At 52.0% G+C, this 70,386-nt stretch overlaps 1 protein-coding gene across 2 annotated transcripts; it reads right to left on the reverse strand.

Annotated features, from left to right (window-relative positions):
* Positions 1-3,854: 3,854 nt before the first annotated feature.
* Positions 3,855-28,408, reverse strand: FOSL2 (FOS like 2, AP-1 transcription factor subunit). 2 transcript variants are annotated; one of them, XM_034952868.4, is made up of 4 exons: positions 26,807-28,408; positions 16,174-16,425; positions 11,666-11,773; positions 3,855-8,610 (listed from the first exon to the last, which is right to left on the reverse strand). In XM_034952868.4, exons 1-4 carry the CDS (start codon positions 26,906-26,908, stop codon positions 8,092-8,094), a joined length of 981 nt encoding a protein of 326 aa, XP_034808759.1. In that variant the 5' UTR covers positions 26,909-28,408; the 3' UTR covers positions 3,855-8,091. The 2 variants fall into 2 exon arrangements, with proteins under 2 accessions (XP_034808759.1, XP_034808758.1); XM_034952867.3 differs by having other exon boundaries at positions 3,855-8,661; positions 26,807-27,770.
* Between the last annotated feature and the right edge of the window lie 41,978 nt (positions 28,409-70,386).

Here is a 70,386-nt window from a genome sequence, read left to right on the forward strand (position 1 = left end):
ATGGCTCACGCCTGTAATCCCAGCACTTTGGGAGGCCGAGACGAGTGGATCACCTGAGGTCAGGAGTTCAAGACCAGCCTGGACAACATGATGAAACTCCGTCTCTACTAAAAATACAAAAAATTAGCTGAGCGTGGTGGTGGGCGCCTGTAATCCCAGCTACTTGGGAGGCTGAGGCAGGAGAATCGCTTGAACCCGGGAGGCAGAGGTTGCAATAAGCCAAGATCACACCACGGCACGCTAGCCTAGGCAACAAGAGCAAAACTCTGTCTCAAAAAAAAAAAACCCGAAAAAACAAAAAAATCAAAGAAGGCTGGATGGACTTGTCCTAACAGCTCACAGTGTCTCAGGAAACAGTCCTTTAGTTGTCTCATCAGGTGTAAGAACAGCATCCTAGACCAGGTACACAGTTGGCCCTGAAGGCCATCAGACCTGTGTGAGGGCCTGGCAGGGCCCTGTGGCCAGCAGGGGCTGAGCTACCCATGTACAAGTATCCCATTCACCCTTTAAACACACAGGCCAAAAGGAAAATCGCACTCTTCATTTCAAACATGGCACTGGAGCCCAGAGCCCAGTGGCTTCACCTTAATCAAGTTGCCTCCTCAACACTGTCACAAAGGTCTATGATTTCAACTACTTAAGTTTCCCTCTGACTTGAGCCCTTCACTTCTTTTCATATGCCCTCACACATACATGGTCTCGTTGCTCAACATGTTGGAAAATATCAGCTCCAGGAGAAATTCCTTTTCCCTTACATAGTGGCGGGCCTAATGAACGCAGAAAGCCTGGAGACTGGGTTGTGTTCACTTGGGGAACTCTAGGTCCAGCAAAAGGGGATGGTCCCAGGGATCCCTCACCAAGACAGCTTTCCTGGGGAAGCAGATTGTGCTTAATCCTCAAAACTGCAAATTTGTTGGAAATGTCATCAAGAGTTAACCATTACCCCAGGTCACTGAACTGGTTTGGGCCGAGGCAGCCTAGAATGACAGGTGACTGCAACATTCCCCCAACAGACCGTCTTAGGTTGAGAACCCAGTAGAGGTCGCCCCTTACTTTTTTTCCTCCATAAGAGACTGAAAAACTGTCTGGATGCTTTGAAAACATTTACAGCTGCTCAGAGAAGCTTCTGACTCCATCTAATAAGCCCCTGGCAGCCATCAACCTCTCTAATTGCCATATGGGTGAAGAGGTGGGAATTTAAATAAACAGTGGATTTTGAAGATGAACAATGTTATGGAAGGGCCTAGGCATGACAGCCAAGCATCAAAGCATGAGCACATGTGTCTCTCTTGACAACATCATCCCCAAAGCTCAGAGAAGCTGGATGTGGACCTCCCGAGCATCTGCCTCCTTGGCATTTATACCACAAGGAAACATACCAGTTACTCAAGAAAGTACAGGTAGCACTGAAACCCTCCAGATTCCTTCTGGTTCCTTGTCTACTCAGGCAGAAGAGGTCATTACAAGGCCCAATGCTACGACTCTGAGTGGCCCTGTTCCCTAATGCCCCTGGCTCACATAAAAGGAAAACGAGGCCATGTGCGGTGGCTCACGCCTGTAATCCCAGCACTTTGGGAGGCTGAGTCGGGTGGATCACTTCAGGTCAGGAGTTCGAGACCAGCCTGGCCAACATGGGGAAACCCTGTCTCTACTAAAATTACAAAAATTACCCAGGTGTGGTGGTGCACACCTGTAATCCCAGCTACTCGGGAGGCTGAGGCAGGAGAATCAGTTGAACCCAAGTGGCAGAGGTTGCAGTGAGCCAAGATCATGCCACAGCACTCCAGCCTGGGCAACAGAGTGAAACTCCATCTCAAAAAAAAAAAAAAAAAAAAGGAAAAGGAAGGCATATTGTTATTCCTCTTAAGTAGGTACTCTTCTATATTATATATTATATATAAAATAAAAAAGGAAAAGGAAGGCATATTGTTATTCCTCCTGTTTACTTATATATTTTACATATATAATATAATATTATCATGACCCTGCTCCTTTACTGATGAGGAAACTAAGGGTCAGAGAGGTTAAATGGCTCTCTCCAAACCTCAATAGCCAGTGAGTATTGGGGGCAGACCTAGGATTTAGGGTCCCTGTGACTCCGAGCTCAGTGCTCTTGGTGTCTCCAGAGAATGAGGCCTATACACTGAGCTTGTCTAACTAAAGCATGTGGGAGGCCAGGCATGGTGGCTGACGCCTGTGATCCCAGCACTTTGAGAGACTGAGGCAGGAGGACTGCCTGAGTCCAGGAGTTCAAGAAGCGCCTGGGCAACATGGTGAAACCCTATCTCGACAAAAAATACAAAAATTAGCCAGGCATGGTGGCAGATGCCTGTAGTCCCAGTTACTTGGAAGGCTGAGGTGGGAGGATCACCTGAGCCGAAGAGGTCAAGAGGTCAAGGCTGCAGTGAGCCATGGCTGTGCCACTGCATGCCACCCTGGGTGATAGAATGAAACCTTATCTCAAAATAAAATAATAAAGCATATTGGAGCAAGTGGTATAATTTCTAGGGCTAAGTCTCAGCCAGCTGCCAGCCACCATGGGCCTTAACTCATGACAGGGTTTCGTCCCTATCATTCGCACTACAAGGAAAGAGTACCCCAGAGCAGATGTTCCCCAATCACCCTGGGATTCCTGGTCTACAGGATAATGGGGGCCTGAGCTGACACTTTTAAGTGTTCAACACCTAACAGCCTGTGACTTTTCAAAAACAGAAGTCTAGAGATGTGATCACCCCACATATTTGCACGGTTTTCTGAGCCCTTTCCTGCTCGTGATCTCATCCAACCACCCTGACAACCTTAGCCATACATTTAATTGGTTCTTTGAAGATTTCTGGGTTTCCAGAGTCAACCTGTTCAAACAAAATACCCCAAGGAAGGGATAGCACCTTATACTTTTATTGGCTCACAGCTTGGCAAGAGTTGGCAGCTGGCTGAGAATTAGGCCCTGAGAAGGAAACAGGATCAGGAGGGATTGGGAAGGGGTCAAAAGGGAAAAGAAGAATGAGACGGGGAGGTAGACATGCCCCGATGCCCTCCCAGAAGCCCACCTCACAGCTTTGCAGAAAGAGGTTCTAAGCAAGCAGAAAGAAGTTCCCAGCTCCCCCAGCCCCCCTGCCACCCCACCAGCAGAAAAACCAACTTTACCCATGAGGGCCAAAGGTAGAGAGGAATAGAAGAAAAAGAGAAGAAAAAGGAGAGATGGGAAGACAGAATAAACCAACCATCAGAGGCTCTTCAATCTTAATTCATTTTATTCTACAAAATGCTACTCAACTGAAAGTGGAAATGCTAACCCCCCTCCCCCAAAAAAATCGCAAGGGAAAGAAGTTTTAATATGTTCTTTCTTCCATAGCAGCAAGCTTTTTCTAACAAGCTTTCTTTAGTGCAAATACTGTAGGCTTGTATTACATATAGTAAAACAACAAAACAACAACAACAACAACAAACACCACCAGAAAGGCTTCCAAACAAAGCTACTCCTCAATTTTCAAAACTATACAAAGATTTTGAGCTTGCGGTTCTGCCTGGAAGGTCTATTTAGGAGACTCTCCAATGGGACCATTTCACCATTACTTAAAAAAAAAAAAAAAAAAGTGCCCAGAAAGGTAATTAAATTCCCCATAGAGCCATATGAACCATATACAACTTGTTTGCCTCCAGAGTCTTACAGCTGACTTTACTCCACATCATTAACATATCTCAAATACAGATGCACAAAGCTTATTTTCTACTATACACCAAAATACTATATATATACACATCTCCCACGGCAGAAAAGACACCCTGATACCCTACTCTTTACACAAAGTCAAATATTTTCTTCCTCAAAATCAAGTAAACACAAACTAAAATAAATGGAATAAACTTTTAATCATACAGAGAAAATAATTTTTGAGAATCAGGACAGGATCTTCCACTGTGTTCTCTTACAATGTAGATGTCTTGGCGACCACTGTCCCCAGAGGAATGAAAATCCACCTTTAAAAACAGAACCTTTTATACAGTTTATACAGCACAAATCACAAATCACTTTAGAAACAAAAATGTGTTATCCTAAATTAAAAAAAAAAAAAGGAAGCGAGAAGAGAGAGAGGAACGGAGTATTTTAATGCTATCAGTTTCTATTCAGGCTTGATACAACATAAAGAAGATGTAAACATTTAAAATAAATAATAAAATAAATGTCAATTTCTTCTCCCCCTCCCTTTCCCATAACCCTCTCAAAATTTGATCCAGCCCCTCCTGAACATGTCGTCAAGCATTGGATAAATTAAACCCCTTGGTTGATGTATGGCCAAAACACTAGAAGCATAAGAAGATGCCAGATTCATAGTGGGATGACTAGGTTTCCTTTTAAAAAGCTATAGGACACAGGCACGCCTGGAAATGTATACACACATGCGCACACACACAGCCCAACCTGTCAATAAATAGTGAGATGCTGGCTTTTTTTTATGAATGCCAAAACAACTCAACAAGCAGAAGGTAGCAAAGACTCCTTAAGTTTTTTAAAGAATATTCACACATCACATATTCTATTGGTCCCCAAATTCTGTAAGGACTTGGGTTACCCCTCTGACCATCTGAGGAGTGCACGGGAGCACATGGTGGGGTAGAAGGAGAAGTATGGAGTGGAAGAATATTGTAGGGGATAAGTCCTTGAGAACAAACATCAGACTGAAGGCAATCTTACCTTGGATCTTGAAGACAGACCTTCTCACCTCTAAGCGTTTCTGTTTATCCATTACTTAGGGGCCTTTTATAAAGAGATGTCCTCATCCCTTAGTCTCATCCTAAGGAGGATCTATATAAAAGCGCCTAACACAGTGCCTGGCACATAGTAGGTGTATTCTTTTCCTTCCTAAAGGGGGCACAAAGATGTCTGATCAGGAAAGGAAATCGACCTGAAAGTTAAATGGCGAGATTGCATTTGCACTGTTGGTCCATCAAGGAAAAGAGAAAAAAAGTCCCAGTGCTCCAGACAATTCAACCACACTTGGAATCAAGGGAGAGGAGAGGGAGATTCCTTTCCCCAAAGCCTGAGAAAGAGAAGCAGCAGCCCCAGACGGCTTTTGACTTTGAGATGCTTGTGTGACACACCTGGCCCCCAACACAGGCAGAATGATGTTTGACTCTGAAAACCTCCCCAGTGAATTCTCTGCTTGGAGCCGGCTCCAGCAATTTCCTAAGCCTCAGCTGGGATCTCCTCTCCTTCCTGTGCCAGCAGCTTCCCCCATTCAACTGGCCAGGGAGAGGACTATTCGCAGAAAGACCGGCCAGGAGGCCAAGAAGACGGTGTGTTTTACACGAGCTGATCAGAGCGCCCGCCCTGTGCCGTCCCAGAGCTGCCTGCAGCCCAATCGGAGTCCACACCTCCGAGCTGCCTCGCGAGTGGAGCCACGAGAAGCACAGAAGTTCCTAAGCCAAACAGAAAGGCAGCCCCAATGCAGCTGTTCCCATAGCTGGAGCCATGGAGGTGTCTGGTGATTCTGGAGCAAGGGTGTGTGTGTGTATGAGAGAGAGAACTTGGAGGGCAAGCCATAAGGAAGTAAAACTCAGGATATGCTCACGACTTAGGTGTGAATATTCAGTCTTCCCCAAATCAAATCACCTCTGACTTTGGGGAAGCTGAACGACCTCCTATGACAAAGCCTGGGGGTCTTCACAGGGAACGTAGCTCAGAGTCCTCTTACAGTCCTGTGTGTTGGCTGGACGTTTGCCTTCTGCTGGTCCCAACACCAACACAGCTTGAAATCTGAACTGAAGCCAAGTTGTGCCTCAGGAATTTGTCCAGCCTGGCCACAAATCAGGCTGTGACCTGCACGGGGATCTTTGCTGCACAAAGTGGGGTATAAGGGGGCTTTTAGAAATAAAAGACAAGAAAGCAGCTTCATTTAAGAAATATCTATATGCACAAAAAAGAAAATAGCTCCTACTTGGCTACAAATACCACTTGAGATGATTACCCCTGTGAGAGCTGAGTGCACCCCAGTTTTCTTTGCCCATCTCCTGCTACTCCTGGCTCACTCTGCTGCTGGGATTCATCTCAAGCCAGAAACCCAACTGCCCAATCTTCTTAGAAGGGTCCCTCCCAGAGCCCCTGGGAAACCGGGAGAGGGGCATCACAGCCAAGGGATGCAGGAAATAACATTTTTAAAGTATTTTAAACAAAATCCTTTTTCTTTGAAACCCTCCTTTCTGCATCACTTGTACAGGTCACTTCCAGTCCCACTGGCCCATGTACTTTAAGCATACAGCTGTTCCACTCTGTGTGTCTAGTGCACGAAAACAGGTCATGTTCATGAAATAACATGCGAGGGAACAGCTGTGTGAATGTGTCACTGCTTTCTCCACGGGGGATCTTAATTGATCTTTCAAACGAGGATACTGTGACCTCTAGAGCTGAATCCCCAGCAGCAGAGTCTTTGCAGAGCACAAGCCCCGCAGAGGCTGGTTCTGGCCAGGAGCTACTCCCTGGATTCCTGTCAAGGCCCTGCCGGACAAGAAACTCAGCAGGAGCCATACCCTGGGGAGAAAAGGCTCAGAGGGGTGGGCATCAGGGACCCTGCTGAGCTGTGCTCCTGCTGGAGGTCAGGGGGACCCTTCCCCAACCCCGTGAAAGGGGGCAGCTCTCCTGCAGTGGGAAGCAAAACATCCTATCTCCAATTCCAGCAGCCAGAAAGATTCAACAGACAACCAGGAATGGCGCATGAGCCACAAGCCACAGCGACAGCTCAGGCCAGCTGCTCACAGCTTGCTTGCTGCCTGGGCCAGAAGAGCGCACTGGGGTGGGGACAGGGGAGTGTAAAAGAGAAAGCACTTGATCCAGCAGGTGGCAGATGACCACAGAGGGCAGGAAAGGCCCAGTGCCCTGCGGGGAGGTGAGCAGCCAGGACAGGCTGAGCGGGTACTGGGGCAGCAGCTGCTGCAGACGCCTCTCCAGTGACGGCCTCCCGCCTCCCTCCCCTGCCTCTCCATCCTCGGCAAATGCTTCTTTGAGGCTTGGGGAGGGGCTGCCTGGCAGCATCTGGGGAAGGTCCAGGCCCACGTTCATTAAATCTCTGTGGGTGGCGTCACCCTGAGAGCCAGGGTGGGGGAAAGGCGGAGCCCGGCAGGGACTTGGAGTATAATGTGTGGCTCCTAGGGAGGGATGCCTCCCTGGTCCGGAGAGAAGGGTCCAGGGGCAGAATGGCAAGGCAGTAATTACAGGAGATGCCCTACTCAAGACACCAGGTGAAGGGAAGCTGGCTAGGACACCCATGTGGCTTTGTTGGCATGATTCCTGGCCTGGTAATTAGGCGTTTGGCAAACCCAACCTGTGCCCCACTGTCTCACTCACACCCTGTCTTCTGGCCAAGCCGTTCCTCCAGAAGCCGTCTCCGAAGGTGGGCAGGAAGGGTCCTCTGAGCCTCCCAGTGATGGCAGCATCTCCTTGAGAGCTCAGGGAGCCCCGCTGGGAGTTCTGGAGATGATGACTGGGAGGCGTCAGGGTAGGGAAGGCTCTGTATTGCACTTTGTCCCCTTCTGGACAAGTCAGCCCCAGCAGAAGAGTCACCTGCTGCCCCATCTCCAGAAATGAAGAGCTTTAATATTCAGACCACCCAGATGAAATGTCATGGCAAATTTGATAAAAACCAAGAGGGAGTGAAACTGACACTGGGGGAGGGAAGGGTCAAGTCGAGGGAAGGTAAAACCAAAAGGCACTGAGCATGCGTGGTGGGGCAGGGAAGGACACCATCACTCCAGAGACAGTATGGTAACAAAGGGACAGGAATGGTCCAGGCCAGCTTCAGGCTCTTCAGAAGCCAGAGAGATGTCCAAGTCTACGAAACCGAGTTCTCCAAGGCTTTTCAAGAAATGGGATTTGCTTGCAAGATGAATGAGGGAGGAGGTCCCATGGCTTCTAAGAGATCAACCCAAGTCTTCCAATACTCACTGCTAAGTCCCACCTGGGTCCCCCAGAGCCAGGAAGCTCCCTGGCAGGTCCCCCTCTTGCCCTCACGGCCCTGGAGCGCTTGAAGGTGCTGGTCCCTGGGAAGGAGGAGCGAGGAGGACCCCCTCCGGAGCTGGGGAGGGAGGTGCACTGGGTTACAGAGCCAGCAGAGTGGGGGAGTTCAAGGAGTCTGATGATTGGTCCCCGCTGCTACTGCTTCTGCGGTGAGCCTTGGAGCAGGATTCGGAGGGAGATGCGGGCGACTCCTGCTCCAGGACGCTAGGATAGGTGAAGACGAGGTTCGAGGTGCCCGGAGTGACAGCAGGTGTGGAGGTCACCACGATGGGGGTGTGCAAGGGCTCCTCGCCGTAGAAGCCCCCAGCAATGCTGATGGGCTTGATGACAGAGCGCTGGGCCTTGTCCAGCCCCGCCGACGAGGACGAGGGGCTGTCCTCTTCCAGGGGCTCCTGTTTCACCACTACAGCGCCCACCGAGCCACCCCCACTGCGCATGGGCTGTAGCCCAGGGGCTGGGGGCGATCGGCGCTCCTCGGGGCTAATCTTGCACACTGGGCCGTGAGCCACCAACATGAACTCCAGCTTCTCCTTCTCCTTCTGCAGCTCAGCAATCTCCTTCTGCAGGCCTGACTTCTCCTCCTCCAGCTCCTCTGTCTCCTGCCACGGAAAGAGAGGGATGTGAGGGACAGCAACCTGCCAGGGACCAATCTAGGCAGGAAAGAGAAAACCAGTAATGTTCTCAGACACTGTGAGAGCAGAGGCTCACACACCTAACCACAGACCCCGCTGGTCTGAGTCTCTCAGTCACCTGGAGGCTCAAGATTCCTTTCATTTCCAAAGAAGGAAAGTCAGCTTGGAGAGGGGGTAAGACAACAACTGCAGCTGCCATAACCCAGCACCTACTTTGTGCAGGGCACGGTGTTAAGCATTTCAGAGATGATCTCATTCAATCTTCCAGGAGTTTTTTGGAAGCAGATGTTATCATCGCCCCATTTTGCAGATGAGGAAACTGAGGTTCAGAGGGGTTCTGTTAATTTTCCAAAGTCACCGAGCTAGCAGGTGGGGTAGCCCAGATTTGATTCCCAATGTATCTGACTCCAGGGTCTATGTTCTATGGCCTTGGTGCCAGGACTGCCCCCTCGGTACCCCTGAGGGGTGAGTACTGCAGAGATCTGCATGGAGAAGGGGGCACGGAACACAGCTCTACCCACCTCTCTCCTTCTCTTACTCCCCAACCCCATGCCAGCCCACCTGTGGATGGATAAACGCTAAGCCCTAGGCTGCTAGAGAGTGGAGACTTTGTCATGCACACTCCTGTATCCCTAGCACCTAGAACAGTGCCTGGCTTCTCAGAAGTGCTCAGCAAATCCCTGTGGGATTATCACAGCCTCTCCTCCTCCCTTTTTTCACTCCAATTTCTTTTTTTTTTTTTTTTTTTTTGAGACAGAGTCTCGCTCTGTCTTACCCAGGCTGGAGTGCAGTGGCATGATCTTGGCTCACTGCAGCCTCTGCCTCCCGGGTTCAAGCTATTCTCCAGTCTCAGCCTCCTGAGTAGCTGAGACTACAGGCACCTGCCACCACACCCGGCTAATTTTGTATTTTTCATAGAGATGGGGTTTCACCACATCGACCAGGCTGGTCTTGAACTTCTGACCTCAGGTGATCCACCCGCCTCAGCCTCCCAAAGTGCTGGGATTACAGGCATGAGCCACGGCGCCTGGCCTTTTGCTCCAATTTCTTAAGCACATATTTCAGGACTCCCAGAACCCTCAGAGAACATTTGGTTCAGCCACCACGCTTGACACAGAAGTAACGTGACAGCCCGAGAGGGCGTGTGAGGATGCCAGGGTCACCCCGCGAGGACCTCAGCCCCCTTCTTTCATCCCCAGCCAGAGAAGCAGAAGCGAGCAAGTGCACGTGGAGGAGCCGCTGTGGGAGGGGAAGAGGTGTGTGTCACCAGCCTCCTCCCCACGTTTTCCCTAACATGGATTCCTGTTCATCAGTGAGGACATACGGGCAAGGGCTTCGTTCAGCAGAGGACAGCATATTCCGGAGTGAAAAACAGTTTCCGTCTGTCTCAAGGGTCTGACGAACGTCATGAGCTTCTGAGAGGCTTCCTGTGGAGGATGTGGCTCAGGGGCCTGGGTGGCTGGGTCAGAGGGCGGGGGAGGTGGGGGAGGCAGGGGAGTAGGGTGTGAGGCCTCTGGGAGGAGGGAAGGAAAGTAGAGGAGCCTCAGGGGGCAGGGCTATTCTGAGGCGGGTGGTGAGGAGCGCCACATGGGGCACAGCTCCTTGAAGTGCCAATCAGAGAAAGGTTAGTGGTGGGAGGGCCCGCTGAGGAAGCGGATTGTGGATCTGCCTCACCTGGGAATGAAGAATTCCCACTCATCCTCCCCGGCTCTAACACCTCCGAGGGACATTACTACGGGCATCACAGAATTCACGCAATTCAATTCATTCAACACCCCAGAGTGAGGGCTGCAGGACAGAGAAAGACAAGCCTAAGCGGGTGGATAGTACCTGGAAACATTAACTCAAGTGAGGGGATGGGCCAGGCACGGTGGCTCACGCCTGTAATCCCAGCACTCTGGGAGGCCAAGGCAGGCCTCCCGAGGTCAGGAGTTCGAGACCAGCCTAGCCAACATGGTGAAACCCTGTCTCTACTAAAAATACAAAAATTAGCCGGGCATGGTGGCAGGCACCTGTAATCCCCGCTAGTTGGGAGGCTGAGGCAGGAGAATGGCTTGAACCCAAGAGGCAGAGGTTGCAGTGAGCTGAGATCGTTCCACTGCACTCCAGCCTGGGCGACAAGAGCAAAACTCCATCTCAAAAAAATTATAATAACAAAAAAGTGTGAGGGGATGTTTTCCAAAGCCCCATCCTGGGCAGTCACTGTGAGGACCACTGACAGAGTCTCTCTCATCTCCTCACTCTGAAAGCATTCCACTGGGGAGAGTCAACCCTGGCTCGGGGCTTCCTCCACACAGCACATGGCCCCTCCTGCAGGGCCAGGCTCTGAAGGGAGTTACGTGACGTTGGTCAGGTCAAGCTTAACAGAGGGAAGGGCAGGGCTGCGGGTCCCCAGGTCTGGGCAATTAGGCGGCACGGGAGAGTGACTCACAAGAGCAGCATGCGGTACCATGGCCACAGCTCTGAGTTCATGATAGAGGTGGGGAACCCGCCTGCCCATAAAGGAAATGAGAAAACCCCAAGGAAATACAACCCGGCTGCCACGTGACCTATCTCCATCAAGACTTCTCCCTGGCCCAACCCAGAAGGCCAGGCTGGGCCACTCCTGATGGCGGCAGGCATGGGAGTGGCTGGAACCTTGGGAAGCAGCCCTGGATGGGGCAGGTCTGGACCTGCCCTGGCTCCCACCCTCCATCATCCCTCACCCAGGAGCCCCCACAGTTCTGTGAGCAGAGAACACTCAGGTGCTGCGTAAAAACCGTGGCTAGCACCCCCACAGAAGGTTGTTCATTTCTTCCCTCTGGGCCCTGGCTGGTGCTAAACGCCACCTCCCTCTCTCTCTCTCTTTTCAATCAACACAATGCTGACCCATGTGTCCAAAGGAAGGAAAGCTCTATCTCCACTGACTCATCTGTAGGGCACTTGTGGGTAAGGAGACAGCTGTGGGAGAGAGGATCAGGACCCCCGGGGCTCTCACTCCAGCCCACCCAGAGGTGCTCCCACCCTACGCAGAGTTCCTCACCGCCTGCAGCTTCTCTGTCAGCTCCCGGCGTCGGTTCCGGCACTTGGCTGCAGCCAGCTTGTTCCTCTCCCGCCGGATGCGACGCTTCTCCTCCTCTTCAGGAGACAGCTAGAGGCCAAAGCCAAGGATCATGATTAGAACAGAGACAATGGTTCACAGTACTTTTTTAAAACTGTATTTTAAGTAAGGCAAGAAGCCCTTCTGGAAATGGAGAAAGGAGGAGGAAGGGCAAGAGGAGCATGGCTGGACTCAGAGGCCCCAGAACATGTGGATCCCTGATGTCTGGCTGCCTGGGAGGGCTCTTTTGAGCTGAATCTGCCCCAGAAGGTGATGTCCAAGTTTAAAGTCCATGTTTAAACAGGACAGCAATGGGTCAGAGATTCACTGGCCCAGGCATGATGGCAGCACCTATCACATCAGCCCTGATTCAGTGCTCAGGCCAGAGAGAAGGAGCTGGGAATGCTTCTCCAAGAGTCCCCTCCTGCCAGCCAGGTGTGGCCCCACCCACTTAAGCAGCTTCTTCCAAACCCTGGCTAATTACTCCTCCCATCACTCTGCCTGCTCTGCAAGCCTCATTATCCCCATTTTGTTAAGTAGCTGGGCCTGGAGTCCCCACACAGGTTAAGAACCACCCAGGGGGGAATGTTATGTTGCTGATGGGAGGGCCAAGAGTGCCACTCCACTCCCGATTTCCTCTGCCAATCCCAGGGTGCCAGCTGCTCACGGTTCAACCCCAGGTACTCCCCCACATGCCTGGTACAGTGCTAAGTTGGACAGGACATGCAAAAGGAAGAGGAGCCCCCAGCAGGTAAAATCCTGCTGCCCACCATATCTGTCCACTCAACAAGTGAGTACCTGGTTCCATGTGCAAGATGAAGTTCTAGGGGCTTGGGATTTATCTGCGAACCAAACAAAGGAAGATTCCCCTGCAAAGAGCTTAGGATCTAGCTTCTTCCAGTGACACAGTTAGGAATCTGTCACTCATACCAGAAAGCATGAACTCTGCTCTACTGAGCAGGGCAAATGCTCTGGTTCCACAGAGCCCTGCAGAGCTGTGACCCCAATGCCTCTCTCAGGCAGAGGTGACACAAGGAGACGGCTGTGGGCCAAAGCAGAAAGCAACACAAAGGGAAAGCCCACCCATTCAGTTATCAAACATTGACTGCACACCTACTAAGTGCCTGGTGCTACACTAGGAGCTTAGAAGATCTCAAGGGGAATAAGACCTGGGTCAGCTCTCACAGGACACCTGGGGGCAAAATCAAAGCTACTTTTGGAGGAGCAGGGAGAAGCTACCCCAAGGAGGGATACTGCCTGGATTTCAGGTCACCCCGTGAAGGAAAGAGCCACTGTCCTGGTTGGGTCCAAGTCAGAGTCCCACAATGCTCCCTTTAGCCCTGGAGGTCTGTTGCTGTGATGTTTTGAACAGCAAAGAGAGGACAATTATCACAGCACCAGAGAGGACAATCCCATGCCTGTCACACAGAGGGGAGTCCACAGCCCGGCTGAGGTCATGAGGCCATTTGGCCAAGGCCCTGGATACTTCCTGCTCCTAAACCTGTCTTGTCTTGAGCCCAGCAGAATTGCCAAGAAAGCCTTATGGCCCTGCTGCAGGCCTGGGTTTAGGGCTCACCACTGAAAGGGCCACCGGGGCTCCCCTTAAGGCCCAGGAAGCCCCCTAGATCCCTCGCTAATGAGGGGCAGAAAAGAAGGAGGCTGGCCTTGACCCAGTTCAAGCCCTCCTTCCCCCTTGGCTGCTTCTGGACAACTTTTGGCCTCCTGACTGACCTAAAAGTCTCTCCCGTGACTGGTGAGGTGTGGGGCAACTTGTGGGAGCTGTCGACATAGGAAGTGTTCAGGGGCGGTGAGATCAACATGGTTCCAGCTTGAGTGTGTCAGCAGCACCATGTACCCACCCACAAGCCACACACACCCTCCCCTCCCCACCTCCTCAGAGTCGCCGCCACAGGGCACAGAGGGAACCTCCCAAGAGGAGGCCTAAGAGGCACCAGGCCGGCTCCGGAGGCAGGCTCCTCCCTAGCAGGGAGGCTGGGGGAGGCTGGGGACGGCCGGAGTAAGCTTCAGAGCAAAGCCCTGAGGGCTGGGAACCTGAACAGCCAAAGTTCTAGGCTGCCACTGCCCAGGCTTCCTTAAAGCTGCTGGGAGATGTGTGAATTCCCAACTGATGTGGGATGAAATGCTCCTTGTTCTCTCCCTCCCTCTCAAAAAAGGAAGGAAACTCTCCAGACAGATTGTATGAGGCACGCCTAGGTGGTGTGGTGGGAAAACCACAGGGCCAAAGGTCAGGAGAAGTGGGTTCCAGTGCTGGCTCTGCTACTAATTCACTGTGAGACTCTAACAGGGCCCTTCACCTTTCTGGGTCTCCATTTCCTTGTCTATAAAATGGGTATAAAGGGAGAATGAGAAAAGATGGTCTCCAAAGTCCCTCTGGATACAAATTTCTAAATTTGGTGTGAGGTAGGCCCAGAAGAGAATGGAGAGCGTGGTCGGGCGTGGTGGCTCACGCCTGTAATCCCAACACTTTGAGAAGCTGAGGCGGGCGGATCACCTGAGGTCAGGAGTTCGAGACCAGCCTAGCCAACATGGCAAAATTCCATCTCTACTAAAAGTACAAAAAAAATTAGCCAGGCATGGTGGTGCATGCCTGTAATCCCAGCTACTCAGGAGGCTGAGGCAGGAGAATTGCTTGAACTGGGGAGGTGGAGGAGGTTGTAGTGAGCCGAGATCGTGCCACTGCACTCTAGCCTGAGCGATAGAGCAGGACTCCATCTCAAAAAGAAAAAAAAAAAAAAAAAAAAAAGAGAGAATGGAGAGCATTCAGCACATCCTCAGGCTTTGTGGTCCTGCTAGCCCCAGAGAGTACCTGGCAAGCCTGGCTCTCACTCAGGATCACTTATATCCCAGAAGAGTCCAGCTCATCAGTGAGTATAAGGCTTTGCACCTTGGATTCCATGAAGGAAGCCTATTTATAAAGGTCCTTACAAGCATGGCTACTGCAATATTTACAACTGCAATTATAGAAAGCAACTGTGAGGAGGATACTGGCCACTTGCTCCAGCAGCAGAGGCCCAACATGCAGCTGTGAATCCATTACAGTGTCTAGCAGACACACCTCCCCAAGTGGCTCTGCACCGTGGTTCTGCCATTAACAGAACAAACCAACAAGTAGTGGATACAAGACCCAGCTTTGTCCTCGCAGGAGCAGAGCTCCTGAGAAAGCTTCCAGTTTCTTGGTGTGGTGATCCCTGTAATTCCAAGTATCCTGGGGTCTGGATCTACCCTGATCCACCGGGAACCATGTTTGAAAGGTCCGTATATTGGAACATTGTGGCCCTGGGGATCACAGGGTGAAGATGGACAGTGGTTGAAATGAAGAAGGGTTCCAAGGCTGTCACTGGAATAGTTTCCCAGGATAACAATTCATTTGAAAAAGGGATTCCACTGCTAAAGTATTTTTCCCTTCCCTGGGCTCAGGGTGGCATAGCCTTGGAGAAAGAATACTGCATAGGGGGTCCAGGGAACTGGGATCTAGCCCAGACTTCCCCACTCACTGGCCGAGTGGCCACACACAGGTATGTCTGGCCCTTGCTTGTATCATCTGACATGGGGGAGAGATGGGGCTCTCTGAGGCTTTATCCCATTCTTTCTGGAATTATGCATGATTCTGATTTCCCTTTCCAAGACCAGGGAACTTGGCACTGCCCTGGCTTACTGCTGATCCAGGCAATGAGCCTCTTGAGTACTAGGTAGGTGCTGCCTAAATAGCAGAGCCCCCCTTCCCCATTTTCTGGCTTCCCTCCCCAGCCAGGTTAATTCTTTCTCAAAGCTGAGCCCCTTGAAGAGAAAAGGGCTGATGTCTGGCCTCCCCTGCCTCATCCTCCTGTCCATGCCACTGAACAGACTCCTAAGGCCCCAGAGTTACTGCACCTCTGGAACATGCATTCCAGGCCCTTGAAATGGGCTCCTGCTCCAAGTTGGAGGCCTAGAACACTGAGGAGGAATGGGAAGTCGTGGGCAGTACCGACCCAGAGCTTGACCCCGTAGGTCTGCTGGGTGCCTGGCCTGCACTAGACCCTGGGAGACAGCTAAGGGATAATCCTAAAAAGCTCACAGCCAGGGTTCATTGGCTGCTTGTCCCATGGCCCTTTTGCCAAGGATCAGAGAAGGATCCTGCTGTGGGCAGGTCGTAATGGTCCTTCCCATCTGTAGCCAAGTCCTGGCTTGCAGGGACCATGATCCCCATTTTGTGGCTGAGGAAAGTGAGACTCAGAGATTCTACGGGACATAAGCGAGATGACAGAGCCAGCCTGAGTCTTGGCTCTCCAGCTCGGCCTCCAGTAAGGGGGATGACGTGCTCTTCAACCCCTAGCTCCCTTGTCTCCCCTGCTCTCAGAACATTAACCCTCCCAGTCTGGAGAAACCCGTTCTGTGTTTCTGGGGCTCTGAAAGCCACTGACGTGGCTCCTTCCCACTGGTCTGAGCTGTACCTGCTCATCTCTCCTCCTGCGGCCCACGGTGGTGCCAATGGTCTTGATCACGCCAGGTCTTGGGAGGGCCATGTGTCCAGGGACAGAGGCCAGGCCCGGCAGGGGGCTGTAGGGGTGCGAGCGAGGGTACGGGTTGGACATGGAGGTGATCACTGTGGGCTGCACCATCCACTGCAGGTCCTGGCTGGTCGTGATGGCGTTGATGGTGGGGATGAATGCACTGCCTGAGCCAGGCATATCTACCCGGAATTTCTGAAATGAGGAAAAAAAATACAAATGAGCCAATAAATACTAAGCTGAACAGGATAGTTAATAATAATTGAACAGAGCTGAGGCAAAAACCAGCACAGAGCAGGGTCAGTGTTTGAAGGGCAAGGTCAGGACCCCAGGTGGGCCTAGACAAGTCCTGTGCATCCAGGAATCAAGGGGGGAATCTTAATTATGCCTGGGGCTTCACGTCGGATCTGCTCCCTGACTGGGGTCCTGAGAACTCCATCCCCAGGTGGCTCAGTGAGGATACTGTCCTATTCCAAATGACTTCCAAGATAGACGTGGTCCCCAGCACTCACACTCGGCAGGCCCTCTTGGCAGCTCTCCAGGATACACATCTGCAGGATGTGGCACCTGGGTTTTTAAGCCTCTGAGTCGCCTGCCAACTGTTTCTCAGGGTACCAGCTCAGGACACCTTGAAGGGATTTGCACACCAGTAGCCTTGGACCAACAAAGATCACCAAGGGAGCATACTGTGTCTGCCTTTGTCACTTTCCAAAGAGGTTCAGGACAGAGCTATGACTCCATCAGGGCACAGCCAGGTCCGTGAAAAGATGTCCTCTAACCCATGAGACTAACAAGTAGCGGCATTTGCAGCCAGACATCCCTTGCTGTCCTTGTCCCTCCTCCCTTCCCATCATCAGCATCTTGCTTGGGGCAGACTGGCTGAGTGTGTCTCTCTACCCAGCTACATAGGCATTGATCTATGTTCACAGATGTTTCTGTGGGAAACTCTGGTGCTGCTAGTGCAGTTTTCTCCCTGCTTCTTAATTTATGCCCAGACCACGTTGCAGAGCTCTCTGGAACATGCTGCAGGAAGCATTCTATTTAAAATATAAGATGATGACAGAGTATAGAAACTAAAATGGGCTGTGCTCCTTAGCAGCTGGTCTTGACCTTTCTCCAAGGCAGCTACTGGAAACTGCAAGAAGCGGGAAGGAGAGAAGAGCCCCCTACTTCCAGCTCTTCAGAGGCAAGTCCCCCTAATGGAACCCAGGTGAACCTTCATCTTCAGATGACTCCCGTGTCCACATAAAGCTTCTCCAAGTAGTTTCTTCCCCACTTAAAAACTGGGTGAGATGATGACAATAGCTAACAACACTTCCTGGGCACTTACTAAATGTCAGACACCATGTCTTACCTAGATTATCTCACTAATTCTCCCTCTGAGTGAAGAACGACCATTAGCTCCATTTTAGGGACAGAAATTTAGGCTTAGTGAGATTAAGTAACTTATCCAAGGCCACATTGCTAATAAGCAGCGGGGTCAGGATTCAAACCCAGTCCAGCCTGACAAAGAGGCCAGAGCCCCTGAACACAGTGGTATACAAGCTCCTTTTCCATTGCTTCTTTCTTCCTCAAAATCCAGCCCTAAGTGCTGGTTATCCACCCCCACTGCCCTCAGACAGAGTGTCAGGTCATCCCCTGTAGACCTCCCCTCTCACAAAGAAGGTACCACAGGTCTGTCTGGCCCCGAATGGAACCCCACTATCATTAGCATGGATGCTGTAGAACCCTCCCTATGCTGGTCCAATCAGACCAACTAGGATAGAAGCATTCGCAGCAATGGAAGCTGGCACCACCATTGTCTTTGCCTTGTCACAACATCAGGGTTCCTGCTGTGTAAATAACACATAGAGTACCTCACTACAGCTGACAGAGCTGGGGACCCCTTCTTGCTCAATTCCCTGCTATCTGCCTGACCCTAGTCTGCATGGTGGAACGGCTGCCTCATCTCCCAGGCCACCTCGGGGGCCCAGGCCAAGGGCTTCAGTGAAGAGAGCTGCCCAGCACAATGGATTCTGGGATTCTGGAGGAAAGTTACCCAGTGCAATGGATTCTGGGGTTTGGGAGGAGAGCTGCCTAAAGCAATTGGTTCTAGGATTCTGGAGGAAAGTTACCCATTGCAATGCATTCTGGGATTTGGGAGGGGAGCCACCTAGAGCAATGGGTTCTGGGATTCTGGAGGAAAGTTACCCAGCACAATGCATTCTGGGATTCGGGAGGAGAGCTGCACAGAGCAATGGGTTCTGGGATTCTGGAGGAAAGTTACCCAGTACAATGCATTCTGAGATTCAAGAGGAGAGTTGCACAGAACAATGGTTTCTGGGATTCTGGAGGAAAGTTACCCAGTGCAATGCATTCTGAGATTCAGGAGGAGAGCTGCCTAGAGCAATGGGTTCTGGGATACTGGAGGAAAGTTACCCAGCGCAATGCATTCTGGGATTCGAGAGGACAGCTGCCTAGAGCAATGGGTTCCAGGATTCTGGAGAAAAGTTACCCAGTACAATGGATTCTGGGATCCCGTGAAGACAGCTGCCCAGGGTGATAGATTCTGAGTTGCATTTCTGAAGGCAAAGAAAAGTGGGCTTTTTATCAGGCGCTGACTGAAAAGCAGCAGGTGTGTGCATATGAAGGAGGGAAGAGTGCAGTGAACAGGAAAGCATCCAAGTGGGAAATGATCTTCAAGGAGGAAAAATGGCCAATTGGGGCTGGGCTGTGAGTAGGCAGAGTCGTGAGAACAGCAGGCATGGCTGAGTGTGTGTAGAAGCACCAAGTCCCAGACAGCTATTTTTTTCCTGAGCTGCTGGATGGGAGGGGCGGGGAGTCAACACTGCACTCGGGGTCAGGAGGCATGGGGTTGAGGCCTGGCTTAGCCACTGAGTGCCTTGCCCTGGGCTCAAGGACTCAATTCCATGGATGTAAAGGGGAATACTCATCAAACTCACTGCACTGTCATGAGGATTAAATGAGTAGCTACTTGTAATCACAGGCTATAAAAGCACGCCAGTGGTTCTCAACCCTGGCTACACATTAGAATATTCCAAGGAGCTTGTAAAAAACACACTAATGTCAGAGCCTCGCCATTAGACCTCTAAAATAATTGGTTTGGGGCAGGGCTCTGATAAGCTTTTTTTTTTTTTAACCCCCAAGGAGAGTCTGTTGTGCAGCCAGGGTTGAGAAACATTACTCCAAACCAATGGAAGGTCACCATCACCACCACCATCATCATTAGATGTGCCTGTGTACTCTGCACAGGAGGCTCCGGGGAGAAGTGCCAGCTTCCCACTCCTGGGAAGCACCCAACTTTTAAATTCCATTTCTCTCCCCAAGCCAGGTTCTGGGTTTGAAATGCACCTGAGGCATTCAGCACAATGGTTTGATATGACCCCCTCCTCCATGGGGAAGCTGTCAGCTTTCCTTTTAGGAAAGCACCTAAGAAAGTCACTCCTCATTCCAACAAATAAAAGTGCTCCCATTTTAGGCTTGGGGAACCCAGCAGAAAATCTGAAGCAAAGCTGAGGGACAAAGACCCCTTCAGAATAAGTGGATGCCTATTAGCCCCTCTGAGGCCCTCTAGTCCACCCGCTCTGGAGGGCAGGTCCGTGGTGTGTGCTCCCCGGTATACATCGGCCAGATTCCTCGCAGCAATAGCTTGGTCTAGACAAAACAAGACAGCAATAAAAACCAGCCAGGAGGTAATGACTGCCTCTGAAACGCATGTACACCTTGTTTCAGACAGGAGGCAAAGCCATCTGGATAATACACTGGCTCTAAACTGCAAGGAAAACAATGTCCCATCCCCAGAGGGGCCCGGGGCTCTGATAAAGAAGGCTTTTGTCTCCAAGAGGAGCTTCTCTGGGAGACACACAAAAGTTTCAATTAGATCTGGCAGATGGGTCTTGTCTCAACTCCCAGCATGTTATTCAGAAACGTGTTATTCAGACACTGGGGTAGGAGAGAAGAGGTGAAGTTAGGAGTTTGTGGTCCCAGAAGTTAGCCTAGCATTCTTCTATGCCAATAGACCCGAGAATCAGCCACATGTCACACTGGAGATAAATCGTGGTTCTCTATGGACGAGTTAACACTAAACACAAACCAAGATAGAGCTGCTCAGCTGGGGGCTGCAGGGCAGTTTCAAACCTGCTGCATGCATGCCAGGAGTGTGCTGGGAGTGATGGGATCGGGAGAGGTAACCCAAAACCTCACTCGGCTGCCTGGGGCTCTGTAGCCAACATGTCCTCCTCAAGGACACTTTGAAGATGCTGGATGCCTATGTAGCATTCCAGCCTGGCAAAGCCTCCAAATATTTCACTGTGTCACCCTGTCAACTGCGGGGTGGGCAAAAATGCCTATAAAAGGATATAGTGGTCCCCATCCACCTCCTAGAGCAGAGTTTAGCAAACTTTTGCTGTGAAGGGTCAGACAGCAAATATTTTAGGCTTGGTGGGCTATACGGTCTTGGCTGCACCTCAATTCTGCCACTGCAGTGCGAAAGCAGCCCTAGATAACATGTAAACAAATAGGCATGACTGTGCCACTGTATTTTATTTAGAAAAATACTCAGGACATAGTTTGCCAACCCCTGTCCCAGAGGTTCATTCTCATCTCCCATGCTCAGGTTGGAGGGAAACGAATACAGAGGAAATAAGAAGGCAAAAAGTCAGAACTGAGATGTTCCTCCAACCCAGGTAGCCGAGGAGACGGGCTCTCACTTATCAGCTTGAACCTCCAGACCCTGAGCCGACGTTCAAACCCTTACAAGCCTTGTGGTCTTTGGGCATGGAAACTCCCATCACCCTGCTGTACCCTGTTGCTAGGGTGCCACCGGGCTGCTTAGGAAGGATGCGTGTGCTCCTTCCACTGCCAATGAGAAAGACGGCCGAAAACACGGACCCTCTAGGGCCACCAAACCTCAGCAGGTCAGAGAAGTTCCCTCCACAACAGTTGCTGATTTGGGAAAACTGCCTCCTGAGACTCTATACTGGAGCCTTGGCTTCAGCTATAAACCCATGGCTTTTTGCTGACAGGTATTGGAACTAGGGTTTGGGCCCCTACAGGCCCGGATGGGGCCGAGGGCTTATCCCAGAGACTCGTGAGTGGGCAGAACTGGTATGTGAGATGGAAGTCAGGGTTGGGGTTCTTGGCCCAGCCCCTTGGCCAGGCGATTCTCCATCAGATAGATTTTTGTCTGGGTTATCAAGCATTCAAGCCATGAAGCCCTGTGGACTCTGCAACCTGCCTTGCCAGGCAAGCAGGTATGATTGAGTGTATCTAGGAAGGGACTGGGTTCTTTCCCTTTACGAACCCTTTCTTTAGATTCCCAGGATGGAAAAGGGACAATTCCAACATCCTAGAAGATTGGCTCCCAAGAAGAGAAAAGGATAAGGGCACAATCTGTCTCATACCTCCCATCACATCCCCACTGAGGTCCAGTTTAACGCAAATACTCTGTATTTTTACTGAACCTGGGATGTTCCCCAAAGCCTTCCATAAGGTATTTAACCATTCTTCACAGGTTCTGCGTTGAACATCACTTTGACCTCTGACCTTTCATTCCTCTCTGAAGAAATACCACTATGTCACAATGGAAACTGTTGCTAATAAGTTGTGATTTCCCAAAGCGTTACAGTTTATAAACGCTGTCTTAGGTGACTCGCCTCCCTTCAGCCTCCACGCTTTCCTGGGTTCCCTTGAAAGACTTACTCTATCCTCCTCCACCTGGCTGCCTGCCAGGGGGAAGAGAAGCAGGGAAGGAAAGAAACAGAAAGAGAAGGCCTTAGCCCTCGTCCAGGCTCCCCAGCTGCTTCCCTGCCAGGGCCCTTTTGGCCAGAAGCGCCACTCCAAAGCACTGGGGAATTCACTCCACTAGTCTGTGGGCCCCTTTGGAGCCCCCACAGCTCCCCGGCAGCTCTGTACTCCATGGGAATGACACGTCCTCTCATCCTCCATTAAAGCCACCAGAAGGTGAGCCTAGGAAAGTCTCACTGCCACGGGACAGGGCCGAGAGACCAGGTGGGCCAGGAGAAATCTTATACCTTCCCTCTCTGGCCCAGGGAGTGGAGAAGGGATAGAATTACCAGATGGGGTTTGGAACAGATATATTTGCCTCAATCAGGGCAGCTGCTGTCATTTTGAAATACTGTGGCCACCAAACGACACCACATACAACATAGATGAGACATATCCACAAAGTAATGATGCTATTTTTTTCTTTGTTTCAACAAATAGACCAGAACGTTCGTCTCCTTAATTCTCACAACCAGTATCTTTATTCCTATCTAACAAATGAGAAAAAAAATCCAAGTTATTGACGGCAAAGGTGCCTGCTTTGGTGTCCTTTGTCGTGGGCATGCTCTCCCAGGTAGACTCTAGAGGCCTGCAGGACACAGGGTCACACCCTACACTTTGGCCTCAGCCTGATCATCCAGACTTGTATGTCAGACTCGGCTCCAAAGAGGCTTTTGGTAATTTCCAAATATCAAATTCACCCTTCAAAGGACAAAGATTTGTTAGTAGGGAGGATTTTCAAAAGAATATGCTGAAAGCAACTGCAAAAGAGGGGGTACTGCAAAACCTTTCTGAGTCTGAGCATAGCCGCAGCATTCAGATAAGCATTTAGTCTCCTCAAGGAAAAAACAAGGAAGGGGATGACAGTGATAAGGATGAATAAGTTCTGCTGTGTTTGTATTAAGATAGAGAAGAAAAAAACAAGTCTCCCAATTTTACCCTCACCTTGAATAATAAGACAGGCAGAAGCAGAAATAGGTAGTGGAAATGCACTCAGCGTTTTGGATAGGAAAATTCAAATGCCTTTCAGACAATACATGACTGCTATTTCACCCCATTCCCTTTGATGAAAAAGTGAAGCTGACTTCCACCATCAAGAATCAGCGGAACAGACAAATTCTTGGGATAACATTTTGTTTGATCCTAATCTACAACATCTGTAACATCAAGGGGAAAAAAAAAAGCACCCAGACCCTTAATCTATGCCTCCCACATTCCCACCAACTGAACAAGCCCCCTCCTAATATAAGCACATAGGAAAACATGCCTTGGGAATTTGAACAAACTGTGAAGGCAACCTAATGAATAGACAGACATCAAAATAGGAAAAGAAAAAAGCACTCCTTTTTTTATATTTTTTTATTATACTTTAAGTTCTAGGGTACTTGTGCACAACGAAAAAGCACTCCTTTTTTAACCAGGTTTTATTTAGAAGAAAACAAAAAAGAAACTCAAAGTCAAGCAGTTCCTAGTTAACCACGGTTAAATATGTGGCATTTATTTGTCCCTCATTAAAAAGAAAAAGCATCCTAAGAATTCCAAACTCACCAATTTAACACTCTCTGGGACTGGAAAAATACATTCCCAAGATAGTTTTCCTAAAAATTTCCCGTAGAGGGCAGTAGAGAGGTATGATTGAGGCTAGCTTGGGAATCACAGTCATTTCTGGTAAAAGTTCTTTGATGTGAGGAATGTCCCAGTCTGGTACAGTTGGCAAAAGTTCACTCTGGGGAATTTTGTGTGTGTGTGTGTGTGTGTGTGTGTGTGTGTGTGTGTGTTTGTGTGTGTGTGTGTGTGTGTGTGTGTGTGTCTTGGGAAGGGGTGGTTGAGGAAGAAGAGTGCTAGTCTGGTATTCCTTAACTCCAAAAAGGAAATACTGCCCTTGATTTATTTTCACAAGTTATCTGAGAAACAAATAGCAGCCTTGGAAAAGTTCTAGGTCTTGTTTTTGTTTTGTTTTTTCATTAAAAGGGGGCCCAGCTGATGAAAACAAGTTATGAAATGACCTATGTTTGTGTAACTGGCTGGATTGCGTAATGCTCAGGCCCTGAAACCGTAATAGTCAAGCAGCCAGGCAGGGCATATATCTGGGAGATGTTTTCCTAGGAAAGTTAGGAGAGAAAAAACAACAGCAAAAAGAAAAATCTAAGAAGGGGAGGTGTGTGCAACGGTTACTGACAAAACAAAATCACCAATGACCAACCTTTGAGATTAAAACTATAACTGGAACAGGAAATATTTTTCATGCCTCAAGTTCCTGCCATATATAAGAACAGAGGCTGTAACAAAGACTAGTCTGCTCCCCCCACCCCCAAAGTCACTGGAGCTCATGGCCATGTATTAAGATCCAGCTTCATGAAGCTAGAGAGGACGGGAAAGCTCTGGGTTGAAGAACTGGCAACAAACTAATCAGGAATATTGGACCCCCAAAAGAGAGAGCTGAAAAAAATAAAATTCACTTCCCCAAAGAAAAAACCAGAGAACTGTCTCATATGGATCGGTCCACTGAGATGCCATAAAAGAGAAAGGCCCATCCACTAACTGCCAGGAAAGTCTTCCAGTACAGGAAGCTGAGAGAAATAAAGGGATTACAGGTTTTATCTGGTATGTAGTAAAGTTACCTTGAGCCCAAGATCGGGCAAGGTCATAGCATAGACTTGTGGAGGAACAAAAGCCTCTGAGGTCAGTCCTTAGGACCACAGAACAATTTTGTTCACAGTTGGAGCAATGACAGAAAAATCCACCAGTTCCTCCTCGTCCCCCACCCAACCACCACCACACCAAGGAGCGGACAGGCCAAGAAACTTGTCTCAAGTGGCATTACCTTGCCAATCCCTCCGGTTTGAAAGGCGCCTCACACACTGCCGGGCCGAATGGGCAGGCGTCTATGCGAAACCCCGTGCACTGGTTATTGCTAATTGCAAAACACTCATGTGTTACAGCATGCTAGGAATTAGCCAACAGCTGCTTTTTGCTTCGGTAATGAGGCCCTATTACACTCTGCTGGACTGAGTTCTCTTCCTTCTTCCTAGCACTGGTTTCCTGTCTGATTTTCTTCCAAAACCGGGAATTGCCTCCGCTCACATCCTGGGCTCAAAGCCCTAGTGACACAGATTATTCAGTTGGGGCACTGATGTCCGGTCTGACTTCCCTCCAGGCCCCAGGGTCTATGCTAAACCAGGCAGTGAGATTGTAATACTCCAATGATCACATTGGGGAATCACATTGTGATCCAAAGACACATTAGGGAAAAGAACAGAGAAGAAATCAAAAGATCCCTTCCTGATTTCAGGGAGGAGGAGACAGACAGGCGTTTGGGGTTCGTTGAACGGGAGACGGAGGGAGTGGGTACAGACTTCAACCTATTCCCTCATGATGTTTACATTCAACACAAACCACTAGCGGGGCTGGGAAGCAAACATAATCAACAACTTTTCGGATATTAAACTCATCACCTTGGTGCTCATTACGAAGGGTGCATTGACTGCACCCTCAATGAACAGACTAGGCTGTCTCTACTGTGGGTGCTTATAGGAGCACCATGGGAGGCAGAGGGAAGGCAGAAAAGCCATTTTGGGGACTCACCAGGTATAGGGAATCACTTTGGGACAAGGGACCCCCCATCAGATCCAAAAGAGAGCCACGTTCCAAAATTCTTTCCAGCTGAGTCCACCCCTCCCTGGAAGCCCACCCCAGCCCCTTCTAGAGGCCAAGGCCACCGCCTTATGGAGCATCCCTTGCTGCAGCCAACTATGCTAGACTCCACAGATGCTGACCACGGTGGGCTTCATGTTGTATTGGGCCTGCGTTAACCCAGCTCTCTCTCGAGACAGAGCGGGTGGGGGAGCTGCAGCAGAGGGCAGGCACGCCATCAGCACCCCCCCCCCAACAGCACCTTCCTGGTATTTATAAACACAAAGATCACACGCACAATCCCTCCAGTGCAAACCAGTCCGGCTGCTTTAGAAACAAGTTGTTTTCTGCTTCCAGAACCACCCAGGAGCCTGCGTGATGTCTCTTCCCCCACCCGACCCCCTCTTCTCTCTGCCGGTCTCCTTGCTCCAGGTACCCCCAGACCCTCAAGGTGCTCCTTCGTTCCTGGGGGGCAGTGCAGCCTCCTGTCCGTGATCCTTACAGAAGACGGGTCGGCGGGGGGGGGGGGCAGGCAGGCAGGCAGGGGGCACACAGGCGGCATGAGCCAACCAAGGCTGGCTTCTTCCTTCCTGACCTTCGCACCTGATTCCCACAGCGGCAGCCCTCGCCCTCGCTCCAGATTACTTGAAGGAGTCCAACCATGTTTCTGGGTCCCCAACCCCTTTCAGAAAGGAGCTAAGACTGATGGAGAACGGGGAGGAGAGAAAGAGGGCTTTCCTGAAGGAATAGGGTCCCAGGATGTCGAGAGGTGCCAGTGGGTGCAAAGATTTTCTTGTCTGTCCACCACCCAGAGAGAAGACGCGGGGCAGGGGTGGGGGGGGGGCAGACACGGGGGAGGGGGAGTAGTTCTTGGAAGGAGGTAACAGGCTCCTGGTAGGGGGCCTACAATTCCAGGAGTTTATCTGGGTAAAATATAATGTGAGAGGAAAAGGGCATGTTGTCTCTTCAAGCCCACTCCCCAATCCCCTAGTTTAAAAGGGGGTGGGGGGGAAGGGGAGGACGAAAATCCAGAACTTACAACGGTGGCCCGTAGGTATTTTCTCGCCAAGAAAAAGAAAAGAAAGCAAAAGAGGCAGTGGCGGCGAGAAGAGGGCAGGGGTCCGCCCGCGCCGCCAGGTGCACCGGGGCCCGCACCTACCTGCTGGCCGCCGCCGCCGCTGGAGTAGGACTCGGCGTGCGCAGGAGAGCCGCTGCTGCCCCGGGACGAGGTGTCAAAGTTCCCGGGATAATCCTGGTACATGATCCGCGGTGGGGGCCGGAGAGGAAACAGGGTGTTTTTCTTCCCCCGCCCTCGCCGCGGCCGCGCACCGGCTGCTGCGCGCTCGTTCGTCCGCCGGCCGCGCCGCGGGCTCTGGGCTTCGCTCCTGGGTTTCTCCCCCACCGCGGCGGGCGAGGACAGGGAGGCGGCGACACCTCAGGAACAGCGTCCCCCGAGCGTCCCTTACAGCACTTCTTTCCGGCTCTGCGAGCGCCGCGGGACCAGTTGTCCACCCGATCCCTCCCTCTAAAAAGTCGGCGCGTCTCTCGGTCCCTCCCCTGCGCGCGCCCTCCCGCCCCCGCGCGCAGCCGGAGCTCAGCGGGGACCCACGGCCCAATCAAAAATTGGAAATTAAAAAAAAGATTAGGAGCCCAGCGAGCCTGGCCTGCCAGCCCCGGGGACCCCCGATTTCAGACAGGGCCAAAAAGGCGGAAAGAAAAGCTGTCCGCTGGGAGAACTTCTGTTTTTTCCTTTTAGAAAAGGAGCCGGAGAATAAACTTCCCGTGGCCGACTCGCCGCCGGAGTTTCGGGGCGGTTCGGATACTTGACTAGGAGAAGGCGGCGTGCGCCCGTCCCGCGGCCCCGAGCGCGCCAGGGGGGACAGCGGCTTGTGGGGCTCAAGTAGAGCTGGCGCTGAGAGGGACGCGGCCCCGCTCCCCGCTCCGGCGCCCAGACCTGCACCCCTTCCCCGGAGCCCGCTCCCGGACGGGCCCGCCTCGCCCGGCCGCGCCTCTCCCTCTCTCTCTCTCTCTCTCCCTCTTTCTGTCCCCGCCGAGCGCCGCTCGTTCGCTCGCTCGCTGGTTCGCTCGGAGCCCTAGCGCTCTGCCCGAGATGAGTCACTACAATGGCACGAGTTCAACTCACACTCTTTATTCTCCAGCCCTGTACCATGTGGATTCACTCACGTCAACCCCAGACTCCACCTTGCAGGGAGGAGCGCACGAGGAGGCGGGGGGAGGAGGCCGCGGAGGAGGAAGAGGCGCGGGAGGGGAGGAGGCGGGCGCAGCTCTCCCCTCCCAGCCCCGGCTCCCGGCCGCGCTGACGCCAACCGCGCACCCCGCGCGAGGAAGCCAGGCGGTGGCCCGGGCGGGAGCGGGCGGCACGCACGGTTCGGGGGCGCCGAGGCAGCCCCGGCCCTCCCCAGTCCCCCGCTCACCCCCCGGGCCCAGCGCCCTTGGTCTGTTCCATTGGCGCACGTTGCCAAAGATGGTCATTTGCGTTAGAGGACGCGAGTGCGGGTTTCCTCGCTTTCGGGTGACGTGGAGGGAGAGGGATTCCCTCGCCCGCTCCCGAGTGCGCTGCGGCCTCTCCCCCGCCCTGGGAAGGGGCTCGGGGCGGGGCCCCGAGAGCGGCCGCGCGGGTCTCAGCTCCGGATTTTAGAAAATAATCACAGCCCTGACGGCGAGACGGGCGGTTCGGTGCGGCGCCACCGGGAGGCCGGGAGCCGGGCGCGCAGAGCCGCTCGCAGGGAGGGCGCGGCTGCGCGCGGTCGTAGGCGCCCTCCGCGGCGCCGCCGAGTGCAGCGGGCGCGCAGGGTGCCCGCGCCGCCCTGCGGCCGGGTCTTGGCGGGGCACGGCGCCGGGCGGGGCTGGCCTGCCTATTTTTCCCTCCGTGGCGGTCTGCCTACCGCTTCCCTTTTTGTTTTTTGTTTTTCATGTTTTCGGTCCTACAGTTAATTCGTTAGGAGTAGCCTTGAAGATGAAATTAACCAGTCAAGACATTCCGGCCGCCCTGTACGCCGGGCAATTAGGACGCATCTAATAAGAGTAATCGGGCGTTTATAAGCAAACTCCAGACTGTTACGAATTTAAAAAAAAAATAGCCAGCGAGAGGGTGTGCCCCAACGTTGTCGTCTTCAGCTGTTTTGGAGCGAAGTTCAGGGCGCGGGTTGCCGGACATTTGGGTCCTCCTCCCTCGCTGGGCGGGGCTGGGAGGGGCGCGGCGCAGGGTACAGAGCACAGACCTTGGAGCAGGAACGCCCGGCTACGCTATTTACGAGCTGTGAGATCTTGGACGAATTCCTTAACCTCTCTGGGCCTCAGTTTCCTCCTATAAAGTGAAGGAGTTTGGAGACATGACCTTAGGCCCTTCTCTGCTCTGGAGCTCCAATCCTTCCGCTGAGATGATGGTGTGTGTGAATGGAGAAGTACTGTAGCGGAAGTCAGGGAACTTAGGTTTTGGTCCAGGGTCTGTGTTAGCCTCAGTTTACCCAATTCTTAAGTAGCGCCAGCCATCTGTACCCCACAGGGTCCTTATGAGGACCCAATGTTAAGAGGTGTTGAGAGTCCATTGCTGACAACTCGCTGTGCACCGTCACACAACTTCTGTCCTCAGTTTCCTTATCTGTAAAGTGGGGGTGTTGGTAGCAGAGAAAAATAGAGCCGGGAACGCGAAGCTTTCCTGGGGCTCTATATAAAGCGCTGGCATTTCCGGGACGGCTGGCGGCATCTGGCCGCCCCAAGGGCCCCAAGATACGGTAATCCCAAACAATACTCGGGGTCATTGTTTACAGCTATAAAACACATTCTGTCCTGAACGCTATCCCCAAGGACGCGCGCGCGTGCGCGACGAGGCGAGGCCAGCCAGACTCCTCGCACCTCCGCTGCTGCCCGCTGGACAGAGTCCCCAACTCCGCAGGCCCAGGAGAGGGGTGTGGGGCAGGCGGACGCGCGCGCCGGCCGTGGGTGCTTTGCTTTTTTCTTCCCCCTCCCCATCCCTGCGTCCTGGCCTGCCTGGGTGTTTACGCGCCTCTCCCAGCAGGACTGAGTAAATGCAGTCCTTTGACGCAAAACGAATCAGTCCTTCCCCAGCGGCAGCAGCAAAACTCAGAAAACTGGGGGTGGGGGTAGGGACGGGAGGGGCACAGAAGAAATCGTGACACTTTCCCACTCGTTTCTCAGCCCCTACCCGCGCCACGCGGGCCTCAGGCCGCCCTAGCCAAGTCTTGGGGGCTGCAAAGGGAGGCGCGGCCAAAGCGCCCTGCCTGAGCCCTCCCAGTAGCAACCGCGTGTCGGAGCGGCGCGAACAGACGCACTTTTGGTTTTCCTTTGAGCAGTAGAGGCTGCCCCGCCCTCCCCCACCTGGGCTCGAAAATCCGGGTGCTTCTGGGTCTCTCCCACACAGTCCTTCCAGTAACGCGGGGGGAAAGAGGCGGGGGAAGGGGAGCGGGAGCTTCCTCCGCGGCCTCCGCAGTCCCGGGCGCGCCCAGCCCCGGCCAGGCGCCGCCGGGAGCGCGCGGGCGAGCGCACCCTCGCGCCCTCGCCCGCCCTCGCCCTGCCAGCTCCCCGGTCCTTTCCTTTCTTGTGGGTTCCCGTAAAGCCCAGCAGCCTGGAGACGTCTGCAGAGCATCACGGAATCTGTGCTGATGCAATTCACTAGCCTCCCTTTGGTGCGCCCTGGCCTGCCTCAGAGCTCTTTGATCCCGGCCTTCTCCTACTCCAGAACTCGTGCTGGCTCCCTCTGCCCGCCGGGAGGCCTGCGTTCCGCAGCCCGCTCACCCCCTATCAGTCCTCCCAGCGCCGGACACACAGCGCTGTGCCCTGGTGCTGCTGCGGGACTGACCTCCCCCGGTTGAGCGAGTGCCTCAGCGAACTGTGCCTGCCATACAGAGAATTCAGCCTCCAAGTGCCCTCTCCTTGGGAAATCATTCCAGAATCATCCAGTTAGAAAGGGTCCTCTGGCTCCCTGGAATGCTAAAAATAGAGGTGACCCTTTATTGAGTGCTAAAATCAGAGCCAGGCACCATGCTGAATACAGGGCTTGTTCCGTGAAATTCTCACAGCAAACGCTGGAGGTGGGTATTATTCCCTGGTTGCAGAAGAAGACAGTGAGATTGAATAACTTGTCCAGGGGAACTGGTTAGTGAGTTAGTGATCTGTTAGGAGTGCAGCTGAGATTCTCCGACACCAGGCTCTTCTTTTTCCCCAGGACATGGCATGACCTGCCTCCTGTTGGAATGTCTTTGTCTCTCTCTTACTGGTCTTGGAAGGCATGGTCTTTATCTGGTACATGACTTTATCCTACACTTAGAGGTGCGCCTTAATTCTCCACTGAACAAATAGCCTCAGCGGCATCCCTCAGCTTAGAGAAGAGGCCATGTCAAGTGAGGGAAGGGAAGGGGAAGGGGGAAGCTGGGGTGGGAAGAAAAGGGTAGATGAGCTGGGAAGAAAAGGGTAGGTGAGCTGTCTTCTCATTGCCTCTCTGGGTCTCTGAGACCTCTCTTGCCCTACTTTTGCCGGTCTCCTTGTTTGTCCATCCTGGCCAGTGTTTGGCCCCTGAGAGATGAGGAATCCCAGAATAGCTGCCCCCTCAGAGCTGTGCTGGCCCACACATCTCAGCACGGGATACATGAAGCCCTTTCACACACATCGCCTCATTTGTCCTTACACATGACATCTCTGAAAGGGATATAGACAGCAGAGTGACTCTGGATTGCCAGAAAGGAGGCCGAGGTGCAGAGTGTCACAGCAGCCTACTCAAAATTTTCCAGCTGTAAGTGTCAGAGCCTGAGTTCAAAGCCATCTCACCTGACTTTAAACCCAGCGCTTTGCTGTTTGCCATGCTTCCAGCCTTGTAAGTTCAGGAGCAAACTCCATCTTTTTTTTTTTTTTTTTTTTTTTTTTTTTTTTTTTTTTTTTGGAGACAGTGTCTTCCTCTGTCTCCCAGGCTGGAGTGCAGTGTCGTGATCTCGGCCCACTGCAACCTCTGCCTCCCAAGTTCAAGTGATTCTCCTGCCTTAGCCTCCCAAGTAGCTGGGATTACAGGCGCACGTCACTGCACCCGGCTAATTTTTGTGTTTTTTGTAGAGATGGAGTTTCACCGTGTTGGCCAGGCTGGTCTCAAACTCCTGGCCTCAAGTGATCAGCCCGCCTTGGCCTCCCAAATTGCTGGGTTTACAGGCATGAGCCACTGCGCCCAGCTTACATCTCTTAATGATACACTGTCCTCTATATCCATCATGCCTGAATGAACCTGCCATCATTTCTTTATAGTAAGCCATACTTTTTGATGATGTTGTAACATTTCTGAAAGCCAGATGTATCTTATAATTGATGACTATTGAATATGCAAGTGTTCCCATTTTTGTCCAAAGACCTGTGAATCAGTCATGGGTCCATCAGGAAACAGACTTTAACCCAGATGGTTCAAAGGATGATGCTTTAATGGAGAAATTCCTTATAGAGGTATGGGCAGAGTTAAGAGGGAACTTGAGGCACCTAGAGCCTAGTAACAGCAGGAAATGATGACCATCCCTAGGGTTGAAAAGAGGAGGCAATCATATTATTGGAGCCTAGTGAGCTTGGGACCATGAAAGAGGGGCCATCCAGCAGGTAGAGGAAGGAGCCACTGCCAGAGATAGCCTGCTGAAAGGGAGGGAGGAGTTGGGGTCAAGAAATACCAGACCATCTCTCCTACCTCCTACCTCCTTCTCTGGCCAAATGGCAGGGGGCTGCTGATCAATGCAGTCCACTAAGGTTGGCCTCCCAGGGCACAGAGAATGGCAAAGAAGGGTAGAGAGCGCATCTAGTGGGGCACTCAGCAAATGGGGAATAACCAGTATAGATCCCATTAAGCACATGAGGGATCTAACGAGGGATCGTGTTTCAGAATGAAGGAAATAAGGTAAATCAGTGAGCCTTACACCTCACCTACTGTGGAAGTGAACATTGGAATAGCCTGAACAGCTTTTTCAAACCACATCTCCCCTCTTTACTGATACACGAAGCCACTCACAATGGTACACGAGCCACTGAGGCATGTATTGTATCTCTCAGGTGTGGAGCAGAGAAAAGGCTATACCCACTGATGAACAGGGATCCACACCTGGGGAAGAAGCAAGTATGACTTTCTCTCCTGTGGCTTTACACAACCTCCTTGAAATTCCAAGAGCAACCCTCCCAGCTAAAGTCTTCTCAGATGTGACACATAAGCCTTCACCCAACATGATTCCCATTTCATGAATGGGCTATATGCCAATGGAGAAGAAATGAAGACAAGAAATATCACTCTAGAGGCAATCATAATCATAGTTTTAAAACAACAATCTCTATCTGAGTGGGGTATTACACATCTGTGGGTATGTAAAAGTTCATCCACAGGCTCTGCCCTTAGGATTACAGCATTTTCTTCATTTTACTTTATGTATGTTACCCTCAATTTAATAAAAAACAAGAAGCAAACAACGACAACAAAACCTTTTTATTTCCTTAGAACACATTTAGAGTTACACTGAAGTGTAGGCAAGACTTTTGAGAAAGCATATGCAAATGAGGCCTTTCTGGCCACCCCCACGAGGCCCCTAGGAGACTGAGTGGAATCAGTGCCCTGGGGGGGGGGGGGTGGGAGGGGGCGGGCAGGAAGAGGGTACTTCCCTGCCACCAGTTTTTTGGTTTTTTGTTTTTTTAAAAGCCGGATACATTCCAGAGATAAAGTGACCAGTGCTATTATTCAGAAATATCTTTATGAGTCAGAACAGAAGTCACCCCTGGTAGGAATGTTTGTCAGGTTGGGAGAAGAGAAACAGGACAACTTGCTCCGCTTCTTCTGTGGTTCTAGGATCTGCACAAGCAGAGGCGGCACAGGGTTTGGCTTCCAGTTGGGAAATGAAGCTCCAAGGGCAGCCCTACTATGGTGGGCTGTGTGACCTGGGCCAAGCCCCTTGACATCTCCAGACTCGGCTTCCACATCTGCCACCAAGACGCTGGATTGAATGTTGGGTACGTTGTAAGGCAAGGGAGACACAGAAGTCCTAAAGGAGATAAAGCTTTTCCCCACTGCCCCTCCATCTGGACGAGTCTCTTGCCAAGCATCTTCAAGTCCCACTTTGAAACACGATTCTGCCACCTTCCTGTTCTGAGGATCTGGGAAAGCAAGGGGGAAGGGGCTATTGGGAGTCCCGCTTGCTCCAGGCCCAGACCAGGAGGCTCAGGCAGCTTATCTACTTCTGATGTGGTGGGGGGCCCAGGATGCTGCCAGGGTCTCACAGCCATGGTCTCACAGCCACTATCAGCCTGTCCTCAAGGGTATAAGAGAAGCTGGAAGCCTAGATGGGCACTGCCCTCAGGCAACTTCCAATCCAGCCAAGAAGAATAAAGAGTAACACACAAAATATTGGGGGCATGAGGCAATAACTGTGGGTACACCTATAAAAACCTCTAATTGGGCTTACCTGGTACCAGACAGTATTTTAATTGGATCATATATAGTGCATTAACTCAGTTAATATTCGCAACACCCCTATGAGGTAGCTACAATTATTATCCCCATTCAATGATGGGGAAAACTGACATCAGAAGAGGTCAACTTGCCCAAATTTCCAGAGCTGAAAAGCAACAGAGCTGAGATTTCACTGCAGGTATTCTGGCCCCAGAGTCTTGGTACAAATAGCGTTAATGAACAAGTCTTCTTCTGGTAAGAGCACCCCGATTTTCCTTTGGAGAACCTCCACTTCCTCATTTCATGTGCCATGGGTGACCCTACCCTTGAGCTCTTGGGGTGAACACATGGACACGCGATCCAGTCCTGACCAAACAGAATATCTCACTTCCCTGGCTACAGTTAGTGATAGGTTCAGGATTGTAGCAATGACCCAAGACTGGCTTCTGAGAGTCAGTCACATTTGAGACTGTGGCTCAAACTCTTAAGAGAAGCACTCATTTTTCAACTGAGACACTACAGTCTTTACTACTCCTTGAAGACGGACTACCAGGAAGAAAGCCAACCTAGAGGGCTGCAAAGCTGAGCAGTGGAGAACAGCAAGTTCCTGATGACATTGTTTGATGGCCTAAACCCCACTATACTTCCACTGCTTATCTCCCTGGACTTTCCTGTTACACAGAAATTATCCCTTTTGTGTTGAAGCCAATTTGAATTGGATATCTGTCACTTATAACCAGAAAGGTCCAAATGTACTAGTGAACACAGAGCACATACTGTGAGCACCTACTCTTTTTCTTCTTTCTTTTTTTTTTTTTTTCCCGAGACAGAGTCTTTCTCTGTCACCCAGGCTGGAGTGCAGTGATGCAATCTCGGCTCACTGCAACCTCTGCCTCCCGGGTTCAAGTGATTCTCCTGCCTCAGCCTCCCGAGTAGCTGGGATTACAGACACGTGCCACCACGCCCGGCTAATTTTTGTATTCTTAGTAGAGACGGGGTTTCACCATGTTGGCCAGGCTGGTCTCGAACTCCTGACCTTGTGATCCGCCCACCTCGGCCTCCTAAAGTGCTGGGATTACAGGTGTGAGCCACCGCGCCCGGCCTGAGCACCTATGCTTTTCAAGACATTTCCAGAAAAACAAATGCAGGTAAGAAAGGATCAGTCTTCAAAGAACTTGGAAGCTGGTGAGGGATTACAAAGATTCTCAAATAACTTTAAAACAAGTCAGAACACAATTGACAGCACAAGGCAGCTACCCGGGTTCTCTGGTTAATGCAAAGGGTGAGAATTTTCTATATTGGATGGAACACATCAGAAAAGTTCTCACGAAGGTGGTAGCAGTGAAATTGGCCTCAGAAGTCTGATAGGATGTTGGCAGGTGAAGGCAGGGAAGCTACAGGGCAGACAGAATGAGGAAGGGCCCAGGTTCAGGGAAGTGTGGGCATGCAGGGGCAAGTGTAAATTGATAGGATTGCCTGGGACCAGAGGAAAGGTCTAAAACGTACAGTCTGAGGCTGGGGCGGGGTGGGGAAAGGATGGTTCTGAGGTATCTGAAGTATCTCCAAATATCTGAAGATATTCCCCATGGAAAAGAAACTAGGCTTATTTGGAGTGACCCCAGAGGACAAGGCTACGACTAAAAATGGACGCTCGCAAATGGAGGAAGTAGACCTGACCCCTGACTAAGGAAGATGGTGCTACCTGTTTGGGGCAAATGTTCAAAAAGAGGCAGTGTCTGTATGGTGGATGCTGTTAAAAGGGACTCAGAAACCAAATGAGAGTCTGAATTAGCTGAGTTTAACATTCTGTGAGTTTTGTGCCAGACTTGGGACTACTGCAGAAGACCCTGGGAGAGTTGGGATTGAATTCCAAAGGCAGTGCTGATGGACACTGACTTGAGGAGCCAGGAAAGAAGGCAGGAACAGTGGTGGGGATCACAGCCTCACTTGTATCTGTGCACTTCTATAAATTCACAGACTGGGAATTTTTAATATGAACTGGATATTAGATGATGCCCAGGAATTGTTTTTAATTCTGTTAGGTGGGATAATACCATTCATTGTGCTGTGTAAGATAATGTCCATATTGTTTAGAGATGCATACTGAAGAATATAGGATGAAATGACATAATGTTTGGATTTTTTATTTTAAATATTTCAGCAAAATGTGGGGACAAATTTTATATACATTATTTTTTCACACATATGTGATATTCATATATACACAAATGTATATATTACACACATGTATATGTACATACATATATGGGTGTATATCTATGTGGGTATGTGTATATGCTACATGCATGTGCATAGCTGGTTAGCAAATAGAATAGTTAACAAAATAAGCCAGACACAAGATAATACATATTGTTCCATTATATATATATATATTTTTTGAGACGGAGTCTAGCTCTGTCACCCAGCTGGAGTGCAGTGGCACGATCTTGGCTCACTGCGACCTCCACCTCCCGGATTCACAAGCGATTCTCCTGCCTCAGCCTCCCAAGTAGCTGGGATTACAGGCCCCTGCCACCATGTCTGGCTAATTTTTGTATTTTTAGTAGAGACAGAGTTTCACTGTGTTGGCCAGGCTGGTCTCAAACTCCTGACCTCGTGATCCGCCCGCCTCGGCCTCCCAAAGTGCTGGAATTACAAGCATGAGCCACGTGCCTGGCCTATATACATTTTTTTAAGGCAAATGAATCTATGATGGTAGAAGTCAGGGCATGGTTGGCCTTGTAGTGTCAGGGGAAGGCAGAGACGAGAGGGGTCCAAGGGCCTCTGGTGCTGGCTGAGTGCTGTTTCTTGGCTGAGTAATGTGTGCACAGGCCTGCTGGCTCTGTGCAAACTCATTGAGCTGTGCACATGATTTGTGTACCTTATGTATGTTTTAGACTTCAATAAATTCACTCCAAAATACCACCCCCTACACACAAACACACAGACACACACACACACACACACACACACACACACACACGGGGAGAGATCTGAAGTAAGTAGGATTCCTCCATTGATCATTTCTTGAGAAGCGGGGAGAAGACATGCTCTGGGCTATGCTTTAAGCAAGAGTTTTCCAAACAAATTTGCTACTTTCCAGAGTGAGATGTTTTTTACCCATGACCCATGGGGCATATGTCATGGGCTGCAGCCTGAAGTTGAAAAGTCTGGTTTTAAGCTGATCTCTCTGGTGGCAGGGTAAAGAATGGAAGGCAACAGGAAGAGCCCAGAGAGGAGGCTGGCAGCTTGTGTCTTCTGCCATGGTTCAGGAGAGAGGTAGGGAGACTCTGTAGCAGGGCCAGGTGACAGGAAGGCAAGTATGCTTCAGAGAAAGAGTCCAACTTCATTGTGTGGGCAGGCCCTGCCACTCCAACTGCCTGGGGTATGCTCAGAGGGACAGGGGAGACCTGCACAGACTCAGCCAGACACCCCAAGGACAACACATGCAGAGTGGGACCAGGTGCTGCCAGAATCCCCATGAGTGTCCCCCTGGGTGTCAGCACACCCACCCCGCACCCCATGGATCAGCTGCTGTGGGTCACTGAGCACGTGCGCTGCTGCCTGGGGCCCACACTCCCCACGCCCCTAAAGACACACAGAGCCTGGGGAGTGGTGGCTCTGTTATCTGCGCCAAGGAGCAGATCATGCGATTTCCTGCTCAGGACACATGAGAGGAGAGGGAATATTCCTGGAAAGACAGAAGCAAGGGAGGAATGAAGAAAGGGAGGGAAGGTGGAAGGGCCTCTACTGGTTTTGCTTTTGAGGCAACTATGATGTTTCCAGAAACAGCCTTACGTTTGTAGGCAAAAAATGGGGGTTTGATTCCTGGCTCTGCCAGTTGGAGCTTCGGTAACCTTGACAAAGTCACTTCATCTCTATATACCCAGTTCATCTGGAGCAAAGAATGTTGATTGTGTCCTTAGCACACAGCAGAAAGGGCCATGAGCTTAGGCCACAGAGGCCTGGGTTCAAATCTTGGTTTTGCTACCTGATAGCCAGGGGACCCTGGGTAGGTACTGAACCCCTCTGCGCCTCACTTTCCTTCCTTGTGATGTGGTGATGATAATAACACCAAGATTTCCAGGCCACGGTGAGAATTACACATGTATGTATTTATCTAACTATCCACCCACCGTCTGTTTATTTATACTCTGCCTTATTCCCAAAAGGATTTCTCTAGCTATAGGAAGATTCACTGAAACAGCCCGGAAGGGGCATGGCACATGGGTGATGCCCACAGTGTTACATTCCTTTCTCTTGCCATCTCACAGGGTTGTGGTGAGGCTCCAGTGGGATAATGTTTCTGAAAATGTCTCACAAAGTGGGAAATTTCATACACATGCAAGTGGGGAAGAAAGGAAGGGTCTGGGGAAGCTGAGGCAGGAAAGTGTGTCCAGCAGCTCACAGAAAAAAGAGTTTGGGCTGCTGAAGCTCTGAGGTCTTCCACCTACCAGCTGGGGGCCCCTGTGCTGTGGCATCCGGAATAAAGCAGATGTGGGAGAAGCTGCGTCTACAGGATCCTGTAATGTCAGAACTAGAAGGAACCTGAGAGTGTATTTGGTGCAACCCCCCACCATTATACAAATGTAGGAACTGTGGTTCAGAGAGGGAAACAGGCTTGCCTCACATCACCCAGGGCACCAGAGGCAGAGCTGGGCCAAGACCCCCCATTTCCTGATGCCAGGCGCAGGGTGCCATTTCCACTGCCCCATGCACCTGGGAGCCCAAGGCACCTCCCTCACTCTGGCCTGGGGCACCTGGAAGCAGGTCTGCAGGAACTTCACTTCCCAGGAGGAATTCTGGGAGCTTACAGCAGAAAGGCTCAGTCCGCTCACCTGTAAGTGTGCCTGGGGCCCTACCCTGTTGACATGCCCAGGGGCTCCTGAGTAGTGACGTTAGCCAATGAATAGAACCCGCAGCCAAGACCAAACACAGAGCCTTATTGTTAGGGACACTGATTACTGCACTGGGTTGGGCATTTATTTATTATCACCTCTTTCTTTTCATTAACAGAAAGCAAACATTCCCCACCCCAGTAGCTAGAAGGCGACTTACCTGCACAAGAAGACAGGTGATGTCTCTCAAGGCTGGGTTAGAAGCAGATCCGACCTACTTACACAGTCCTTCCATCAGATCCAACGCAGGCGAGGGGAGGAGAGATTCAAGTCACACCTAGCGAGAGCACCCTCAGGATGCAGAGGCTGTTACTGAACAATGTCGAAAGCTGTGGTGTGGGGTCAGGAGCCAGACAGATCTGGCCCTGCTCCGCGCTTTGCTTTCTCCCTGAGCCTCGGTGTCTTCACCTGTAAGATTTTAGAGGTTAAAAGGATTAAATAATATATATGTGTCAGCAGCTAGCATGGTATCTGGTACAGGGCACTCAGTAAACAGCTGTATCTCAGGGCACAGCGAACCTTGTTTCTGCAGATGAAACTGTTGGGTAACAGACACTCCATAAAGGTTGATCCTCTGAGGCTGAGTGTCCTCTTCTAGGAGTCTTAAAGACAGAAAATGATAGGAGAGGGTAATAGCCCACATGTCATCTCACGCCGGGCAAGGGGAGAAACGTGGTAGCCTTTTCAAGACACTCCATTCTCCTAGTTCAGCTTTCCTGTCAACGTTTCCGTCTCTCTCAGAGCTCGCAGCCCCACCGATTCCATCAGTGAGTGATCTTCAGTCTCTCTCATTCTTCCATTAGGACAAATCATTCAGATCCTTCTTTCTCCCCACTAGAAGCACCTTTCATTTGGGAGTCCAGGTATTCTTCTTGCTCCCACTTCATAAGCTTCAACTCCTTTGAGATTGTGTGTGTGTGTGTGTGTGTGTGTGTGTGTGTGTGTGTGTGTGTGTGTTTCTGCCCCCCACAGCCAAGGTAGAAGTTAATTGAGACCTTCAAATAAAGCTTCCAGAAGACCTGATTCAGAGACAGCATTACCTAACTAGGATGGCTGAGCAGTGCTGAGTCTGAAGTTGAGACAAGGTCTGGATCTCCAGGGGACAGAGCAACAGAAATACTCCTTACTTCCCTGGCTTCCTCCCACAGGGGCCCTCAGCTTCCTGTAGTGCCAGGTAGGAGCTAGAGAGGCCCAGGGCCCCTAGGCGGAGGCCATCGCCCACAGCCTCACCCTGGCCGTCTGTGGCTTGGGGGAGGGGCCTCTAATTTTCCAGATTATTTGTTACCTCCAGCAAAATGCTTAACAACAGCGCTAGGGATGGGCATCCGAGCACATGAACGATTAGGTTTGACCTAAACAGATTGTGAAAGCTGGAAAAGACCCCGAGGCATCACTGAAAGCATTTCCCCAAAGAGTGAGGAAGTTTTGCAAGGTGATAGAAGATGGTAGTGGATAAAAGCACTGTATTTTCAAATAAGTTTGGAAAATATTGGGGTTAAGTGGATTTCTTTACTTAGGACTTCTCAGAGCCTTTAATGTACCAGTGCAAATTGTGAATCTCCAGGATGCATTTCTCAAAAGCATCCCATGAAACGGTGATTTGGCCACTCTCTAGTGTTACGGCGAGGAAACAGGCACAAAGTGCTAGGGACAGGGCCACCAGGGAGACCGGGGTCTCTGCATTTTCCCTGGTATCAAAACTAAGCCCATTCATCCTTTTTCTCATTTTCTTTTTGCCTTGTAATCAGGGGCAGAGGTGGTGGGATTGGAGGGTTTATTTATTTAGATGTATGTACTCTGAAGACCAGAACTAAGGCCAGTGGGTAAAAGTTCCTGTTGAGCAAAATTTCAGCTCCACCCAAGTAAGAACTTTAAAATAATTAGACCTGTTTGGACATAGATGGAGCCAACTCATGCAGTAGTGAGCCGCCCATCACTAGAGGAGTCTAAGCCACAACCTACCAACCACTCAGTGGTATAGCAGGTTGAATGGTGGTCTCCCAAACAGATAGGTCTGTGTCCAGATCCCGGGAACTTGTGAATGTGAGCTTATTTGGAAAAAGGGTCTTTGCAGATGTAAGGAAATTAAGAATCTTGAGAGGAGGAGATCATCTTGGATTCTTGGATTATCTGGGCAGACCCTAAATTCAACAGGAAGTATCCTTATAAGAGTGGGGTAGAGGGAGATGACGCACACAGAGAAGGCCTCACAAAGACAGAGCAGAGACAGATGCAGGGACAAGCTAAAGAATGCTGACAGCTCCAGAAGCTGGAAGTGATGAGGAATGGATCTCCCTAGGGCCTCCAGAGGGAGCGAGGCCCTGCCGACACCTTGATTTCCGACTTCTGGCCTCCAGAACTGTGAAAGAGGAAGAGTCTGTTATTTTAAACCACCAAGTTTGTGGTCATCTGTTATAGCAGCCACAGGAAACCAAGAGAGGTAGGGGTGCTGAGGAGGAAGGCGGCGAAGGAGTCTGCACTGAGTGATCCCAGGGCCTCTTCTGACCCCCTGCCCACTGGTCGTCACCCCCAATGATACCTTTGATTCGGTGATGAGATAACTGTGGTAGGAGTCCCCATCTGTCCTGGGAAGGGGGAAAGCAAATGGACTCAGCTTCAAGGCAGAACTTGAGCTGCTGCTTCCGCACCTCTGCCAGAGCCACCAGCAAAGGTGCCTACTTTGGCCTCTTTAGAAGATAGTCCCTTAAAGTCAAAGAACCTACAACCAGCTTCTAGCCCCCAGGGTGTCAGACCATCTCCACTAAGTGGTCAGTGGGCTGCCAGGCAGGTGCCAGTCAAGACTGGCTGAGAAGCTACGAGTTGGGCTATGAGACCAGCTTCAGTCAGTGTCAGTCAGCACAGGGAGGCTGAGCAGCTCAGGCACCGGCTGCAGCTACAGAGGCCTTGCTGGGTCTGTTTTGTGTCCTGGGGTCCCCTGCCTCAGGGACAGAAATCAGCCCAGTGACCCTCCCCCTGCCATAGGCACACACAAGGGAGGAAAGCTGGCACCCATCCTCCACCCCATGTGCAGCCTGTTCCCTTCCTCTGCTACACGCGTGCACTCTTACACGCACTCAGGAGCTCTGTTGCAACAGCCTCTGTGCCCGGAGACAAGCGATAACACGCCCTCCTGCCCGTCTCTTCTTGCCTTTAGTGCCTGGCAAATTAAGACCAAACCCAAGTTGCAGGGCAAAAGAGGATCAATTACCAGGTAAAGGAGGAGGCTGCGGTTTGAATGTCTCAGCAGCATTTTGGGGAGACCTGGGGACAGGATAGAGAGGGGCTGAGGCCAGTGCTCCCTTCAACACTGCCAGTTGTCCAGATGCCTGCAACCATTGGTAAAAGCAAGTCTCAGTTGCTTTGTCCCTAAAGCCAGGAGCCCAGTTGGTTGTGTCAATCAGGGCTGGCCACTCCCTTCCTCTTTGGGGAGCAGAATGAGCTTTGCCCACCTGGTAGAGCGGTGCTGGGTGTCCTGGGCAGGAGTCCCAGCCCTGGCACACCTGTGTGTGCAGTCTGACTGGCTTACCTAGAGCCCAGCAGCCCTCAGTGTCCTCCCTCCTTCCCTCCCTCTCAGGGTGGGGAGGGTTCCCACCTGCCCAGCTTCAGTCCGGGCAGACCTATGCTTCCCCCCACACCCTCAGAGACCCAGGCATCCACCTTCAGAGGTGGCCTCTCTTTACCTGTTGGTTCCCCCTTTCCAAATTAACCCCAAACCCCAATACCACTCCCCAAACCTGAGTCTAGGGGGAAGGGAACGTGGCATTCTCCCCTTTCTAGGTCAGAAATGTTTTGTAACCAAGCCCTCGGGCTCTGCAAATGTTTGCTTGCAGGTTGCTTTGCTCAGCTGGGGCAGGGCTGGGCTGAAGCCCCCATGTCCTCAACTGCCTTCTCCCCCTCCCTTCACCACCCTAATTTCAGGCTCAACTGTGCGCGTTTAGGGCTTCATTAAACTCTTGTCTTGCTTTCAGAAGAGACACTTTCTGCCCCGGGGAGTTGCTACCATGCTTTGTGGAGAGGGCAGGTCTGAACAGGCTCCAGGTGAGGGCCTGTTGGGAGGGAGAAGGAACATCCTTGCTGGAAGCTGCCTAGAGGTGGCCAAGGGGGAGCTAGCAGGGCGGGAGGCTCAGAGGGTGCCCACCTTGGTGAGGGTCCCCCCAGGCACAGAGGGTCTCCCTATCTCCACCACCACCGCTGCGTGCCTCGTTCAATGATCGCAGGTCGCGGTGTCCAGGTCACCCTGTTCCCAGTGCCTGCCCCGCCCTGCCCCGCCCCACCCTGCCCAGCCAGCGGGCAGGAGCCTCCCGCACCTCCCAACTACTGCTGGCCGCACCCTGCCCTCACCGTCAGGAGGGCCAGGCCTCCCACCCCAAGGGACCTCGCCCACTCTGCCCTCACCTCGCACGTGGGGCCAGGCCCCCCCTCTCCAAGAGACCTTGCCCACCTCCTGGGGCCCTCGAGAGGAGGAAAAGGATCCAGAAAGTGGGCTCTGTGATCCAGACCCTCAAGGCAGGCACGTGGTGACCACACTCCCAACCACTAGGACGGACCTGCCTTGTACTGGTCCCAGGAAGGACTCCATGGTGTGAAACTTTCTAGAGAAGCATGTCTCAAAGGGCCTGCTGGCTTCGAGGCCTGGGTTTGCCCCTTACTACCTGTGTGTCCTCCAGCAGATTACTGCATCTTTCTGAGCCTCAGTCTCCCTGTCCGTAAATTGAGGGTACTATACCTGTTCCCCGAGGTGTCCAGGGGAATGGAAAGACATAACGTAGGAGAGAAAGCCTGTTGCTCACTTAGGTAAAAGGCTACACAGACATGAGATATTACTTCTATCAAGGCTGGGCAGGCTGTGAGGAAAACTGCAATAGAGCTTTTAGCATTGTCCCCAAAAGAAAATGCTATGTGCACCGCCCCCATTTCATTCTGTAAGTGCTGTGTTCCCTGCATGCTCTCTCCCTGGCCAAGAAAAGCTCATCTTGCCACCCCCTGCATATCTTTCCTTGGGCTTCACAAGCCCCCTCAGGATTACTTCATGGGTATTCTCCATTGCTGTTTTTACCAACAGGGAAACTGAGGCAAGGAGCAGGAAGGCCCTTGTGCAGATCACACAGTATGTCTGTGAGATGGCCAGGAGCCCGAGCCGGGGCTCCCGACACCCTGCTGGATCTTCAAGGTCCTGCCACTGTCTCTGGGATGAATCTGCTTTCTAACATTCTTTAAGCTTATGCAGGGGCAATCATGAAAAACAGACAGTGTTCTGAAGAGTGTGGCTCTAAGTTAAGGGACTTGGGACTGTCAGAGCTGGCAGGGACCTCAGAGGTCTCCTAGGTTAACCCCTTGGAGCACTGGGCCTGGCAGAAGGGGAGTAGCTGTCCCATCACACGGCTCTGGTCTCAGAGCCTCTCTGCCCCAAACAGAGATGGGCTCACCCCTCTGTCCCAGGAAGCATGGTCCTCCCCCAGAGAAGCTCAGAGGCAGGACATGTCCCCAGGTGATCCCCGGTCAGTCCAGGTGACCCTGCTGTTTCCATTCTTCTGTGGGATGACACTGAGCCCAGGACCCCAGGCTTTCCATCTTCCGCTGGGAGGCCCCAGAGCTGCAGTCTCCACACACTTCAAAGGCCTTCTGGACATGATCTCATTCAGCCTCACCTGCTCACTTGGGGTTGGGAGGGGGTGGGGAGAGGTCATTGAAGAACAGTGACTTGTCACAGTCACACCCTTGAGCAAGTCAGTGTTCCTCTGTGTACCTCAGTTTCCCCATCTCTAAAATGATGGTTAATAGGGCCTAGTGCTAACAGTACCTAGATGGCCTGTAGTTGTATTAGGGCCAATGAAGGCAACAGCAAGTTGTCTCATGGGAACACTATGCCCTTCCTCACAGGTAGGAGGAGACCACAACACAAAAGTTCCTTTTATGGTATCTGGTGTATGTTGGAGGTTGAAGGTCATTAGCCCTACTAGCCATAGAGGCCTGGGGGTGGGGATGCCAGGCTGCCAACCCCATCAAGGGCTCAGTGGACAAATGAGTCCGTAGTCTATCTTTTTTGGAGGAGGCCCACTTACTTCCTGAAGACATTCAGGAACAACCCTATAAATGCTACTTCTCTTCCCAAATCGCCAGGCCAGGCCAGCAAAGCCCATGCTTATGGGCCTCCTCCTGTTTTCCCAAGTCTCCCCTCTGCAGCCACTCCAAGGGCCCTGGTGGGCTGGGAGGCTCTACTGCTGCCCTGCTGGGCTCCTGCCCCCTGCCGGGCTGGGTGGAAGCCCCCATTGTCTGAGTTCTCCCCAAGTGCCAGGGGGCTGTGAGTTCCAACCTTCATAAGATTTCTAACTTACTGTGTGGCCTCAAGCCAGTCTCCTGGCTTCTCTCAGTTTCCCCACCAGTAAAATAGGGCTAATGACCATCAGCCTCCTGCGCTGGGGTGTTGTGAGAATAATTAAGGTTTGTGAAAGGCTTTGAGATCCGTGGATGAAAGGCCCTGGAGAAGGAGAGTGTTATTATCCATTATTAGTACTGTTATTTTCCACGCAAGGATCTCAAAGCCTTTCAAAGACAGTAATTAGTACCTTGCAGGGGTGTTTTGAGGGTGATTAGTTCCATTTCATATATGGGAAAACTAAGGCACAGAAAGAAATCAAAACAGGGCAGAAGGGTAGGTGCTCACCTAGTATACCTAGAATTTGATGCTGCCCAGGCCTGGGTGCCCCCGACCCCCAGGGTCCACTTAGGGCACCTTCCTTTGGACCAGTCAGAGTCCACGAGGGGCCAGTGAGAGGCTCAGAGCAGGCACCTCATGACCTGCTTCCCTGATTCTTCCCTCCACCTCGTGCTGCCCCAGGAAGTGTGCACCGGGCAGCCCATCTTCAGTCTGGTTGGGCAGCAGAAGCTGGCATTGAAGGCACTGGAAAGAGGGCAGCTGCAGGAGATGGAAGCATAGGGCATGAAAGGGCAGAGACAGTCAAGACCCCGGGCAACCCCTTTGCTCCGGGGCTTTGAGAACAGACTCCCTCTTTTTCTCTGCACTCCCCAAACTCCTCTGGTCACCTTGTATGTGGGATCACGTCGAGCCTTGGGTGAACCAAGGGCAGCCCAGCCTTTCAAGCTATCTTTACGGGAGCAGCTAAGAGAAGTAGAAACAGGAGGTTACAAGACTGATGAGGTGGGGTGTGTGCCAGGCTGCCCACCACATTGAGGGGACAAGAGAGTCCTTGGTTTACCTTTTCAGGAAGACATGCATTTGCTTCCTGGGCACAATCAGGATCCCCTGGTGCTTGTGGTTGGTTCTATGGTGCCCTGCCATGTGGATACGGTGACTATTAAAAAAAAAAAATAGTGTCCCAGAGCTAGTAATTTGAAGATAGGTTGCACTTGTTTGCATAATAAGTCATAATTCCAAGCACGTAAAGTAAAATCAATTCATTAATGCAGCAAGCTGCAGAGGCATTCAACAGAGGTATTCAACAGCAAGCCCAGCCTCAGAACATCAATCCCTACCAGGGTTGCCCTGTTACACAACTCCACGCAATCATCCTGCAACCCACTCCCTAGGACAAGAGCACGAGATGAGAGACATTGATACTCAGTAGTGGTGTATTGGTAAATGTTTAATATCCAGTTCTTAAAAAAATAATCCAAGTAACCCCCAAAACCCAAAACAACAATAACCTGATGTATAGCATTTGCAAATTGTCATGTTAGGGAAATTCAGGGAAGACTCTCCAGGTTGGCCTATGTTTGCTCTGAAAAATAGGGGTTAGGTCATCTGACAAAAAAGGATGGGGAGAGAGACAGGTGGGGGCTTGAGGACAGAGGTAAAAGTTTGGAAACTCTGTCTCAGGAACGCAAGGGGCTGTTGACCACAAGTAAAAGCACTCGTGAGCATTGGGCACCACACATTTGCAGTGGCACCTGTTGGCAGAGCTGTGCAAAAGTCAGTTGCAGGGTAACCTGGGGTGGTGTTAGGTTTATTCACTAGTAATTTATTTTAAAATAACTTTAAACTTCCAGAAACATTTCAAGAACAGTACAAGGAACTGCTATATCCCCTTCACCCAGTTTCTCTGATTGTTAACATTTTACCATATTTGTGCCTTCTCTCTCTCTCTGTGCCTCCCTATTCCTGTCTCTTTCTCTTTCTATGTAGATATGTATAGAGAGTTGCATCTGTTTTTTTTTTTTTTTTTTTTTTTTTGCTGAACCATTTGAGAATTTCAGAACAATTTATAGACTCGATGCCTCATTACCCCTAAGTACTCCAGTTTATATTTCCCCAACACAACATCTTCTCCTTGTTACTATCATTAAATCCTCCAAATTAGGAAGTCATAATTAATTTAACACCATCCTCCAACCCATGGACCCCATCCAGATTTCTCCAACTGTCCCAATGATGCCTCATTTGCCTTTCTGGTCCAGGTTCCAAGTCAGGGTTCTGAGCTGCGTTGAGTTGTCATGCCTCATTAGTTTCCTTGAATAGGAAACAGATCTTCAATCTCTCCTTGTCTTTTGTGACCTTGACAGTCTTCAAAAGTTTGGGCCATTTATTTGGTAGAATATGGCCCCCCAAATGAGTCTGTCAATTGCCACTCTGGGGCTGGGCATTCTTGGCAAGGATGCCACAGAAGAGATGCCATGTTCTCCTCGGGGCATCACACATTGGGCTTATGATTCTGACCTATCCCACCATTAGTGATGTTAACCTTGACACCAGGTCAGGTTGGTGCCTGAAAGATTTCTCCACCATAAACTCACCATCTTTCCCTTTGCATTTGATAGGTATGTGGTGAGGAGATGCCAAGACTATAAAGCCTGTTCCTCATCAAATCTCGCCCACCAGCCTTAGCATCGTTTGATGACTCTGACCTTAATCAATCACCATTATGATGGTTGCCAAACAGTGCCTATTTCTGTCACTCACTCTACATTTATCAGCTGGCATTCTACTGTAAGAGTTTTCCTTTCTCCCTCATTTATTTATTCATTCATTCACTTATATCCATCTGGACCCATTGATCTCCACTGTAGTCAAAGCGTTGTGATCTGTTACTGTAATTATTTATTTTGATGCTCAAATTCTGTCAGTTTTAGTCAGTAGGAGCCCCTTCAGGCAGACTCCTGTGTCATTTTGACATGTCCATGTTGTTCTTTGAGCACTTCCTTACTTTCTGACACAAAAAGATGTTCCAGGCTCATCTTGCATTATCTCTGTTCCAGTCCTGGGATCACCCCTTTCTCCAAGGATCTCTGGTTCTGTTTAGTGGAGAATGGCATTTATTTATTTATTTACTCATTATTATTATACTTTTAAGTTCTAGGGTACATGTGCACAATGTGCAGATTTGTTACATATGTATACATGTGCCATGTTGGTGTGCTGCACCTGTTAATTCATCATTTACATTAAGTGTATCTCCTAATGCTATCCCTCCCCGCTCCCCCTACCCCACCACAGGCCCCGGTGTGTGATGGTCCCCACCGTGTGTCCAAGTGTTCTCATTGTTTAATTCCCACCTATGAGTGAGAACATGCGGTGTTTGGTTTTCTGTCCTTGTGACAGTTTGCTCAGAATGATGATTTCTAGCTTCATCCATGTCCCTACGAAGGACATGAACTCATCCTTTTTTATGGCTGCATAGTATTCCATGGTGTATATGTGCCACATTTTCTTAATCCAGTCTATCACTGATGGACATTTGGGTTAGGTCCAAGTCTTTGCTATTGTGAATAGTGCCTCTGTAAACATACGAGTGCATGTGTCTTTATAGCAGCATGATTTATAATCCTTTGGGTATATGCCCAGTAATGGGATGGCTGGGTCAAATGGAATTGCTAGTTCTAGATCCCTGAGGAATCGCCACACTGTCTTCCACAATAGTTGAACTAGTTTACAGTCCCACAAACAGTGTAAAAGTGTTCCTATTTCTCCACATCCTCTCCAGCACCTGTTGTTTCCTGACTTTTTAATGATCACCATTCTAACTGGCGTGAGATGGTATCTCATTGTGGTTTTGATTTGCATTTCTCTGATGGCCAGTGATGATGAGCATTTTTTCATGTGTCTGTTGGCTGCATAAATGTCTTCTTTTGAGAAGTGTCTGTTCATATCCTTTGTCCACTTTTTGATGGGGTTGTTTGATTTTTTCTTATAAATTTGTTTAAGGAGAATGGCATTTAAAAATTGAGATCTGGGGCTTTCTAGCTTACTGCTACTGGGGTATCATTGCCTCGTAGTAATTGCCTCTAATCAACAGCATCGGTTGTCAGTTCCAGAATGATGTTAAACAATAGTGGCAAATCCTGGCATCCTCTTCTTGTGCCTGAGTTGAACATCAATATCCCTCGTGTTTCAGCATCATGCATGGTGCTGCCTATTGGTCTGACACAGGTATTTTTTAATCATATCAAAGAAGCATACTTCTATTTCAGTTTTACTAAGAGATTTTTTTTAAAGCAACTATGTTGGATGTTATAAAATACGTTTTTTGGCATCTATCTAGACAGTCAAATTGTTTTTCCTCTTTTGACCTATTAATGGGAATTATAGTACAAAGTTCAACAGTATTAATCATGCTTGCTTTCCCTGAATAAACTCTATTTGAGCAGGATGTATTTTTATAATATAATGTTTGATTCATTGTGCTAATATTTCACTTAGAAATTGTGCGCTTAACAGTCCCAAGTGAAAAGAACTTAGCATTCCCTTTTTTATCATTGTGTTCAGATGCTGGCATTGGAGGTGAGGTGGAAATAGAATACAAGTGAATGTGTAACAGAACTGAGAGACTGGGGGCCATGGAGGGAGGGAAGGAGGAGCAGTGGGGAGAAAGGAGGTGGTAGTCCCTGCAGGCCTAAGGGAGAGTTGGGTGCACAGGAAGGTACAGTCTGAAGGGGGATTTTAAGAATGGAGCCCTTCCAGGTGGGGACAAGGCTCAGATTTTGGCCAGGGAGTGGCTTGCTGAGAGAAAGCTGAAAGTCCACAGGATTGCAGAGGTCAAGAAGCTGTAGGCAAGGGTACTGGATGGGTTGCCTGCCAGGGTGTCGAAATCTTCCCAGGTGGTGGCCCAGAGGCTGGCTGAGTCAGTGCCATAGCAAGTGGAGTCATGACTTGGAGGCCAGTTGGGGGATTACAACTTGGAAAGGAGAAGGGAAAAGCACCCAAAGTGGGAGGCAGCTTGTTTTTCTTTTTCTTTTTCTTTTTTTCTTTTTTTTCTTTTTTTTTGAGACAGAGTCCCGTTCTGTTGCCCAGGCTGGAGTGTAGTGGCACGATCTCTGCTCACTGCAACCTTGGCCTCCCAGGTTCAAGCGATTCTCCTGCCTCAGTTTCCCAAGTAGCTGGGATTACAGCCCCGCACCACCATGCCCAACTAATTTTTGTATTTTTAGTAGAGATGGGGTTTTGCCATGTTGGCCAGGCTGGTCTCAAACTCCTGGCCTCAAGTGATCCACCCACCTCAGCCTCCCAAAGTGCTGGGATTACAGGCGTGAGCCACCGTGCCGGCCTATTTTTGTTTGTTTGTTTTTTGTCTTTTGTTTTTTTTTTTTTTGAATGAGGGTGAAATAGCCTGATACAGACCAGTGTGGAGCTGGAGAGAGCCACCCTGTCCTCTCCTCAGCTCAGGTGAGGACGTGAGAGCCAGGGGAGCTGAGAGCCCTGCTCCTGGAGGCCAGGGATTGGGGAAAACAAAGTGGCCAGGCCGCAGAGCTAGGACGGCTGGAACCGCTGCTGAAGGAGGGGCAGCTGTTCTATCCCAACCCCGGGACCAATTCAGTTAAATGAGTTCACAGATGTAATGCACTTAGTGCCTGGCGCTGAGCAAATCTAGTAGCACTGTTATTATTAATTTGTACAAAGTAATTAAATGTTTTTCAAGTAATGCTAAAAGGCAGTTCCAGACACTGCCCATGAAATGTGATTGACACATTCTGCTACAGGCAGGCAAGATGATCTTTCCCCCACTTTCCCCACTCCCGTTCTCATTTACAGATCCTTCTGGCAGCCTTTCATATCAGCCAGGCCCTGGCTCAAAGCTCAGAGGCCACACTGACAAGTGGCATGGACTCGGGCAAACTTGGGCCTCATCTGTAAAATGGGTAACGATGCCTCCTGGAGTTGGAAAGGGCATCTGTGCTATGGTCCCCTGAGCTATGTTCCAGCCGGCACCCTGAGCCCAGGATCACCAGTGCCACAGAATTGGTTGCTGCTCAGAGGCTGAGCAGATCCCAGGAGCAGAAAAGGGAAGAGAGAGGGGGAGCCCCAGCTGGGTTCTGGAATCCCACAGCCCCAGCAGAGGAGCAGGAAGGAAAGGAGATAGGGAGAGGGCTTTTCATTCCACAGAGGCGGTAATTCATCATGTCTTAAGATCCAGCAATATAATCCAGACACTGGGAACTCCGAGGCTCAGGAGCAGAGAAAGGCTAAGTTCCTTCACCTGTGGTTAGATGGGTGGTCTCTGCAGTTCCCCATTTAAACTGGGAACTAAGCAACCAGCCACTACCAAGTGCCTCTATCTGGCCCATTTCCGGCCATGGTCTTAGTCCCAAAGGCCCTTCTAGGGATCTTGGGTGGTCACTGTCCCTTCCCAGGGTCCCTGGCGGGGTTCCCGCTCCCCCGAGTAGACTGCTCACTCCTCAAGGGATGGAGCCGGCAGGAAAAGCTGGGGTGAACTTGGGGGCTTGTCCTAAAAATGCCTCATCACAGAGCTGGAAGGGACAGAAAGGAGGGCCGGGTTGGAGCTTCTTGCACTTACTGTGAGGCTCTCCCAGGGGGCCTTCATCCTGGTGCGCTGCTGGGCAGGTAATGATGAAAATACGAACATTCATTCACACCTGTCCCAGGTCTCATTTCACAGGTGAGAAAACTGAAGCTTGCAGAGTTAAATGTACCAAACCTAACAGAGGCGGTGAGTGTCAGAGCAGGATTCGAACCCACATATTCAGAGTCCCGATGTCTGTGCGCTGGCCCCCTCCACGTGCAGTGCACAAGTATTGAGTGAGTGGGGTGAGCCCAGCTCTGGCCAGGTGTTGGGGAGGGGTCAGGCAGGGCCAGAGGGTACATGGTGTAGAACAAAGAGGCTGGATTGCAGGGGACACGCTGGACTCTCAGTCTCAGCTCAACCACACCATCAGGGGCCTCAGCGAGTTACTTAACCTCTCTGCCCTCGGGTGCCCATGGTGGAAAACGGGAATAACAGTTCTGGCAGAGAGATGCGGAAAGGAGTAAGTCAGAAAATGTAGGTATAACCCAGATATCAGCGGGGGACTCCCAGCTTCCTGAGGTCTAAGCATGATGAATGTGAACCCCCATGCCAGGGGCGGAGGAACCCAGGGCCCTCCCCAGGATTTCTTCTGGTCCCCTAGAATGGCAGTGCGGTGGGGCTTAGGTTCCGAGGGTCCTCAGCCTCTAGGCCCTGCTTCTGCATTTCTCTCTGTGCCACCCTGTGATAACCCAGGTGCAGCGTCTGTCCCTCCCTCTCTTCCCATTCTGGAGCGGGGAGCAGGTGGGGGCCTTCACTGCACAGTGGATAGGGAAACAGCTTCTCCTGGAACACAGCACGTTCAGGTTCTTCACATGCCCTTCAGTCGCTTCACTGGGGACTTTGGCCTCCCCACTGCACAGTGCCAAAGTCCCAGCCGCCGCCTCTCACAGCCCTGGCCCTGCCACCTCTCTCTCCCCCTCACCCCTGCTCTCCCTGCTGTGTTCTCCAGACTCCTCTCCCTTTGTTCAGGCAGCCCATGGGGCCTCCCATCTCCTCTGCCAACTCCTCTAGACCCCTCTCTGCACATCCAACCCAGCCGGGTGCTCGCAGGGCAAAATGATCTTCATGGAAGCCACCTTCTTAGACAGCAGTCTTGGTTATAAAAAATAAAGGCAGGGGCTGCGCGCGGTGTCCCACGCCTGTAATCCCAGCTACTCGGGAGGCTGAGGCAGGAGAATCGCTTGAATCTGGGAGGCGGAGATTACAGTGAGCCAAGATCGCGCCACTGCACTCCAGCCTGGGCAACAGAGAGAGACTCTGTCTCAATGAAGAAATAAATAAAGGCAAGGAGGGCACGTGTGGAGTGAGCTGCCTCCCCATCCCTGCTTTTGATCCTTATTGGCAGCCTGCCCTTAAGAGGTGCACGCGGGCCGTGTGGTAAAACCAATTCTTGTGTTGTGCTCTGCGAAGACCATTTGGGAAAAAAATATTGCTCTGAGGGGCTCGATGCAAACTCAGGGAGAGGAGCGATTTAGGGAAAACAAGCAACTCAGGTTTTGCCCCCACTGACAACTCACTATGTGACCTCCTTACCTCAGGGACCTGGACTTTCCAGTCACCTGTGATATGGGAAAGGGGGGTGGGATCGAACCAAGCGGCCTCCCAGGGCCCTTCTGGCTGTCACTTCCTGGAGAAGCCCTGGGAGGAATGACAAGCCCCACGTCCCCCTCAGCCAAGTCACTGCCCTACCACTGCAGCTTGTAGCAGCCGGGCAGCCCCTGCCCTCAGAAAGTGTGCGTGAAGCCAGATGCAGGCAGAGAGGCTCGGACCCTCGCTAGGCAGAGGAGCGTGGCCTGAGCTGGGGGCCTGCATTGCACATGAGGAAGGCCTGGGAGGGAGAAGTGGGTCCCGTTTCCTGGCCCAACCACCGACTGTGACTTTGAACAGCTAGCTTCCTCTCTCTGAGTCCTGGTTTCTTATCTGATAAGAGGGAGTGCCTGGCTTTGAGATAGGGGCTGGGCCATGGGTTGGCCTGGCCAAGACTCAAAAAAGGAGCCTTTAAAGGCTTAGCCAGCCTCTGAACTCTACCCTACACACAACGAAATCAGCATTAAGAAAGGAAGAGAAATATTACAGCGCAGGAGCCTCACAGCCCAGAGGGAAGCGATGGGAATTGCTCACAGCACCCTGGTCAGCAGCCTGGTTCATTCAGCGGACACCGCCTTGGATCTTATCAGTGCTAGCCCTGGACAAGGCCGCACAACCAATCCTGGTCACATCCCACCTGGCCACATCCCCTCCTGCCCCCTGTGGTGTTTCCATTAGGCTCTGATCCCACCCCTAGCCTCCACCAGGGCAACACCCCCAAAGAGCTCCGTCATCTCAGACCACGCAGCCACCTGACTACCCCATCGACCTTGGGTTTTGAGTGAACGAATGACTGCTGTCAATAATGAGTGTTTATCGGGTGCCAGCCCAGAGTTATGCACTGAGTGTGGTGGGCACTGTGATGCCCATCCCAGGTCACCCTTTGGTGAAAGACTTGCTGCCCCGGCTGCTAGGAGGGTGGCCGTTTAGCCGTGCGCCCTTTCAGGGGTAGCTTCAGTGGCAGGGAGTCACCTCTCCCAGGATCTCACCTCTTCCCAGGCAACCAGCTTCAGTGACTGAAGGATGCAACAGCAGAAAGGCCTGACACCGTTGGCCCAAGGAGGACTCTGAAGAGCAGTTCTGGCTCCAGAACCCCTGTGGGGCTGGCTGAGGCTGCCCTCGGGCCCATATCCCAGCCTGGCCTCACCCTGCCCAGTCCTGCTTCCTGTCCCCCTATCCACAGGAGGCCCCACCCCCTCAGAACCTGCTTCCCACGCCCAATAGAGACTCGGCCCTTATGCCACTCAAGAGTGCTCAGCCTAGCTGGAAATAGAAACAACAGCAATAGCAGTAATAATAAATACCATTTACTCTACTAACTACTTCCTACATTCACTCTACTGTCTCCCATTGGCCAGGCAGCATGCAATGCATTTTATATTTTCTTTTTAAAATGGTTTAATGTATTTTTTTGTAGAAACGGGGTTTCGTTTTGCCATGTCTCCCAGGCTGGTCTCGTACTCCTGGGCTCAAGCCATCCTCCCGCCTTGGCTTTCCAAAGTGTTGGGATTACAGGCGCGAGCCACTGTGCCTGGCCTTCAATGCATTTTACATCCATTGTCTCTGTATAACTGAGAGTTAGGCCTCTCTCAGTTGAAATAGCCAGAAATCCAATCGAAACAGCTTAAGTAAAACAGAGAATATATTGGTCCAGGTAACTGGAAAGTCTAGTAAGTCCAGTAGACTTCGTGCTTCAGCTGCTGGGGGAACCAAGTGTGGCCACAGGGTCGAGAGTCCACGTCTCCCTCCTGGCAGCTCTGATTCCACGGTGCTGGCTTCAGTCTCAGACACAGTATCTCCATTTGGTGTCTGTGTTCATTTCCTGCAGCTGCTGTAACAAATCACCATGAACTAGTGTAGCTTAACACAGCAGAAAGTGATTCTCTCCCAGTTGTGCAGGCTGGAAGTCTGAAGCCAGGGTGTGGGTAGGGTGTTTCGAGGCTCTAAGGAGGAGGCTGTCCCCTCCCTCTCTCCAGGCTCCTGGGTGGTGCCAGCCATGCTTGGCATCCCTCAGCTTGTAGCTGCCACGCTCCCATCTCTGCTGCTGTCATCACTCGGCCTTTTCCCTGTGTGTGTCTGTGTCTCGATTTCTCTCTTCTTAGAAGGACACAAGGCATTGGACACAAGCCACAAGCCACCCTGATCCAGGATGGCTTCATCTTCACTTGCCTACATCTGCAAAGACCCTTTTTCCAAACAAGGCCACCTCCAAAGGTGCAGGGGATTAGAATTTGAACATATCTTTTTGGGGTACACACTTCAACCCACAGCAGTGGCTAAAGGCTTCAGCTTTCCTTCTATCTACCTAGTGACTCCAGTGGGAAAGAAAGCTTCAATAACTCCAGCTAACACCCCAAGTGTGTTCCCACCAGCCTGTTTTGACTCACAAGTTCATCCCCGGGAATCTGACTCTGTGGCTGGGGCGAGGGAATATTCTCATTGGCCAGGCCTCAGTCATGATCTTACGCTGGAACCAGGAAGTGAGGTCAGCCACCCCTGGACCACATACCCAACAGAAAATCCAGGCGACATCACCAAAAGAAAGGGGAAAGGATGCTGGAAAGGGGAAAGGATGCTGGGAAGGTCAAAAGAACAGATTCCACTCAACCATCAGCACCCCCAGGCACCTACAGTGTGGGCCTGATTTCCATTTACTGAAGGTTGACAAAGTTAATGACTTGCAACCAGCTAATGGGATTGGAACTGAGCTGAGACTCTAACTCGGGCCTATCTGGCTGCAAAACTAGGCTCTTTCCCCAACAGGAGTTCAGAGGGTGGTGTCCCTTGCAATGGAGGAGGTGGGACTTGGGCTGTGCCTTGAGCATAGGGAAAGGGAAGACCGCCCTGGGAAGGAGAGGCCTGGAGTCTGCAGAGCCCACGGCCTTCGGCTCGAGGCAGAGGATTCTCCTGAGGGAGGGATGAGAATAAGGTCCACTGTGCAAGGCCTCAGGTGTCTTCTGTTTTCCATGGACAATGGGGAGTCACTGAAGACTCATGAGCTGGAGAGACTCTGCCATCGATCAGCTCACAGTGCTTGGTGTAAGTGGTCCTCCGGGAATCAGCAGCTGCAAAGGTGTGAAGCGTTGATTGGGCGGGGAGACGCTGACAGGGAGGAGGCTGTGGCCACAGTCAGGTGAGCGGTGATAAGGCCTGAGTGGGGCAGGAGAGGAAGGCCCTGGCACCTCCACCCACCCCACCCAACAAGCCCCAGGTCCCGATCTAACTCCACCCACCCCACCCCAGTGGTACCCAGGGTCCAAGACCAGCTGGGACTTTCCTCACACTCAAAAACCCCTCTCAGCAAACCATTCTCATGATCAGTGTATGAGCCAGCCTTGAGTGGCAGGTCATCACGTCCTGGCTAGTCACATTCTGCTACCGCCAAAAGAAATTTCCCCAGCCAAGAGGGCAAGTGAGGCCAGACATGGGGCCAGCTTCTCTGCTGCCTGTGATTCAGGGAACAGGGACAGGGACTGGGAGAGGGGCTGCGGTGCCCCAGGGACCCAGCGGGTGGGCTCCTCTGCGTGCTGTCTGCAGTGATGAATGCCCACCCACTGGAAGGCCCACAACTGAGGATGGAAGCCCACGGGCTGCTGGGGAAACATCCCGGAGGCTGAGAAGGGTCTGGGAAAGGGAGGGGGTGAGGGACCACTCCCTTCAGAGCCCAGATTGGAATTTCCCACCTAACAGGTGGGTAAGAACTGGGGGCTCTGTGAGTCTTTCAAAGATGAGGCAGAGGCTTGCAGGACAGGAAGGAGATTCCCATCGTCCCCTGAGCGGAGCCAGGCAGCGGTGCCCTGGTGAAGTGTGTGTGTCTGCACACGCATACACACATGGGGGGTGAGGGCTCAGGGCGCCATTCTCTGGTGATACCTATGTCCGTGAAGAGGGTCTCAGGCCACAGTTAGAACCATGCTACTCCCCCTGGGTCCTGGAGGAGATGGAATGAGACCTTTCCCTGCTGGGCCCCCAGATCTTTCAGGCGAGCGAGCGTGGAAGGCCCTGCTCACCTTTCCCGTGCCTGTGGCTGCTGAGAGAAGGGGAAGCCGGTGAGAGGAAGTGCAGGCAGCTCTGGGATTTCTCAGTGAGCATTCCCGGCCCTGCCCCTGGGGCGCTTGCTGCCGTAGCTGCGGGGAAGCGCCTGGAAGGGGCTTGCTGTCTGCAGCTGAGGGAAGGCCCTCATTGACTCAGTGGCTTGGCTTTTTCCTAGTTTTCCCCTGGTGCTGAAAGCGAAGAGTGTCCTTCTCCTGGGATAGCTGAAGGTATCGCTCTGAGGGCTCTCAGGCTCTCCAGGACCACAGGCTTCCACAGGGTCTGGAGATGGGGAGTGGGATGGGATGAAGAGCAGACCCCATTTCTCAGGAGTTGATTAAAAAGGCGGACAGGGTGAGGTGAGGGGGAGGCTACTCATTGCATTGTTTAATGTCATTCATAAAGTTTGAACCAGAAAAAAATCTTCTATTCCGCTGGAAAGCTGTTATGCTTCCTTTTATCAGAAAAGGAGAATTGATACCAGCAACCTTTATGTTTTGGATGAGACGCCGGGAGGTTGTATTCAGGTGAGGCTTGCTTGGCTCAGATTCTGGGACACTCTCTCCTCTGCAGCCTAGGCTTGTGTTCTTTTAATCTGAATTTAAAGGCCTGTTATCATTGCATTTCCACTGTGAGTCATCTCAACTCTTTCAGAAACAGGCAGGATAGAATTCACGAATGAATGAATGAATGAATGGATGAATGGTAGCAATTATGGAGTACTTACTACGTGGCAGGCCCTGTTCTAAGCACTTTACAGTATGGGCTTATTTAAGCCTCCCAGTGACCTGATGAGGAAGATATTATTTGTATCCCCATTTTACAGCCAGGGAACTAGAGCAGGCAGGGAATAAAAGCAGCTGGTGGGTGGTGGAGCCAGGCAGGCTGGCTCCCGCATCCTCCTTCCTACTGGCCACGCTATGCTGCCCCTGAGAATGATTGAATGAGAAAAGCTCATTCATCATGCGTGGAGGAGGAGGATGGATGAGGGGCAGGGTGGTGACCTGGTGCTGGAGCTGGAGGGTCAGTGTCGATGCCAGCAGTGATGGCAGCCGGGGCTATGGAGACGGGGCTGGTGAAGAGTCCTTCCCGCCTGGCTGTGTCCAGCTGTCCCATGAGAGGGTTCCTTCAGGGAAGACATGAGACAGCTGCTTGCCCTCTCTTGGCCTCCCTCTACTCACTTGGGAGATGGTTAGTGGGATTCAGGGATTTGGGAGGCCTTGCAGCTTAGACACCCATGGCTTTTTTTTCCCCCCCTCTCTTAGAGACACGGTCTTGCTCTGTTACCCAGGCCGGAATGCAGTGTTGTGATCTTAGCTCATGGCAGCCTTGACCTCCTGGCCTCAAGTGATCCTCCCACCTCAGCCTCCTGAGTAGCTGGGACTACAGCCACACATCACCACATCTGGCTAATTTTTGTATTTTTTGTAGAGACAGGGTTTCGCCACATTACCCAGGCTGGTCCCGAACTCCTGGGCTCAAGCAGTCCATCCTCTTTGGCCTCCCAAAGTGCTGGGATTAGAGGCGTGAGCCACCACCCAGCCAGACTTACGGCTCTTCTTTCTGATCAGAGTTGGGCAGCTGAGCCCCAGCAGGACCTGAAAGGATGGGAAGTCCTTGGGGCTAGGAGAGGGGCACAAGCCTCAAGCCCATGCCCAGCCCGGACCACCCTGTCCTTTCTGAGAACAGCTGAGGTAGAACCTGGTTCTCAGAGCTGGGAAGGAATCCAGAGACCATCTGACCTGAACTTCCATTGTACGGACAAGAACACTGAGGCTCGGGGAAGGGCAGAGACACTCCCAGGGCCCCAGGACTGATCCTGCCTCACAGCGAGCCCTTCCCACTGTCCATTGCTCTTTCCTGAAAGCCCCAGTAACCAGGCAAGAGGGTGGGCCAGTTCTGGGTTACAGGCAAAAGGAATCTTGGAGCATCTGGCTGGGCCAGTGGGATCTCTGGCTTGTCCCTCGGGGCTTTGTGTCATCCTGGGCCACGAGTCAGAAAAGCATCACTGGGACACCAACCCAGGGCACCATGGCTTTTGGGGTCAGTTGTTGATGACAAATCCTCACGCGTAAGGTGCTGAGTCAGCCTTGGGAAAGGGGCAGGAGAGGCTGTCTCTGTTTGGCAGCTTTCCCTGGCCCCTGACTCCCGTGACCCTCTCCCAGCTCCACCCCTCCTCCCCACAGTGCTTCTCAGCCCCAGGCTTGCCCTCTGCTTGTAGCTGGTGGTGTCTTGAAAAAGGACCTGATGCTTCAGTATTAGGATGACAGCGGTAGAGACAGGCGAGAGAAAACTCCACAGCGAGAGACCAAGCTTCGAGCGTCCGTGCTGCCACCTGCTCCCCGCTGTGTGGTCTTGGACCAGTCCTTTCAGCTTCCTCCTCTGTAAAGCACAGGCCTGGTGCTGGCTGTCTGGAAGACCCTCTGCCTTCCAACACTTGGGGATTGTGAAGTACGGCCTCTCTCATGGTGTCTTTGTGTTATAAAGAAAAAGAACTGAAAAGAGGAGCCATAGCCCAAAAAGCTGTGACTCCACTGAAGAAATGCGGGTTCCAGGAGGCCTGTGGGAGGAATTGGGCTGAGGGTGTTTTGGTTGGGCAACCCCGCCTGCATTGCGTCCTCCCGCCTCCTGCCTGAAACAGCAGTTCCGGCAGGCAGGCCCTCAGGGGCATCAAAGCTGAGCTGCGGCCCCACCCTGAGGCAGAGGGCCTGGGGCCTGGGGCGGGTGAGGACATATGGACAGTGTGGGCACCACACCTGCCCCTACACTGCCACCCAGGCACACCCAGACACAGGGGACTTCCTTTAGGAACCCCCCAAACTCATGCCACCCTAGAGTGGGGGCTTGGAGACCCCGAGATTCCTGAGAAAAGTGAAGCCCCATTGGACCTCCCTAGACAGCTCTCTCTGCCCTCGTTTAAGCTGCCGACTGGCCCCCGCTCCACAGAAGGTGCCACCCACCCGCCTGCCACTCCCATCCACTCTCATGAGACGGAGCCCCCGCCTCAGCCAGCCCATCAAGACCAGTGTCTGGGCCCACGCTTTGGGGCCAGTTTCTCCAGGGAACCCTGCTCAAAGCATTGACAGAGTAAGAGAACAGTATCGAAGAATAAGCTTTACCTTACTTAACGTAATCTCTCACCTCAAAGGCAGGGAGTTTGGCAGGTGAAGAAACTGAGGGCTGCGGGGGGTGGGGCTTCCTGGGTCGCAGTTAGCAGGTGGGAATCGGGGCTTGAAACCGGGACCCTGCACACAGGCCTCAGGCTGGACGGCACCCAGCATGTGGGTGAAGAAGCTCCATGGTCTGGAGGCGAAAGCACAGGCCGGAGCCCCAGCAGCCTCCCCTCCCTCCTCTGTGTGCAGGCTGCGTCTGCCTCGCAGGGTCCCGTCTTATGGGACGGTGGTGAGGAGGTGACAGGGCTACAAAGACACATGGTCAGGATGCGTTATCGATATTATTATTCTTGCCACTATTATTATGCCCGCCATGGCAAACGTGACTTTGCGTGCCTCAGGTGCCAAGCCCGAGACCTCGTGAGACACCAGCAGAGACTGCCCCACCCAGCAGGTGACAAGTCTCTCACAGCACCCCAGGAAGCCGCCCTCTGGCCTCTGACGTCCGTCCTCTCCAGGGGCCTCTCCTTCCTTGTGGTTCCGTGTTAAAAATCTCCCTCTGTCTTCCCCCTGACCCTCTGACCACAGTGGCCTGGGCTCCCTGTCCCTCTGTGTGCATGGTGACTTTTGCTGAAAAGCAAACATCACTGGGGCGCCCAGCCTCGTGGTTTCAGGCTGTGCGGTTTACCTCATGACGTCATTTTCCTTCCTCCAGATAAACCAGAAGAGACTTTACTGCTCAGCTGGTCCTGGGGAAATGGTGCCTGCCCTGACTCGTGGAAGGTTCAGGGTGGGCATCTGGGCCGTAGCCAGGGCCGAGAAGAGGTCCCCAGGCTTAGCCAAGGCTCACAGTGACCTGTGTCTAAAGGAAGGTTTCTGGCTCCTACTTTGTTAGCATAGACTCAGACAGCCCAGGGGCTGGGGCTCCCAAGGTGCAGAGGAAGGGTAGGGGGCCACAGCAGCCAGAGCCTTGTCCTGAAGCCCCTGACTGCCACCCCCAGCCACCAGAAAGGGTGGACCTTCTGGGCCTTTGTGGCAGACCACCAGGCCCTGAGCCACCACCCACACAGGGAAGGAAGACAGTGGCAGCCCAGCCTGGAGAAACCGCCCCGTCCCCAGACCGGGTTGTCCCTTCTCCACGTCTCCTGTGCTGCCAGCCAGGTAGGGGACAGGGTTTCCCAGGGGCAGGCACAGGGGAAGGGGCCACCACCTCTCCTGAATGCCCACCCCTGCCCAAGCTCTGTGCTTTATGGTCTCTTTGACTGTCCTCACAGCCCTTTGAAGTCAATCTTTTATAGACTACTCTGTTTCCAGATGACAGGCCCAAGGCTCAGAGAGGTTTGGGACTCGCCCAAGGTTGCAGCTAGCAATGGGCCTGGCACGCAGTTGGTATTCGGGAATGTTTGTTTCCCAGAAAGGAAGGGAGATGCTACCTTTCCTCCGAGAAGCAACCAGAAGTCTCCAGGCTTGCAACAGTTTCCCTCCTGAGGACAGCTGGACCCGTGACAACGTGGGGCCCTGACTGGGCTGCGCCTCCTCTCTGAGGTGGCTGATGCATTCTGCTCCCTCGGGAGCTTGGATATCAGGCTGCGATCTGGGGTCTGGAGTGGCCACAGCAACACAGAGTCATCTCTGTTCAGATCTGGCCACTGCTGGGGAAAGCCCTGGCCCTTCTACCTTCCCTGTGGGGTCCCCTTTCCTTCCACCTGCACCAGGTTCTCATGGGCTCTCTACCCATGCCCAGCAGGCTCCCTCTGCAGGGCACTGGGGCGGGGGCGGGGTCGGCGGGGCGGGGGAGTAGGAGTGGGCGGGAGGGCAGAGAAGACTGAGACAGAAGACATGTTCCTGTCTTCAGAAAATCAACGCTCTTTTCAGGACTCACCATAGGAACGATGACCACTGCCACCATCACCACGGTGCGGAATAATCACTGCACATCCTGAGCCCCAGCCTAAGCAGGTCCCACAGATGTCTCATTTTAATGCTCTTCCACTTTAATCCTTGTTAAAAAACAACCTGTGAGCTGGGTGCGGTGGCTCACGCCTGTAATCTCAGCACTTTGGGAGGCCAAGGCAGGTGGATCACTTGAGGTCAGGAGTTCGAAACCAGCCTGGCCCACATGGTGAAACCCTGTCTCTACTAAAAATACAAAAATTAGCTGGGTGTGGTGGTGGGCGCCTGTAATCCCAACTACTCTGGAAGATGAGGCAGGAGAATCACTTGAACCTGGAAGGCAGAGGTTGCAGTGAGCCAAGATCACACCAAGAGCAAAACTCTGTCTCAAAAAAAAAAAAAAGCTGGGCACGGTGGCTCACTCTGTAATCCCAGCACTTTGAGAGGCCGAGTCAGTTGGATCACAAGGTCAGGAGATCGAGACCATCCTGGCCAACATGGTGAAACTCTATCTCTACTCAATTACAAAAAATTAGCCCGGCATGGTGGCAGGTGCCTGTAATCCCAGCTACTTGGGAGGCTGAGGCAGGGGAATTGATTGAACCTGGGAGGCGGAGGTTGCAGTGAGCCAAGATCGCGCCACTGCACTCCAGCCTGGGTGACAGAGTGAGACTCCATCTCAAAAAAAAAAAAAAAAAAAAAAAGCCCAATAAAACAATAAGAAAAACAACCTGTGAAGTGGCTATTATTTTTCCCATTCTACAGATGAGCAACTGAGCTTCAGTTTCCTGTCCAACATCGCCCAGCTAGGAATTGGTGGAGCTGGGAGTGGACTCTGGGATGCTCAGGCTGTAGGACCTGTGGTCCATAGCGTGCACTGTGCCTCAGACCTGAGGCAGAAGGATGCACATTCCAGAAAGACGTGCTGTGCACATGCAGAGCATGAGATGCTGGGAGCCAGGGCCCTGTGAAGGGCCTGAACCTTGAGGACAGGCAGGAACTAGACTGGCAGGGGGAGGCACGGGCACTCCCAAGACACAGACTGGCCTGAGCCCAGTTTCAAGGGAAGGAGCCATGATGCCTGTGTGGGGGCAGCAAACTGTTCTATGGGGCCAGAGCCCAGGGCCTGGGGAGGGAGATCAAAGCCAGACCAGAGCAAAGCTGGTGCTAGGTGATAGTCTGCTGCCCACCCTCCCTTACCGCTGTTCAGGCCTGGGCCCCACTCAGAAGTCTGTGTCCTCAGGGTCAAAGGCCCGTCCAGGGTGGTGCCACCCTCCTCCACTTGAAGCCACTCTCTCCCATCTTTCCCTGTGGCCCAGATGCCTGCCAGGGTCAGCTGTTGGGACTTAGCCGTTCCAGGGAGGGAGGCCTAGGCAGCTCGGAGCCAGTGGGTTTGTGGGTTGAGCCAGAGGGCTGGAGAATGATCCCAGCTGATAGGGCCCACGTGGGTGGTCTCTGGGAGAGCCTGGGAGGGAACCAGGCAGGGCAGCTCTGTCCTTGGCCTGGGCTCCCAGAGCTCAGCTAGACTGTTCCTGGACAGGCTGTGCTGGCTGCAGGGCCTCCAGACCCCAGACTCTATCCCCGAGTCATCCATCGACACCAGGAGTCACTCCTAGGTAGACGCAGCTGCCTGCTCGGAGCCCTGTGCAGCTCCCTCTGCCCCCAGTCCCCAGCCACCGTCTCCTCTCAGCAGCCTGTCCTCTGCTCCTCCATCCTCAGGAGCTGAGCCTCAGTGAAGTGGCTGCTAGGTGCTCCAGAGTGGAGGCAGGACAGGACTCCGAGCTGGACTGCCAGGCCCAAGGTGACTTGGAGGTGGGGAAGAGGCACGGCCACAGGCAGTGAGCCCTGAGCCAGAGGCGGCAGGGACAGTGTCTGAACCCAGCACTCCCTTCCTCACGCCCCTGGCAGGAGGCCCAGGCGCAGAGCCAGCCTCACAGGCTGATTCGTGACTGAGAAGCTGCCTCGTGGGCCCTGCTCTGGGTGGGAGGGGCCTGGGAAAGTCAAGTCTCTGGGCCTTCGCTATTCTGTGGGGCCTGCCCAGGCTGTGTGTGGCTGCTGGGAGGCACTGAAAAGCCGTTTTCTTCATTAAGCATCTGTGTGGAGATGGAAGGAACCAACAGGGATGCCTCTCCAATCATACAGACTTGGGCCAGCCACCACCTCCTCAGTTCTTCACAATTCTCCTTGCTCTCCCTCCTGTTGTGGTCATTAATTTGGGAGGCTCTGGAGGGTGTGGGTGGCATTGTTCCCTGCCATCCTGCTGTCCAGAGCCCAGTTCCATCCCCAGCTCTGGAACCCTAGAAGATGCGAGGCCCCCAGGACACCATTGCCATCCTCAGTGGGCTGGGTGAGGCCTGCTCCGGGCCCACTCACAGGCCAAGCTTGAGTGACACAGGAGCCAGAGATGGGGCTACTGCAGTCCCCAGGCAACCTTATCTACAGTGGCAGCTGTGGCCACAGTAACCTCTCCAGTTGGGCAGGACGGTGAGGTCAGCCATCAACAGCCAGCCTGACCTTTCTGGAAGCCAGCCAGCCATGTCTGCTGCATCCAGGCAGGACTGCAGCTTAAGCTCTGCTCTTGGAGAGCTGGTTGCCCAGGCAGACCCATCCGTAGACACAGCTCTCTGCGTCAATGTCCCAGCCTGGGAGTCCGAGAAGGGGGCCTGGTCTGTGCCTCTCATCAGCTCCCGAGCACCAAGCTCGCAACCAGCCAAGTGTCCATTTTTAAGTGTTCCCGCCTGTAAATGAGGGCCTGGGACGGACTAATGCAGAGTGGGTAGTGCAAGGAGAACTGATGGGGACAAAAGGGTGGCCTGGCCTCCAGCCAGGGCTACTGGAGTGGGCAGGGCAAGAGATGATGGCAGCTTGAAGGAGGGGGGTGTGGGCAGAGGGAATGGGGCAAGGTAGGTGGATCTGAGAGAGATTTTGGGGTGAGAATAAACAGGACCGGTGACTGGATGTGAGGATTAGACAGTGGGGAGTTCTCTCTTGCACAACCTGGGGCGCCATGGCCTGAGCTGGAAGCCTGAGGCTCCCAACCTGCTGAGCGACTTGCCACGGGCTGATGCCCCCTGGGCCCGTGCTCTCATCCCTCAACTTCCAAGGGATCCCTGATCCCATTGACTTCCAAGGTGGGAATGAGTGAGGTCTCATCCTCTCTGCTCCAACCACCCCGCAAGTCTGGTGCTCTGGGAACTCATGCGTTCCTGTCTCCACTTGTAACTAAAACCATGAAAACTTGAAACACACAAAAGAAGAAGGGACTATCATGGCCCTGAGAGCCCATCACTCAGCTTCAAGGCTCATTGTCATCTTACCTTTTTTATTTCTTTTTTTTTTTTCTTTTTTCTTTTTGAGACAGAGTCTCACTCTGTTGCCCAGGCTGGAGTGCAGTGGCATGATCATGGCTCACTGCCACCTTGACCTTCTGGGCTCAAGCGATCCTCCCACTTCAGCCTCCCGAGTAACTGGGACTAAAGATGTGTGCCTCCACGCTTGGCTAATTTTTTTATTTTTTGTAGAGATGAGGTCTCCATATGTTGCCCTGGCTGGTCTTGAATTCCTGAACCCAAGTAATCCTCCTGCCTCGGCCTCCCAAAATGCTGGGATTACCGGTGTAAGCCACCACAACTGGCCCTTCTTTACTTCTTAGCTAACTTAAAAAATTTTTGGTATTTTATAACAGTGCCAGACACTATATTATTTTATCCATAAATACTTTAGTTTTTATGTCCAACAGAATGAGGGATTCGTTTTTTTTTTAACATAACTATAATGCCAAGTCTTAGCAAATGTTAATAAAGTTAACAATTTCTTTTTAAAAAAATTTCAACTTTTGGCCATGCGCGGTGGCTCACACCTGAATCCCAGCACTTTGGGAGGCTGAGGGGGTGTGGATCACTGGAGGTCAGGAGTTCGAGACCAGCCTGGCCAATATAGTGAAAACCCATCTCTACTATATATATATATATATATATATATATATATATATATATATACACACACAAAAATTAGCTGGGCATGGTGGCGCGTGCCTGTAATCCCAGCTACTCAGGAGGCTGAGGCAGGAAAATTGCTTGAACTCAAGAGGTGGAAGTTGCAGTGAGCTGAGATCATGCCACTGCACTCCAGCCTGGGTGACAGAGCAAGACTCCATCTCAGAAAAAAAAAAAATCAATTTTTATTATAAAGGGTACACCTGCAGATTTGTTACATGGGCAAATTGCATGACACTGAGGCTTGGGGTCCCAGGGACCCTGTCGCCCAGACCGTAAGCATAGTACCCAACAGGTGATTCTTCAGCCCACACCCCCCTCCCTCCCTTCCCAGTCCAGTGATCCCCAGTGTCTACTGTTCCCATCTTTATGATCATGTGTATTTAACATTTAGCTCCCACTTATAAGTGAGAACGTGGTATTTGGTTTTCTGTTCTTGCATTAGGTTGCTTGGGATTATGGCCTCTAGCTCTATCTATATTGTTGCAAAGGACATGATTTCATTCTTTTTATGGCTGCATAGTATTCCATGGTACAACAATTTCTTAATATCATATAAAACCCAGTTCAGGCCAGGCGTGGTGGCTCACACCTATAATCCCAGCACTTTGGGAGGCCTAGGCGGGTGGATCATTTGAGGTCAGGAGTTCAAGACCAGCCTAGCTAACATGGTGAAACCCCGTCTCTACTAAAAATACAAAAATTAGCCGGGTGATAATGGTGCGAGCCTGTGATCCCAGGAGGCTGAGGCAAGAGAATCACTTGAACCCAGGAGGCGAGGTTGCGGTGAGCTGAGGTCATGCCACTGCACTCCATTCTGGGCAACAGAGTGAGACCCTGTCCCCCCCGCACCCCCTCCAAAAAAAAAAAAGACCCAGTTCAGGTTCCCACTTCCCTGGTGGTCTCATCCTTCTAGGAGCAGCAGGGACTTGGTTTCTAGGCATGGGGAGATTGAGCAATCTATTCCTACGGTGCTTAGCCATGTGCCAGAGGCTGGGCTGAATAGGCGACAGGGACAGGCCCTGCCCCAGAGGAGTGCTCAGGTCACTACCACTGGCCGCTGCATGGAGAAGAGTCTTCTTCCTCCACCAACCTGGAGTCCAGGAAGACATAAAATCTCCTGCCTCCCCAGCCTTCCCAGGAGAAACTCAATGGGGCGATGAGGCCCTCTAATGGGGCCCGCACCTCCCTCCAGCCCCTTTTTCTGTTTGCCCTTCTCCGCGCACCCTGTGTGCCAGCCAGCTGGGGTGACCAGGCCTGACCGCTGGCCCAGAACACCCCTTCTTCTCCCTCCCTTCTGGGTCCTGCTCCAAACCTCGTCTGTGCAGCTCCCGCTGACCGGCCAGGGTTATTCAGGTGTCCCCAGCCTACCCCTACCCCCCACCATCCTGCTGTGACGACTGCTCAGTGTGTCTGGGAGTTTCCAAAGGGCAGGACAGTGTCTGCTGCATTCTTGTGTCCCTAGTGGTTCACACATAGCCCTCCGTGTCAAGGAGGTGCTGTGTTTGCCGTATGACTGTGGCGTGCAAGTAAAGGCCAGAATAAGTGGGGGAACAGGGAGACGATTGGCAGGGTGGGAGAATGGGTGAATGCTGTCTCCAAGTTCTCTGTCCATCTTCAGAAGCTGGGAAACAGATGGAGCCAGTGAAAGTGTTGGGGACACTTCTCTGCCTTGGGGAAGACGTCTCCCACCCCTTCCCAACAGCAAAGGCCTGCCACTCTGGTGTCCCCTGTCCCTGGGCTCTCTTCCCTGCTGGCCTGTCTGCACCCCCAGGGCAGTTTCCCTCCCCAGGGCAGGCTGGGAACAGCCGTAGGGAGCACAGCTCACGCCCAGACCCTGTGCCTGCTGGTGGGGTCTGTTTGCATAGGGTCATCTGGTTTCAATCCAGTGAAGTCTTAAAACTTTTCCATGGGAACTTCTTCTATTTTAAGCTCCCCCAGATGGGCTGGACAAACTCAGCCTGAGGAGGCTGTGAGTTCCTGGGCTGCTGCTGGTGGCCTCACCACCCCCAACTGGTCCCCAACAGACAGGAGCAGGTAAGGCTTGGGGCTCAAGGACTCCGGCCCAGCTCCAACCGTTACCCATCAGAGGATCTTGAGCAAGTTTCTGCTTTCTGGGCCTCAGTTTCCTCATCTGTACAGCCTAGGGTTAGTAACAGGGAGCCAAACTGCCGGAGTTCAAATCTGGCACCACCCCTGAGTTAACTGTGTGACTTTGGCAAGGCTACTTAACCTCCCTGGGCTTCAGCTATAACATGAAATAAGTTGAGTTGCTGGGATTACATGAACTGGTGCCTGTGAGTACACAGCACAGTGCTGGGGATATGTCGAAGCCTATATACTCAGTGCTGGTTGTTACAGATCTATTTCTTAGCGGAAACCCATGGTCGTATGTGTTTCAGAATGTCTGTGCTTCTGGAGTTTTAAAAAGGTAATATGCATATTCCAATGTCATGTATAACCCAGTGAGATCTGGGGAAACACCCCATGCTCAAACACATTATGGTTTCCTCATTGAAATGTGAATCTTTACTCAAAGTGAGAGAAAAAAAGGACTTAGGTTAGGCCAGGTTTTGCTAAATAAGGTATGGAAAAGCCGGCCGGGCACGGGGGCTCACGCCAGTAATCCCAGCACTTTGGAAGGCCGAGGCGGGCGGATCACGAGGTCAGGAGTTCGAGACCAGCCTGACCAACGTAGTGAAACCCTGTCTCTACTAAAAATACACCAAATTAGCCAGGCGTGGTGGCGGGCACCTGTAATCCCAGCTACTCAGGAGGCTGAGGCAGGAGAATCGCTTGAACCCGGGAGGCGGAGGTTGCAGTGATTCGAGATTGTGCCACTGCACTCCAGCCTGGGCGACAGTGCGAGACTCCATCTCAAAAAAAAAAAAGAAAAAAGAAAAGAAAAAGGCTTTGGATTTTCAGAGCTTTGGGAGTTTGGAATTGTGGACAAGGGATTGGGGACTGTATTGTTATTGTAATTATGTGTTTAGGAAAAAGGGGTGGTCCCTCCTGCCAGAGGGGGCAGGTAAGCCTGCTGGGAAGAGGGCAGCCCCTCCCTGCAGGCTCAGCAACCACTGGGTAAGACTTGGCCCTGTAGATGGAAACCTTGTATGCAACAAAAGGCATCCCTTCCTCTGGGCAGGCAGTACCACATCGGCAAACCACACAGCCTAACAGGGCGGCCCTGCAGGCCGACGGGCCCTGGTGGGCTGACATCACCCTCACCGGTGTGGACACTCTGAAGGCCCACCTGCATCTGAGCGGTCACGGGTAACGTAGCTGGCCCATCACATAGCTCTGAAAGGAGCTCCTTTAGGTCAGGACATCTGTGGCTCCCCGAGCTATACCTCCTGACCCATCTCCCTCCCCAGCCCTCCACTCTGGTCACTTGGGCCAAGGGGTGTAGGCCCAGGGCTGTGTGGGAGGAGGGAATGAGCTCGTTTCATCTTAGAATCCGAGTCAGAGTGACAAGTCTGGGCTGGATGTCCCCATGGGGTCATTTTATCTCACCCACCCCTCATCCTATGGAGAGGGGTACAGTGCCCTGAACATTAGCACAGAGCTTTAGCGTTTATAAAGCCCTTCCACAGGCTGTGATGTGATATTAATAAGAGTCTCATCCCTGCTGTCCTATGTTTTATTAAAACCAGGACTCGGAGTGAAGTGAGCTGCTCGGGGTCACACTGCAGTGCGTGGTGGGGCCCAGGTCGCCTACCTCCCTGTTGAGTGCTCTCCTCCGCAGACCTCACTGCCTCTGGGTCCACTACAACTCCACGGTGGCCTCCCAGGGACGCCTTCCCTGCCGGCCGCTGAGGATGCTGGGAGCAAATACCGGGCCAGAGGCAGGGAGGGGAGAAGACAAGCTGGGCACAAGCCGGGGAGGGACCCGGTCCTTGGGTCCCAGGAGCTGGCGGGGATTGCGTCCTCCGCCTCCGCTGCGTCTGGCTTGGGGAATTCCCTCTTGCTGAATGCCTGAGGATTAAACACAACACCTCAGCTCATAATGAAATATAAAGAGCAAACAGGACA

The sequence above is a fragment of the Pan paniscus genome, chromosome 12, assembly GCF_029289425.2.
Source record: "Pan paniscus chromosome 12, NHGRI_mPanPan1-v2.0_pri, whole genome shotgun sequence".
Lineage (NCBI taxonomy): Eukaryota > Metazoa > Chordata > Mammalia > Primates > Hominidae > Pan > Pan paniscus.

What these genes read in the sequence shown, in the direction of transcription:
- FOSL2 (XM_034952867.3), bottom strand. Translation starts at nt 26,908, where the DNA reads ATGTACCAGGATTATCCCGGGAACTTTGACACCTCGTCCCGGGGCAGC. An exon ending in GCGGCGGCGGCGGCCAGCAG is followed by an intron (nt 16,426 to 26,806) that starts GTAGGTGCGGGC and finishes TCCTCATTTCAG; the next exon opens with AAATTCCGGGTAGATATGCC. An exon ending in GCAGGAGGAGAGATGAGCAG is followed by an intron (nt 11,774 to 16,173) that starts GTACAGCTCAGA and finishes TTTGGCCTCTAG; the next exon opens with CTGTCTCCTGAAGAGGAGGA.